The 72,089-nt window shown below is 37.4% G+C and overlaps 3 protein-coding genes and 1 non-coding gene across 4 annotated transcripts; all 4 read right to left on the minus strand.

Moving 5' to 3' along the window:
• Window positions 1–11,403: 11,403 nt before the first annotated feature.
• Window positions 11,404–12,570, minus strand: LOC141631118 (uncharacterized). The gene has a single exon (XM_074443832.1). The coding sequence runs from the start codon at window positions 12,568–12,570 to the stop codon at window positions 11,404–11,406; it is 1,167 nt and encodes a 388-aa protein (XP_074299933.1).
• A 9,030-nt stretch (window positions 12,571–21,600) lies between these two features.
• LOC141631119 (uncharacterized) lies at window positions 21,601–22,626 on the minus strand. Its single transcript, XM_074443833.1, has one exon. The coding sequence runs from the start codon at window positions 22,624–22,626 to the stop codon at window positions 21,601–21,603; it is 1,026 nt and encodes a 341-aa protein (XP_074299934.1).
• Window positions 22,627–29,241: 6,615 nt separating this feature from the next.
• Window positions 29,242–33,323, minus strand: LOC141631120 (uncharacterized). Its single transcript, XM_074443834.1, has 3 exons — window positions 31,921–33,323; window positions 30,442–30,511; window positions 29,242–30,264 (listed from the first exon to the last, which is right to left on the minus strand). Exons 1-3 carry the CDS (start codon window positions 33,321–33,323, stop codon window positions 29,242–29,244), a joined length of 2,496 nt encoding a protein of 831 aa, XP_074299935.1.
• Window positions 33,324–69,349: 36,026 nt separating this feature from the next.
• Window positions 69,350–69,455, minus strand: LOC141636019 (small nucleolar RNA R71). Its single transcript, XR_012540664.1, has one exon. It is a non-coding gene; the product is annotated as a small nucleolar RNA R71 (small nucleolar RNA).
• Between the last annotated feature and the right edge of the window lie 2,634 nt (window positions 69,456–72,089).

Here is a 72,089-nt window from a genome sequence, read left to right on the forward strand (position 1 = left end):
TTTTTCCGACCAAACAAGTTGATACACTTTCGTCATTTTCTCATCTCAAGCCTAGCATGTAAGTATGAGGGTGTAAAAATCCTCTTCTATGATATTTTTCATTTGTTTCATGACTATAACATGCTAAAACATGCATAACATGGTCCAAATATGAGATAAATGAGCCAAAACCGGATTTTTGGTTGAGGCAGGGGCTGCTTGTGTAACCCCTTTTATTTTCATTTCATATTTGTAATCGGTTTTTACCATTTCAAATATTTCAAAACATTTTTTTAATGACAAAGTTTTAACCATGAAACATTTTTCACCCTTGGTTCCTAATTCCATGACGGTTTAATCCGTGTTTCGGTGATAATATTTGGTTAATCAAATTTTAAAAGGTATTTTAAAACCTTTTATTTCATTTCTTTACATTTTCAAAGCAAATGTATTAGTCATGAACACAAAATCATCCTTGGTTCTACATACCATGTCGGATTTTAACCCGAGTACGATGATAACATTGACTAATTACAAACAAATGAACTTAAAATAATTAGTTCATAATTATTTTCAAAACTATTCATGTCAAGCTTGAAAAACCGAACCCGACAGCGAATATTATCAAAACAATGACGATTATTCAAGTCTCGTTCATCACATTAACACAAAAGCAGCCTAAACGGTCTTTTCAAATCAAAACGGGTTTAAACACCCTTTTTTCAATACATTTTACGAACCTTTTTCAATGGTCAGAAGATGTTCTTCCATTGTCTGTTGACCCGTGCCTAAATAGGCCACTCATTTTTCTATTTTCAAACCAAGGCATACCTGCTTGCATCGCTTGATGGCTCGTGCCTATATTGGCTGTTTGATGCAGGGTCTGTTTCCTTCAAGCACTTTTCTAGGACGATCCCGACTTCGGTTAACCCGAATACAAGACGGATCAGATGACAAATCCACCCGTTTCATATCATATTTGCAAAACGCCATACTAAGACAAATGGATCACGTTATACGCCATAAACCTAACTCGGTAAATGGATGTTTAATTTCCATCGTGCATGCAAATAAACATTAAATCCAACTCGACATCAAATACTTGATACTTGGATTAAACAACCAACATAGAAAGCTCAGATGTTAGGTTCAAACTTGTGGATGCGCATTCATGCATTTACCCGTATTATCAACTTTTGCATTTAACCAACCAAGATCAATCAGTAGAGACCACTACCGTGGGCGGGATTGGGTGTCCGATTAAAGGGCTTCCCAATACGTACCTTCAACTCTTACTCAGAAACTTTGGATAGTGAACGACCTTATCCAGGGCGTACGAGAGTCATTCTAGAGATAGGATGCTAAAGAGGGACGATTCCTTATCTTTAGTACCTACGTCAAACACCGCTTTTGCCTTGGTTGACCTAGGTATAAAGTGAATTCGAACGGGTTTCAAGCATCCCACAAATTCTTGGTGGCGACTCCGAACATCTCTTGCATCGTTTCGAGACCCTTGCCGGGACGAAACCGACCGATCTAAAACGATCCAGTCAAAATAATATTTTTTACGCCACCGAGCGTGGCTTTCAAAAAACCGATGTTATGCCCAAAGATCTGTTGGGCGTCGCTGGTGGATCATATCCACATAACTTTACCAATCTAAGAAGTGCATTCTTACGTTACCAATACGAGATAACCTCCTACATTATTCTAATCTTCTTAGGAGATCTTCGAATGTAGGCTTCTTCATTATTCAACCTTGATTAATCTTTAAATGAGCTTCATTTTCTCATTAATGCTTGAATAATACTTTAACAGTTGTAAAACCTTGATCCTTGATTGAGGGCTTGATCATGATATAAACGCATCATACTTCCATCACAATTCCTTAATGCTTGCAATTAGTAAGTCCAATCTAAAAGACTAAACAAAAAATTACGCGCAACGAGTATATAAAATATCAAGTACTCTTGACATCATCAAAACATAAACATATATTTATATGGTCCATGATGCTTGGAGGGGACTTGATCAGGAGTATACTACCCAGATGGGCTACTCCTGGCTGGAAGAGGAGGTTGCTGATGTTCGCTGGTTTCCTTAGATTCAGAATAGAATTCTGCTCCCAAAACATTCCTTCTTTATTTGGCTGGTTGCTCATAACAGATTGGTAACTCAAGACAGAAGATGAATATCATAAAGTAGAATTGCTGCTTTTTGTGTGGTGATGTAGAGGAGACCATTGATCACTTGTTCTTCTTATGCCCCTTTAGTCACCAGTGCAAGCAGCTCCTGGCAGCATGGTTAGACTACTCCATCCCTGACCAGGCTGTTATTTCATGGTGGATAGGATACAGGTGTCGTTCTCTATTAATGAAGTATTTTATTGCGGCTGGACTGGCAAGTGTTATGTATAGTATCTGGTATGCTAGGAATAAGTGTCGACTTGATCATGTTATCCCTCTCCCTGCTGTTGTTATAAAGTAGGTGAAGGGGCTTCTTATTATGCAACTGAAAAGTAGTAGAATAGGAAGTAGTGACTTGAGAGTTCAGTCTTGGATAGCACAGTTGGAATGAGGCATGTAATGGACTAGAGATGCACATCTCTAGTTAAAAATTGTTTGGTTGGGCTTTAATATAACACTTACGTTTCCCAAAAAAAAAAGTAACTGAGTTCAGACCAATTTCTTGCTGCACAGTATACTATAAGACTGTGAGTAAGATTTTGGCTAATAGAATGAAACTTGTCCTTGCCAAAATTGTAGGACTAGAGTAGGCTGTCTTTATATCGGGGGGACCCTGTTTGATAACTCAATGTTAGCTCATGAACTAGCTTTCAACTATAATAGAAGTCTCCTCTCCCCAAGTTGTATTTTGAAAATTGACATTAAAAAGGTGTTTGATTCAGTGAATTCGATGTTTTTGGCTGACTGTTTGAGGTTATTTCACTTTCCCCCTCAGTTTATTAAATGGATTTTGGCTTGTGTTACAACTTCTCATTTTTCTCTCAACATAAATGGCATCAATGAAGGGTTCTTTCCAGGTAAGAGGGGACTAAGACAGAGTGATCTCCACTCACCATATTTGTTCACCCTTTATATGGAAGTGCTCTCTCATTTTCTAAGACAACTACCAGCCTCTCTTGGGTTCTCCTATCATCCTAAGTGTGTGAAGATTCAACTTACATACTTAGTTTTGCTGATGATTTATTAGTCTTTACCATGGGTGACCTGCCATCTGTCAAAGCTGTCAATGGATGCTTTGCCATGTTTGTTGCATTTTCTAGTCTAAAGGCAAATCCTATGAAGACTAGTCTGTACTTTGAGGGAGTCCTAGCTCCACTGAAAACTCTCATTATTTCTTCTACAGGGTTTGTGGAGGGTAGCCTCCATGTAAAATATTTTGGCATCCCTTTGTTTAGCTCTAGGCTGACTAAGCCAATGTTTGCTCCCTTGTTAGACAGGATAAAAGGTCTGATAAGTCATTGGGCTAACAACCTCCTGAGTTATGCAGACAAAATTCAACTCATTAATTCGGTTATTTTTGGTTTGAGGAATTTGTGGGGTTCTAATTTGCTTCTCCCTAAGGGGATAGTTAGGAAAATTAATAAGTTATGTAAGGACTTTCTCTGGGGGATTGAGCAAGGAAGAATAAAGCATGTCTTTGAGGGATGGGATAGTTTCTGTTTTGGTAAATTTCTACCAATTTAGGGTTAAAGTGGTCTTAGCGTTAGGTCTGTATTATGATTTGATCGATCGTTGTATGTTAACCTGTATGTGCAACGTAAATAAAGAACACAAACGATTTTGGTGACGCGGAAAACCCGATGTGGGAAACAACCGCGGGGGGAGACGGAATCCCACCAATATTTTCACTATAATTCGGAAGGAAATACAGTTCGTACGTTTGCTATGAATGCTAGGGTGTAATTCTCGTATTTTCTGATGATCCTTCTTCTTTGCGTTAAGGCTCTTTATATAGGGGATCTTGGCTAGCTAGGGTTTCTTGCTTTCCCTTCAAGTTATTCCTAATTTGATACAGAATAGGACTTTTCTTCCTTGGATATGGTAAGTGATTGAACTCCCATATACTTCTTCTTATGCGGATTAAAGCCCATGTCCCGTGCTGCTTGCTGACACTGTCACCCTGGCTCCCTGATATCCTGCATTCCACAATGCTTCCAGGCCTGCTGTCCCAAGTCGGCCCATATTCAGATTTTTGGCCTAACAGTTTGCCCCCAATTTTCCGCGAAAGTGCAACCCTAATTATTTGAGCGGGAAATTGCAGTGTATCGTTGAATGACTTCTCGCATACTCCATTTCAATTCACATTTTTCAAAACACCAACTACCTTCTCCTATTTAATCTCACCCGTCCGCTTTTTCCTCTTTCATCATCATTTCATTTTTCTCAAAATCTTCAAATTCCCGTCTCCCCAAATCCCTCTTTTTCAACGTCCTTTCACTGTCTGCGCCGCCTCCTCCCGTCTTCTCAGGTACTTCTGCTTCTCTCTCCTTGTTTATCATGGCAAAGACCCGTTTAACGTCATCCTCCTCCACCACCATCGACCTCGAAAACGATGACTTCCCTTCACAGAGAGTTCTCAAAAGACCGCATTCCGGCGACTCCCACCTAACCCAAGAGGATATCCCTAGGATCAAAGCCCTGCTTGGACTGGGTGATGATGTGGTAATCCTCATCCCCAAACCTGGTCAGAAAGCAGACGCCTTCCGTGCGGGGTGGATCTGCTTATACACTTACCCCTTCGCCCTTGGCCTTAGATTCCCTTTTCCCTTGATGATTCAAGAGTTCATCCGTCTGAACTCCCTACCCATGGCCGAAATTGCCCTCTATGCATGGAGAATCCTCTTGTCCACCGTTGCTCTGAACAACAGCCTGGGCACTGAAATTGGATTATCAGATATGGCCCATAGGTTTGAGTGTCGGTCATTGGGGCATGGCCAATATACTTTCAGGGCCGTGGAGAAGACTGAAAACTTCCTCCAGTAGGCTGCTAAAGGGAAGGACGATGGGTGGTATGAGGATTTTTTCTATGTCAAGCTTGATTCGCTCCCCATCCACGCTGATTAATTGTTCGAGCACTGGATTTTCGCTAAGAGTAAGTATATTTTGCATGTCCATTTTGATTGTTCTTGTCACTCACTGTTCTTACTCTTTGATCTGATGCAGAACTCAAGGACCCTGAGAAATCCGAGGACGGGGATACTTTCGTTGCCAAGCTCTTTTCCATCCCTGAAGACCGTAGACTGTTTCCCCTTCTTCTCTCTAGGTTAGCCGACTCTGCTACTGAAGAAACCATGTCTTCTGGTAAACACCCTTCAATCTTTAGGAACCTCTTAACCCATTGATTCTTTATTCTGATCCCTTGCGTTCTTATGCCCCTGCAGGAAGTGCTAGACCGTCTGCCTCTGAGATCCTGATGCGCCATGCCAGGAAAAGAACTGTCGATTCCTCTAACTCCCCTGCCTCCTCAAGAAGGAGATCCTCCTCTAGGCCTGCTCCAGACCCTATCGAAGTGACCCCAATATCGCGTGCGCCTGGATCCCCTGTCCATGCTGACGATTTAGCTGTTGTTGCGCCTTCCTGCTAACTTTGGGATGCTGATCGGGCCAACACCATCGCCTGTGCTATAAAGGTTCGACTCCGGCTTGCTCTAGGGCATTTGACTCGGATCGCCCCCGGGGAGATGATCGACTTTTGCTAAACTTTGCTTCCTTGTGAGTCTTCTTTCACTGTCTCCTTTCTTTCTCTGCCCATGTGCTTTCCTGACTCACGGTCTTCTTTATTGCAGGCTCTTCAATCATCTCTCTATCTTCGCAAGATGCTGTTGAGAGCCAAGTTTGAGTGCCTGGCTTCCGTGGGGAAGAATAAGGAGCTCACAGCTACCTGCGCCAAACTGAGGGAACAGCTCTATGTGGCTCTAAAAGAGAAGGAGGCAGCTAAAGACCAGCTGGCGAGGACGCAGGAAGCTAACTGCGTTCCAACTTCTGGGCTGACAAAGGCGGAGACTCGTGCTGAGGAGATGGCTGAGCTAGCCAAAAATGTGGGAGCCTACACTGCTTTTGAGTGGCGGATTGATTGCATCCGTGCTTATACCAAGGGGAGGCACACATCCTGGAATCTAGAGGAGGAGTTGGCCGAGTTTGCCCGCGCATTTCCCAATGGCATGGACCTGAGCGCCCTGTTTCCTCCTGAAGCTGAAGCTGCTAACCCGGAGCCTGATGTTACAGCCATTGATATCTCTGGAGCCATCTCTGGGACTGTGGAGGAGATCCTAGCAGGGGAGACTGGTGATGGTGCCACTGCGACTCCTGAGGCTGTTCAGGCACCCGCAGTAGAGAAGAAGACAGAGCATGGGGAGCAGAGCAATGGTCAGGATGCAGTTGTCGAGAGGATTGACCTCTCTTAAATTTTTATTCAAATTATCTGGGGACTTGGCCCTGTGTGGCGCAAGTTTGTAAAAAACTCTTTTTTATTTTTTTTTTGTTTCGGCTTGTTTTGTGCCTGCTGGTATGCAGGCTTTAAACTTCTGATGGCGCCTGTTAAGGGTAGTAGGTGCCTTAACTTAAAGTAGTTCTGGGCCTAGGTTTTTAGGCCCTGCTTTTGTTATACTTGCGTTTTTGCCATTGATTTCTGGAGTTTTGATTCCACATAGGTATACCTAGGACGCTGACCTGGCTCTCGGTGCACAGCTCCTGTTCCTGGTGACAGACTCTTGATAACATATTTTACCCATGACGTAAAATATCTTATCACAAGGGTTAGCTGACTAGAGCGTACCTTCATTGAATGTTTCTGACTAACAAGGAATGTTGCGTTCCTTGTGGTTCCAGATGTTTGAAATCCGTGCGTGCACCTTTTGATCTACGACATAGCTATGGGATTACTGAGTTAACGTTAAGGTATGGGTGGTCTTAGTATGTCGTACCCTGCGCGCTACCTCGGCGTATGCTCTCCATGTGGCTTTACTTAAGATAAACGTCTTCGTAGCCTCACATGGCAGGGGCTGGACCCTTAAAGTGTCCCTCATCTGACAAGTAACCAACATTAGTATCAAAGCCTTTCTTCGTAGAAGCATTATAAAGTCCAAAGTAGTGCAAATTACCTGGTGCTATCTCATGGTGTTCCAGGGCAACACCTGGATCCAGGAAGCCACAGCCTGGACTACTTGGTTTAAAAACGACTCTATTTGATTTAAAGAAAAACTAAGACAAAAGAAAAAAGCTTTTGGAAACACACTAACACCTAAAGCATATACTAACCCCCACCCCCTTTTTTTTTTTGCTTCACGGACTTTTGAAAGGTCCTTTGTACACTAAAGTTTTGGCACTTTGTCAGACAAAGTACCGTTTCAAGTGACGGATGTTCCAGGGTTTATCCGGGATTTGACCGTGCATGGTCATCAACCTGTATGCCCCATTCTTGATAACACTTTCAACCTGATATGGCCCTTCCCATTTGTAGGCAAACTTGTCTGCCTTGTGGTTCTTGGTATTTTCGAATACCCTTCTGAGTACGAGGTCCCCTACTTCAAGGGTCCTGATTTTGACATTCTTGTTATATGTCCTTGCTACGGAATGTTTATACAATGCCATACGTATGTAGGCGCTTTCTCGCAGCTCATCAACTATATCCAGGCTCCTAGCCATTTCGATCTTGTTTTGCTCTGCCCGTCTGACAGCCGTATCTGTGCGTGGCTACCAGAACTTCTGAGGGTATCACTGCTTCCGCTCCATATACAAGGCTAAACGGAGTTTGGCCTGTTGCCATTTTCGGTGTTGTTCTGTCCGATCAGAGTACCAATGGTAGTTCATCCGCCCATTTTCCCCCTAGCTCTTCCAGCCGTTTCCTGAGGTTCTCCACGATGATCTTGTTGCTGGATTCGGCTTGGCCATTGGTTTGTGGATATCTGGGGGCTGAATTTCTTAGCGTTATGTTCCAGCGTGCACAGAAGCCCTCGGTGTTATCCGATATGAACTGGGACCCATTGTCACATATGATTTCGGATGGTATCCCAAATCTGCTTATGATGTTGCGTTTGATGAAAGAGATCACATACTGTTCTTTTACCTCCGTCATTGCCTCTGCTTCAATCCACTTTGAGAAGTAGTCGGTCATAACCAGCATATATACTCTGTTTCCTGGAGCCCTGGGTAGCTTACCCACTATGTCCATGCGCCACATCATGAATGGCCATGGAGAGATAATCGGATGCATTAGTTCTGCTGGCTGGTGGATTGCTGGAGCCGCCTTTTGACATGACTCACTGCGTTTGGCATGATTTACGGCATCTGCGCGCATGGTGGGCCAGAAATACCCCTGTCTCAAGATATTGTTTGATAGACTTCGCCCCCAGCGTGGTTCCCGCATTCTCCGCTGTGCACATCTTGCAGTACTGTTTCAGCATCCTCTTTACTTAAGCACCTGAGGCATGGTCCCGCCAATGACTTTCTGAAGAGAATATTATCAATCATGATATACCTGGAAGATTTTATTCTGAAACTTTGTGCTTCCTTTCTGTCTTCAGGGAGTGTCCCATCCCTTAGCCAATTCAGGTATGGAACCCTCCAATCTGCATCCTGTTGTCCTACTGCAGAGACCAGAGTCCTGGCTCCCTGTGCACACTGCATGTGTACATCCTCTTTCACCGGATTCTGATCTGGCTCCTTCTGGATGGCTGGGGTCTACACATGGGTAATTGGTATGTTTGACAGTTCCGTGGGCTGGAAGGTGGATCCTAACGTGGCCAGGGCGTCTGCTTCCACATTTTGCTCCCGCGGCACCTGAGTTATCTTGAATGTTCTAAACTTTGACTTCTGCTTTGTGGCTATCTTTAAGTAGGCTATCATCTTCGAATCACGTGCTACATATTCGTTGTTTACATGATTTACCACAAATAAGGAGTCACTGTATACCCTCAGGTTCCTTACCTTGAGCCCTGACGCCATCTGCATCCCAAGTATAAGGGCTTCATACTCGGCTTCGTTGTTGGTTGCCTTGAACTCACACCTAATAGGTTGTACTATCATATCTCCCTTAGGAGACTGAAGGACCAAACCCACACCAGCCCCTCTTGTGTTTGAGGCTCCATCAATGTATAGGGTCCATATCTCACCATCCTGACTCCCTGTTATCGCCAGCATTCCCTCTTCTGCCTCCCCACGGGTGGCAGGGCAGAAGTCAGAGACGAAATCTTCTAGGGCTTGGGATTTTATCGCCGTTCTGGGTTCGAATTGAAAGTCATACCCACTAAGATGTACTGACCATTTAGTCATTCTGCCCAAAAGTTCCGGTTTTCTCATAATAGTTTTTAGCGGGTAATTGGTTATTACATGGATGGTGTGAGATTCAAAGTACGGCCGCAGTTTATAGGAAGAAGTAACCAAAGCCAATGCTAGTTTTTCAAAGGAAGTGTACCTGGTCTCTGCATGAAGCAGAGACTTGCTAATGTAATATACGGGATGCTGCACTCCTTCCTGTTCTTTGACCAAGACCGCGCTTACAGCTGCTTCTGTGACTAAAAAGTACAAGAATAGTGACTCCCCATGCTCTGGTTTTACAAGTAATGGTGGCGTGCTTAGGTAGCTTTTGAGTTCTGCGAATGCTTTCTCATGTTCCTCAGTCCATTCGAATTTCTGACTCTTCCTCAATATATCATAGAACAGCTTGCACCTATCCGAGGCCCTTGATATGAACCTGTTTAGGGCCGCCACCTTCCCTGCCAGCCTTTGCACGTCCTTTGGCTTCTGGGGCGATTCCAGCTGGAGTATTTCTCTTATCTGTTCTTTGCTTGCTTCAATTCCCCTCTGGGTCACCATATACCCTAAGAATTTTCCTGAAGATACCCCAAACGAGCACTTGGACGGATTAAGTTTAATTTTAAACTCTCTTAACGTCTGGAAGGTGTCTGCCAAGTGCTCCATGTGTATTTCTGCTTTTTTGGACTTCACCACCATGTCATCTATGTATACTTCCATGGTCTTTCCTATTTGCTGCTTGAACATTTTATTTACCAACCGTTGATAAGTGGATCATGCGTTCTTTAGGACAAAGGGCATGACCTTGTAACAATATATGCCTCTTTCCGACATGAATGCTGTTTTCTCTTGATCTTGTGGATGCATTTTGATCTGGTTATAACCGCTCCAGGCATCGAGGAAAGTGAGTATCTCGTGTCCCGCAATAGCATCCACCATTGCATCGATATGTGGCAGTGGGAAAGGGTCCTTGGGACAAGCTTTGTTTAAATCTGTGAAGTCTACGCACACCCTCCATTTGCCGTTCTTCTTGGGCACAACTACCACATTAGAAAGCCATTCAGGGTAGCTAACTTCCCTAATTTTATCTGCTGCCAAGAGACTGTCTACTTCTTTGTTAATGACCTTATTTCGTTCCGCCGCAAATTTTCTTCTCTTCTGCTGTACCGGGGTGCAGCTTGGGTTCACGCTTAGCTTATGTGAAATAACGGAAGGGTCTATACCTATCATATCATTCTGGGACCAAGCGAAGCAGTCCATATTAGTTTTCAGAAATTGAATCACCGGAGCTGTGACTCTTCACCTGCAAGTTGCCCCAATCAACACCTTATCTATCAAGGGTGTTCCTCGTCCAGGTGTATCTGGTCCAGTTCCTCTGAGGGAGGCTCCTTGTATCTTGTCGAGGTGCCCCGGTCCTGTAATTGCTATAAGGGGAGCTTGGTTGTAGCTATGAGGGCTTGAGCATAGCAGTTTCTGGATTCCTCTCGATCTTCTTTTATTGTGACAGTACCCCATGGCGTTGGGAATTTGAGACATTGGTGATATGTTGAAGGCACCGCCTTCATCTGATGCAGCCATGGTCTTCCTAGTATCACGTTGTAGGTGGTTGGACCCTCGATGACTAGGTATCTCACTATTTTATTAACTCCTTCAATATATGTTGGGATAGTTATCTCACCCACTGAATGCATAGTTTCACCACTGAATCCTACCAGGGGCACAGATATCTTCATCAGGTTCTCTTTATCAAAACCCATGGTTTTGAGGGTTTCGAGCATGATGAGATTCACAGAGCTTCCTGTATCCACTAATGCTTTTCGTACGGTGCAATTGCCAATGGATAACGTTATATTTAGGGCATCGTCATGTTGCTATGCACCGCTTTCTATGTCAGTCTCGTCGAAAGTTACCGGGGGTAAATTTCTATGGCTTACCCTGTATGAAGTTTCTGGATGATCCCCTTTACTTCCGGTGGCTTTCCTCTTAGTGGCGGAATATGTCAAACCTGATAGTTCGGATCCGCCTGTTATCACGTTAATAATTTTCGTGCATATGGGTGGAGCAGAAGGAAGCACTTGATTTGCTGCTTCCCTCCTGTCCTGCTTGCCCCCACGTGATAACAGGTGGTCCAAGTTTCCCTTCCGTACCTAGAACTTTACTTTCTTTCGCAACCTGTAGCAGTCTTCTATCTTGTGACCTATGTCCTGATGCCATTCGCATCTCTTGCTGCTGTCTCTGTTGTCGTTGGGTCGATCATGAGTGGGAGGCTTTGGCCACCTCACTTGATCACCCAGGCTTCTGAGTGCTTTCAGCAACCCTTCTATTCTCGTGTTGAATCCGTACTCTGATAGCTTAGGAGGATGCGGAGAGTCATCAATTTGCTGAGTTTTTTCTGCTATTCTGCTAATATTGGGTCTGCTGTATGGCTTAGCTCGTTCGTCTTTCTTTTCTGTTGTGAATTTCTTGTTTGTCTTGTCGAAGTTTGTTACTCCCTTTCGAGCCTGTATGTCTTCTTCTAACCTTAACGCCGCTGTAGCTCTCTGCTGGACTTCTTCGAATCTCTCACAAGGATACATCGTTAATTCTTTGTAGAGGTTTGATTCCAGATCCAGGCCCTGCCTGAAGGCGTTGATGGCAGTGGACATATCGCAGCCTCGTATGAAGACTTTTTCTGCATTGAACCTGGTGACGTAATCCTTGATTGATTCACCTATCTCCTGAACTATCCTGTATAGATCACTCGGCTGCTTGGGTGTTCTCCGGCTGCTGGAGAACTGCTGATTGAACGCGTTGACCAAATCGGCGAATGAAGATATGGTCCCATTAGGCAGGCCGACGAACCACTGTAATGCTGCTCCGGTTAGGGTTGACCCAAACCCTTTACACATACATGCCTCTTTCGAGGTTCCCGTTGTCGTGGTAACCATCATTTTCTGCTTGAATTGACTGATATGATCGCAAGGGTCTGTGGTTCCATCGAAGAGATTCATCGTTGGGACGCTAAATCCTTTTGGTAAGGCCACGGTGGCTATATCGTCAGTAAATGGTGAGTCAGCGTAGCTTTCTGGTGCAGCCATCTCCATAGGCAGAGGCATTCCTGAGACACTCCGAAGGAGGCTCCGTAGTTCCTGGTATTGTTGTTCTATATATGTCTCTCTTCCGGTGGGTCGCTGATGCTCCTGTGACAGATGTTCTGGTCCTCGTGCAAAGTTTTGCTGTTCTAAGACTGCTGTTTGGCGTATCTGCGACGCTGCTGTCGCCGGGGTGCCTCCCCATGTATATTCAACTTGATTCGTGGCTGGCGTCCTGGTCATTGGGACTGCAACTGTAGCCCTGCTCCTCTGCTGTCCTCTGCGTCTGATGTGGGTGTAGGCTCTTGACGTGCTGACTCCTCATCTGGTGTTAATGCCCCCAGTCCTGTTGGGACCAGTCCTCCTCTTGGCTATGGTGTTGTGTCCATGTCCAGCCTGAGTGCTACTTCGCGTGGTAATACCTGTGTCTGCCTTCGATCCCCACTTTCTCCTGCTGGCCTCCCAGATCTGTCTTCTTGCATCCAAGGGGCCGAACTAGCGGCCTGGCTCCTCAACTTGTTGATATGTGCTCGGAGGAGGTTGTTATCCTCTTCCATCTGGGATCTCATGCTTCTATTTTCGCTCTGCATAGTCCTGATGGTCCTGGCTAATGTGTCCAACCCGCTTATCATGATGCTGGTGGGACTAGGAGGACCCTGAATCTATTGCCTAGATTGTGTTCCTCTTTCAGACTGTGTGACTCCCTGCCGTCCCTGAACGAGTCCTGGATCTCTAGTCTGGGTCCTCCCCGAAGATGGGCTTGCTGCTGCTTGGGAACTTTGACTTTGTTTGACCGCTGGTATCTGAGCAGCAGTGGTGGTCTGAACCGAAGTTGTACGTACTACCGCTGCTGCCGATGGAGATGGTGCCTGTGCCGCTGTCGAAGGGGGTATCTGTGTTGTTGGGGCACCGCTGGTGTAGCCTGAGTTGGTTTCCTTGTGTCCGGACATGCTTTGGTTGCTGAGTAGACTATCTAACGAAGACGACCACTATGCCCCACGGTGGGCCCCAAACTGTTTTGGTAAATTTCTACCAATTTAGGGTTAAAGTGGTCTTACCGTTAGGTCTATATTATGATTTGATCGATTGTTGTATGTTAACCTGTATGTGCAACGTAAATAAAGAACACAAACAATTTTGGTGACGCGGAAAACCCGATGTGGGAAACAACCGCGGGGGGAGACGGAATCCCACCAATATTATCACTATAATTCGGGAGGAAATACAGTTCGTACGTTTGCTATGAATGCTAGGGTGTAGTTCTCGTATTTTCTGATGATCCTTCTTCTTTGCGTTGAGGCTCTTTATATAGGGGAGCTTGGCTAGCTTGGGTTTCTTGCTTTCCCTTCAAGTTATTCCTAATTTGATACAGAATAGGACTTTCCTTCCTTGGATATGGTAAGTGATTGAACTCCCATATGCTTCTTCTTATGCGGATCAAAGCCCATGTCCCGCGCTGCTTGCTGACGCTGTCACCCTGGCTCCCTGATATCCTGCATTCCACAATGCTTCCAGGCCTGCTGTCCCAAGTCAGCCCATATTCAGATTTTGGGTCTAACATTTTATGTCTTCCAATAACTTAAGGAGGAGTGGACATCAAAGAGGTCCTAAGTTAGAACAAGCCTCAAATGCTATCTTGGATTCAGAAACTTGTCAATCATTCAGAAACCATTTGGATTATGTGGGTGGAGGGATATATTCTCAAAGGTACTAACCTATGGGGATTTCATCTCATTGTTGCCTATTCCTGGTTCTGGAGTAGCATAATTGAATGCAGGGACCTGCTAGTTCAACATTAGAAGGCTCTGAACAAGCACGACAGTTTATCATGATTACTGATTATAAAGATCAGTTTTATGAGATGATCAGAGTCAAGGGGTAGCCATTTCCTCAAATCAAAACTATCTGGGATTCATTCTGCTATCCTAAGCATAGGATAATAGGCCTCTTGGCTACTCAGACCAGACTCGCAACCGTGGACATGTTGTGTAGTAGAGGGTTGGTCATTATGAACATGTGTGCTCTATGTGAATGCAATCTGAAAACACACTCCCACCACTTTTTTGAGTGCCCATAATCTACTGCTATATGGCAAACTATAGCATTCTGGCACAGGGCAACCCCATGTGTTCACCTTCCTCAATATTTCATTGGTTTAAGGTATACAATCGAGGGCAAGGTTTGCAGAAGAAGCAACTCAGATGTGCCTTGATGTGTGCTATTTATCTTCTTTGGCAGAAAAGAAATAAGCGCATATTCAAAGGTGTTCAACCTGATCCTATCACTATTATAAGAAAGATTAAATTTCTGGTCCTTCTTCGGTTATCACGTGTCAGAAAAAGAGTTGTAATTTTTTATGTTTGGTTTTTATTTGGTAGCTTTTTTTTGTAAGGTGGCCTCCCTGGCTTCCTTGTAGGTATCTAGGATCTTGTACTCATAACATTTCATATCTTAATATATTGATCCTAACTTCCTGCAAAATAATAATAATAATAATAATAATAATAATAATAATAATAATAATAATAATAATAATAATAATAATAATAATAATAATAATATGAAACTTTAACTTTCTATAAATTAAGATTATTTAACAAATATAATTTAATAAGAGCCGAATTAAATTCGTGTCAGTTATATAATGAAATGAACTTGGTTAGTAATCATTCTTATACCCCTTGCTTAATTGGTTACGAGTCTACCTGCAAATACTAACACACTTCTAATGCATCGGTTGTTCGAACCTTACTAACAACATTTTTTTTTTCTTCCTTTTTTCCCCTAATTCCACACTAAAGGATGCCCCCAACTTTTGCATCAAATTAACGTTCTTCAATTCCTCCAAAAATTGAATTAGGGTTCATTATTATTGATAAAATAATCGAATTAAATTAGGGTTCATCCTATTTGCCGAATTAAATTAGAGTTCATCATCAATTGATTGATCGATTTTTGTGATTAATTGAATTACGGCTAAATTTAAACCGATTTTGAGTTAGTCTGACGAAATGAATTAGGGTTCATTATCAATTGAATGATCGATTTTTCTGATTAATTGAATAAGGGCTAAATTTAAACCGATTTTGAGTTAGTCTCTATTTTGAACGATTTTGATTAATTGAATAAGGGTTCATCAATTTTATTAATAGAATTGAACTAGGAATTGATTAATCGAATTAAATTAGGGTTCATCAATTGATTGGTCGATTTTGATTAATTTATTTTTGGTTCATCAATTTGATTAATAGAATTGAATAAGGGTTAGGCAAATCGAATTAAATTAGGGGAAAAAGGTTAGACGAAATTGAATAATTTTTAAATATTTAGGCTAATTTTCAAATTCGATTTTAGTTAATTGACTAAATGGGAATACCAAAATAATGGTGTATTTAAGTTAATTAAAATTAAAGAACTGAAATTCTAATAATGAATAATACTAAATCAAAATGTACAAAGTAAATCAATTTAAAGTTATTAGTATACCTGAAAAGAAAAGAAAACAAAATCACTCAGATTCACAAATTATATAAAATAGTAACTCAATAGACAAAAACTATTAGAAGCCAATATAAAACATGTTTACTGCAACCTAATACACTAGTTTTAAACCCGTGCAAATAGCACGGGATGCTCTTTAGGAATTTGTTATTAAGAAAAAGTAAATATTCAAGGTTAAGTTATATGCTATTTAATTATCTCTTTTGAAAATTGACCAAATCCGACATGTCTATTACAAAGTAAACAATAGAATAATTTTATTTGTTATAATAAATAATATAATAGACACGAATAGTTATAATAATTATATGTACGTTTGAGAGTTATGACTTATTTGTTGTTAATAGAGAACGTGAAATATAAACTCAGGTTATCAAATAAAATCAAAAACTAAATAAATGCTTTGTATAAAATGTCATGACTCATGTGGACATATTTGTTATTAGATTGGTCTTACCATAAACCTTATTTATGAATTAATTTGTGTTTCAGCAGATATATTGTGATATTGTTATTGAATCAGATTTTACTCCGCACAATTATTCCCCCAGACATAATTGTATCTATGTTAAGACATAGATCTTTTACATTAAAAACCCGTTAATTCACTTTTTTTAATAAAAAAAAAATATAACTTGGTTTACATCTGGGAAAAGCAACCGACTCAGTTAACCCAATCCATAAGCCTTATCTGGACCCGTAATTCTAAATGAAATGTATTCTGTTCACTTAATTGGCCTATTGTTTTCCCTTTGAATAAAATAAACTAAAATAATTGTATCACGGGCATTTTTGATATTGTTAATCTTTAAACCAACATATCAAATAAAAAATAGTAACAAACGTGCAATTGGAGAGTTAGTATTTTGATTATCAATCTTTAAAATTCTCAGTTCGAATTTTGTTGTTATTAAAAAATTTAAAAAATAATGATTTTAAGTTTTATTAGTGAAATTTAAGATTTTAGATTTGTTTCGTAATTTCATTTGCAATCACCAATTTTGTACATTGCGAATATATATAACAGATTAATAATATTTCAAATATAACCCGTGAAATTATTTTTGCACTTATTATTTCAAACATAACATAATATAAATATAAATGATTATGTAAAAAGTATGTTTATGAAATAATAAAACTTTTAAAGAATAGTTTTACATGTGAAATTTCAATAAGCATATACACCATTGTACAATGTACGCGTATTATAAAACCGTATTGTATATATATTTATAAACTCTACAATCTAAGAACTTAATTAGGGAGGTATACATTTTGGGCTTATGCACAATAATCTAAACATGGACGATATACATTATCACAAATCATAATAATAATTATTAGTATTATTTGAATTTGAGTTGAGTCATGTACATACATACTCGATGTTGACCTGTCAAAACTTGACATACCCGTAAACCCGTCCTTACCCAACTTGTTTATGCGTTGATTTTCTTTTCCATTTTCATATAGCTTTAGTGTAATGTAAGTTTCTTAAGAAAGGTCTCTCAATAAAGTTTTTAAGAGACAAATTTCATTTTGAAAAAGAACGATACTGAATTCTAACTAAAATCAACTTGAAATAATTAAGTTTATTTAAATCGACTAATTTAAATTTTTAGTTAAAATTCAGTATACTTGAACTAAATTTACTTAGCTTAAATTAATTAAATTTAACTTAATTTATTAACACAATTAAATTAAAAGCCGCTAAATTAACTTATGTTAATTTAACTTAAGCTGCAAAAGTTATTTAAATAAAACAAAGAGAAACCGCAAGTGCAAGTCTCACTTGTGACGGGCATATCCGTCATAAGCTTGCGACGGGTCAAGTACTACCTATATTGGTAGATAAGATAAAACAAATTACTACTCCCTAGATACTCTGATTTTCTCTTACCTATCCACATAGGTAATAGTATTTGACTCGTAGCAAACGTGTGACGAATATGTCCGTCAGAAATGAGAATTTGCGTTAATCTTTAAGTTCAATTAATAAATAAATAAATGGGTCACTTGGAGGGTTTAGAAGGTCTAATACTCCGTACTTTTCAATCTTTTCATATTAGCTCACATTTTTATTGATAACTTCGGAAAGAAATTTCCTATACTTCTTAAAGTTATTTGTAATCTATACTTCAGAAAGAAATTTCCTTACTTTAGCATACCCGTCCTATCATCATCAGGTGTTTGTCGAGAGTCTTATAAATTTCAGTATCTAAAGAAACGTAAAATAGGGTGAAGGGTTTTTTGTATTGATTGAACAAATATACAACGTACATGAGTATGACTTATATACACCCTAAACAAATCTCCAAAATATTATTTACCTATTCTAAGGCCTAGAAATAAGGTAACCGTATCACAATAACTTACAAAGCAATTAAAGAATATACGGAAAATATTATGTACTTCGTAATATCTTCTCAATACTCCCCCTCAAGTTGGGACACTTGGTAACTTAACACCCAACTTGGACTGAAGATATTCGAAGGCTTCTCCACCTAGCGCCTTAGTGAATAGGTCAGCTATCTGCTCCTTGCTTCACACATGTGTAGCTGAAATTGTCCCTTGAACAAGATGATGACGAACTAAATGGCAATCTATCTCAATATGTTTCGTTCGATCATGAAAAACTGGATTTTTAGCAATGTGTAGCGCAGCTTGATTGTCACAGAAAATTCTCATAGGCTGAGAATGGTTTACTCCGAGAGATACAAGAAAGGATTTTAGCCAAATCAGCTCACTCGTAACTCCTGCTAAGGCTCGATACTCGGCTTCCGCGGTGGACTTCGCAACTGTAGTCTGTTTCTTCGCCTTCCATGAAACTGGCGTGTTTCCCAAGGCTACGAAGTACCCGGTCAATGACCTATGTGACAAAGGGCAGCTAGCATAGTCTGAGTCCGAGTATCCCCGCAACGATAAATCACACTGTTTATCAATCACAATCCCCTTTCCTGGACTGCCTTTAACATACCGTATCACTCGTAATGCAGCATCCAAATGTTCTTTCCTTGGGGCGTGAACAAATTGTGACAAAATATGGACTAAGTAAACCAAATCAGGCCGCGTTATGGTTAAGTAAATTAAACGACCTACCAGCCTTCGATACTTCATGGGATCACGTAAAATGTATCCGTCTGCTAGCGACAATCTGTGATTCGGTTGGATAGGAGTGCTTACTGGTTTCGCTCCTTCCAATCCTGCTTCCGTAATTATTTCCAAAGCATATTTTCGCTGACTGAGGAAGAGTCCTTTGGACCCGTGTGCCACTTCTATCCCCAAGAAGTACCGTAATTTTCCGAGGTCTTTTACCCCAAAACTGCGGTCTAGAAACTGCCTGAGACGTGTGCTAGCTTCGTCATTGTTGCTCACGATAATCATGTCGTCCACATATACCAAGAGGCCAATAAATACTCCGTTTTTATTGTATGTAAATAACGAGTAATCGGCTAGGGATTGGACGAAGCCATACTTTGTCAGTGAACTAGTTAACTTGGCAAACCAATTTCGAGAGGCTTGCTTTAACCCGTAAAGTGACTTAAGCAATCGACATACCTTATTTTGGTTCGTCAAGTGATATCCCGGTGGCATTCTCATATAGACCTCCTCACTCAAGTCCCCATGTAGGAATGCATTGTTCACATCCAATTGAGCTATCGACCACCCCTTTGCTACTGCCACGGTTAGAAGGCACCGTACACTCGTCATTTTTGCAACCGGCGCGAAAGTTTCATGATAATCCACGCCTTCTATTTGAGTATATCCTTGTGCTACGAGCCTTGCTTTATATCGCTCTATCGTTCCATCAGCTTTGTACTTCACTTTATATACCCACTTGCAACCAATGGGTCGCTTTCCTGCTGGCAAATCCACCACTTTCCAAGTACCATTTGTTTCCAGGGCATTTATTTCATTAGCCATAGCCTGCCTCCATTCGGGTGCTTTTGCTGCCTCGAGGTAATTATGTGGTTCTCGAACGGCATCGACTCGTGCCAAGTAATTCCTGTAAGACTCGGAAAAATAACTTGTAGTGACATAGTTAGCTATTGGATAACGCGTACCTGTCTTTGATGATGAAGAAGGAGATGGTTGAGCATTGGGAACGGGGTTTATTATACGGGTCGATTTACAAATATAGTCACTTTTCCATTAAGGCTCGAACCTTTGGCGAGCACCACGGCCAAGTTGTTCTTCAACAGCTTCATTTTCTTGGCCCAAATTTTCAATGTCATGAATTAATTCACTACTCCCAGTAGTTTGCTCTTCTTGATTTTTATTTAATTCCTCACCTTGAACTCCCTGATCCTCATCAACATAAGCATCATCATTTCCTGAATTGGCGTCAATATTCGGATTTTCGAAGTCATCATAGGATTGTTCCGAGTTGCCGAAATTAGCAGGGGATTGTGACTGTATTGTATCCGAATGACCATTTACAAAATATGGGAACACATGCTCATAAAAGACAACATCCCTTGACACAAAAGATATCTTACGTTTCAAATCGTATACTTTCCACCCCTTTTTACTTTGTGGGTATCCAATAAAAATACATCGTTTGCCTCTTTCGTTAAATTTGTCTCGTGGTTTGTCTTTGTTGTGAGCATAGCATAAACTACCAAAGACCCGTATATTATCAAGTTTTGGTTTTTCTCCATACATAACTTCATAGGGTGTTAGGCCATTTAGAACTCGAGTGGGAGTTCGATTAATGAGATACGTAGCAGTCAACACACAATCCCCCCAAAATTCCATCGGTAGATTTGCTTCAAATCGGAGAGCTCTAGATTTCTCTAAAATGTGTCTGTGTTTTCTCTCTACTCTCCCATTCTGCTGTGGAGTGTCAATGTTACTGGTTTGAAATATTATCCCACATTCATTATAATATTCTTTCATGGTTCCTGACAAAAATTCGGTTCCATTATCACTTTGAACTACTTTAACTTGTTTCCCGAACTGTGTCTTAACCATTTTGCAAAAATTAATCATCAAGTGACTTACTTCTCCTCGATCTCTCATTAGAAAAGCCCATACTCCTCTACTTCGATCATCCAAAATGGTTAAGAAATAATGTGCTCTAGTTAGACTCTCAGCATGATAAGGACCCCAAATATCGCAATGAATGAGAGAAAATAAATCACTATTACGTTTATTATTCAACTTAAAAACCGAACGTGTTTGTTTGGCTCGACAACAAGAATCACAAACTTCACTAGAGTTCCAAAATAAATCACACCCAATTAAAGGCGAAAAAGAAAATAAAATACTGCTTGAAGGATGGCCGAGTCGTCTATGCCAGAGGCGTGTATCACCGTTGGTACTCGTTCTTGCCACAGTGTCTTCTCGATCAATCTTCAAGTAATAAACCCCATCCTTGAGCTCACCCTGTCCAATCTTCATCCTCGTAGACTGGTCCTGTATAACACAATAGTTAGGATTGAATGTCACAACGCAATTATTTTCCCTAATCAATTGTTGTACAGAAATTAAGTCGCAAGTCAAGGATGGAACGAATAACACATCGGATAAAATAAGATTTTTGTTTATTTTTACGCTGCCATATTCATGCGCTATTATATGTGAACCATTCGGCATTCCTAATGTGGACGGTCTACCAATGACTCGTTGTTAGAGCAGCTCGCGTCGACCTGTCATATGGTGGGATGCCCCACTATCGATCATCCAATTACCAACACACATACCTGATGATTTTTTGTTTTGACTACCTCCTGCCTTTCCTGCTAAGAGGCTTCGAACACGGCTTATTTATTCAGTTGTTAAGTCATTGCGTTGGCCATCCCCGTCACTTGTAGATGCAGCATTAGCACTTTGGTAGTCATTGCCTCGACCACCACCACGACCTTGTCCACGGCCTCCTCTTCTTCCACGGCCTCGGCCTCTAGAGGGATACCCGTGTTTGACGAAACACTTGTCCTCTGTGTGCCATGGCTTCTTGCAGAACGTGCACCGTGGTGGTTTCACTTCCTCCTGTTCATCGCCTGTATTACCCACGGTGGTTTGAACGGCCATTGCTGCTTCGATCACCTCTTCCTTACCCTTTGTGACAGCTTTATGCCTTTCCTCGCGCAAGACCAGGGCATATGCTCTACTTAGGGAAGTCACGTCATCCTCCATGAGCAGGTTCGAGTGAATGTGTCCGTATTTAACCATGTCAAGACCCATCAGAAATTGATGGACCTTCTCTTCTTCACGTTCCTTGGTGAAGAACGTTGCTGCTCCACATGTACAATTCGGCGTTTTACTGTAATTACCCAACTCATCCCATATCGATTTGAGTCGAGTATAATAATCGATAACTGACTGATCCTTGCCTTGCTTGCACTCGTTAAGTTCAGCCTTCAATTGATGAACCCTCGGTGCATTGCCAGCCGAAAATCTCTCCTTCAATTCCTTCCATATTTCAGGCACCGTACCGGAAAAGGTGATGCTTGAATGAAGTCGTATCTCAATGGCGTTTCTCAGCCATGCTTTTACCATGGCGTTGCATTGACGCCATGCTACGGCTTCGAGGGTTTCTTCTTCTCCGGGTAAGGTTTCTGGTCTTGCAACAGTTCCTTGGACAAAAGCCAACTTATTTTTGGCGTCAAGACCATTGCGGATTGCGTCGGCCCAAAGTTCATAATTATCACCATCAAACTTGATTTGTGTTAATGACAAGGCAGGACTATCTGACGGATGGAGGTACAAAGGGGAAGACGGCAAGATTGTGTCGATTTTCTTGCCACTGCCGCTGCTTCCTTTACTGTCTCCTTGAATAATAGGTCCTGTCATTGCTTCGTTGTTGTGTAATTATTTGTTGTGATGAAAAAAGAAAAAGGATGGTGAATTAATTGAAACTCAGGATCGATAATTACTGCTCAGATGCCATAAATAAACGTAAGATAGGGTGAAGGGTTTTTTGTATTGATTGAACAAATATACAACGTACATGAGTATGACTTATATACACCCTAAACAAATCTCCAAAATATTATTTACCTATTCTAAGGCCTAGAAATAAGGTAACCGTATCACAATAACTTACAAAGCAATTAAAGAATATACGGAAAATATTATGTACTTCGTAATATCTTCTCAATAGTATCGACATATACGGATATCTACATTATGTCTCCAACGTACAAATGATTTTCGAAATTTTTTTTGGCTATTTAACTTTGTAGATCTAATGTTTCGTAATTACTAATATTGTTACACTTATTTGTAATCTATATTTTAGAAAGAAATTGTTTATACTTCTTAAAACAAATCATATTAAGAAATGATATGTTCATTTTTATAATGCTTTATGCCTTTGTGCTCCAAACTTACCAGTATATCCTAATCTTAAACTAATACTTTCGCTTTGTGCCTTTGTTGAACAATTGGCCCAATTTAACTAAACCTAAAACTTACACTTTCGCATTACCCATGCCCAACCTAAGAGTCTAGAACCCTTTTCAGCTCTTCAGCCTTTCTATATGATGATGAGTTTATGACTTTACCCTCTAATAATTACATGTTCACATTCAAATATTTACCCTATCCTAATTTCATTTCACCCTGTACTCCCTCCACCTTCCCCAATCTTCGCCCATTCACACCCCCTTCGTCCTCGGTCTTCCATCCCAACAAATGCCATTTCCCCAATTTTATTCTAGCCTTAAATTCATTTTACCCTATACCCTACTCTTATAAATTAAGATCTGACGAATCCGGCGAAAAAAACATGTATTTTCAAAGGATAAACTTCTACCTTTTTTTTCTAAAAAGAAAAATCAAAGTTTCAAATGTCGATTGTGTTTTTAATTTGAAATAACTAAGCTTTCTCTTGGTTAGTTTTTTTTTTCAATTTTGTATCCTAAAAATTTCTTCAACTTTTTTTTTTCTTTTAATACAAATTGATTTTACAGTTTTTGACTTAATATTTATTCACTTTCAATTTGTTATGAAGTCAACAAAAATAATAAATGATAATACAGTGGGTACAAGAATTGTAATACTTTCAATTGCTACCTAAATAAATAGGTGGGTATGAGAAACCGAAAATGAATTTGTCTCGTTCTCTCTCTCATATGCAATCATTTATAAATTTTACCTATATTTTTCGATTTCAATAAAAACAAATTTATGTGAGGTTTTTTGGCTATATTTTTTGGGTTCAATAATTTTATATTTTTTAGCTAAATATTTCAGATTTTTTTCCGATGTAACTAATTTTAACAATTGATTTTTTTTTCTATTAATTTGAAATCTCGAAAATTTCCTGAAAATTTTCCACCAAGATGATGGTTTTCTTTTATTTATAAGTTTTGTTAATGTGCTACCATTGAATTTAATTATTGTCATCTTTTTTCATTTTTTCAAATCTGCAATTTTTTTTTTTTTTGGTGCAAACTATCCGGTGTAGTCCGGCTTATAAGTCGTTTTTTACATATATTTAAATCACATTTCTTAACCCCTTTTTGTCGTACACTGCTGAACTTTTTTTGTGATATTGATGGTTGCAAATTATTCCATATTATTGTAAATTGTAATTTATTGTGAAGAAAATGTTGATAAACACCTTGTTGTAGTTGAGTATTAAAAAAATTGAGTCGGTAAAGAAATGGTGAAAGTAGAACGTGGGGTTATAGGGAGAGCCATCTATTTAAAAGAAATAAAATAATGAATTTTCAACCACAGGCTGACACCTCAGCTCTGTGGTTGTTGGTTTAATAGATATGCATCATCCAGGTGGTAGATAGTGGATAATTTGGGTTCCTCAATTGTTTAGTGTCCAACTTATTTCTAGCAATGATCAACATATAACTGTGGAAGTTGCTGATACCAGTTCTGGGGATAGCTTTTGGTATACTGTTGTGTATGGGTCCAATTCTGATATAGAAAGAATTAGACTGTGGGAGCATCTTACTCAGCTTAAGGATCAGTGCTCTAAACCTTAGTGTCTTTGTGGTGACTTCAACTCTGTGTTGCACTATAATGAAATATTGGGTAGTTAAGTGCTTTGGAATGAAATTAGGGATTTCAGGCAGTGTGTGGATTATTGTGAGGTGACTGATATTCAAGCCCATGTGACTTTTTTTTAATGGAACAATAAACAAGATCCTACCACTCAAGTATTTTCCAGGATTGATAGATGCCTTATTAACATAGAATGGCTGCTCTTACCCTGAAAGTTCAGCTTATTTCATGAATGAGGGCAATTTTGATCACTGTCCTTGTATTTGCTACAGAAGGAATGAGGTATCTGTTAGGCATACTTCCTTTAAGTATTTCAATATGTAGAGTTTGGACCCTAGTTATAAAGAGGTGGTTGCCAAAGAATGGCATAAACATATTTTAGGGGTCAAAATGTATCAAGTAGTCACAAAGCTCAAAAATCTGAAGATGCCTTTGAGGGAATTAAATAAAAATAGGTTCTCTGATATAGAAAAGAGTGCTGAAGTTGCTAGATCTCTGTTGGATAGATTGCAAACCCAGATGCATATTAATCCTCAGGACCATCAACTTTTGGCTGCTGAACAGGAAGCAACAGAGAACTATAGAACCTTAAGCAAGGCAAAAACAAGCTATTTACAACAAAAAGCTAGGTGGACTAGTTAATGAATGGAAAATACAAATTTTTATCATAGTAGGATCAAAGCCAGACAAATCCACAATAAGGTTTCCCAAATCACTGATGGTAATGGAGTAAACCACCAGGATCCTTTGGCAATTGAGCAAGCTTTCTTGAACTACTATAATGAGCTTCTGGGATCTAGCAATCTGACTACTAAGATTCATAAACCTACAGTGAGGACTGGTAATCTACTCAGTGATCAACATTCTCAAATCTTGCTTAGGCCAGTGACTGATAATTAAATTAAGCTGAGCATTTTCTCTATTCCTGCTTCTAAAAGCCCTGGGCCTGATCGGTAAACAAGCAAATTTTATAGAGATTCCTAGGATATTGTGGGTCAGGATGTGTGTGCTACTGTGAAAGATTTCTTCCAAACAGGTCAACTATTGAAGTAACTCAACACTACAAACATTACTTTGATACCAAAAGTTAGTAATCCTAAAACTGTGATGGAGTTTAGACCAATAGCATGTTGTAACACATTGTATAAGTGTATTGCTAAACTGTTGTGCAACAGACTGGGGGAAGTCTTACCTGACATAGTGAGCATCAATCAAGGGGGGTTTGTTAAAGGGAGAAATATTGTGGAGAATGTACTCATTTGTCAAGACATTGTCAGATTATACAACAGATAATCTACCTCTCCAAGATGTCTTGTAAAGATAGATCTGAAAAAAGCATATGACAGTGTGGAGTGGGAGTTTTTGCATCAGATGATGAAAGCTCTAAACTTTCCAAGTCAATTCATCAACTGGATTATGAAATGTGTTTCATCCCCATCTTACTCTTTATCCTTAAATGGGAAGTCCTTTGGTTTCTTTAAAGGCAAGAGAGGGCTTAGACAAGGAGACCGTTTGTCCCCTCTCTTGTTTACCCTTTGTATAGATTACTTGCCAAGGATATTGGTTGTGGTTGGACAACAAGACAATTTCAGGTTCCATCCCCTTTGTGGGCACCTGAGGTTAAACCATCTATTATTTGCAGATGACCTCCTTATATTCTCTAAAGGTAATGCTATGTCAATCATGTGGCTGCTAAGGGCTTTTGCCGCTTTTTCAGCTGCCTCTGGTCTATGCCTCAATAAAGACAAAACTGAGATCTATTTTAATGGGGGTAAGGACTGACACTGTGGATGAGGTGCTCCAAATATCTGGGTTTAAGAAGGGTTCCCTACCATTTAAATACCTAAGGATTCCAATTTCATCTAAAAAACTCACCAAGAATGAAGGGAGGAAACTGACTTATAAGATCACTGCAAAAATTCGAGCTTAGGGGGCTAAACATTTGTCATATGCTAGAAGATTAACATTGGTTACCTCTGTTCTACATACCATACACTCGTATTGGGCCACTATTTTCCTTATCCTATCTGGTATAATGAACAGAATTGACAACACATGTAGGAATTTTCTCTGGGGAGGGAAAGATTCTTATATGCGTGCTCCTGCAGTAGGATGGGAGTTCTGTTGTACCCCTAAGGCTGAGGGTGGCTTGGGTATCAAAAATGCAAAGAATTGGAACAAAGCACTTTTGGGAAAGTATGTCTGGTGGGTGGCATCAAAGAAGGATCATCTCTGGGTGCGATGGATCAACCATGTGTATCTGAGAGATATTCATTGGACCAACTACTTCCTTCCCACTGACTGTAGTTGGTCATGGAAAAAAAATCTCCCACATTATGTCCTTATTTAGGCCTGCTTACACTAATGACCAGTGGCTGGGAAAACCTTCTGAATATTTTATCAAAGAGGGATATGACTGGCTTGGAACCCCCAAGTCCACTGTTTTCTGGTGGAAAATATGTTGGAATACAATGAATGTACAAAGGACCTCCTTCGTCTATTGGGCAGTCATGCTAGGGAGGCTCCTCACTAGAGACAGGTTGGGTAGAATGGGTGGATCTCCTATTATGGACTGCTATTTATGTAATTCTGCAGATGAAAATCATGAACATTTATTTTTTGACTGTGAATTTAGTAGGAGGTGCTCTGAACTTCTGCAGCAGCAACTTCACATTAGGCTTAACCCAAGAGACTTGGTTGGCTGGAACAAAAGAGGGAGGAGATATAGCATCTTGAGTAGGATTACTTGTGCCTGCTATGTGATGACAGTGTACCTGATCTGGCAAGCACGTAACAGAGCTAGAGTATTACTTACAGTAACTCATCCTAGAATACTCGTCCAGCAGGCCATACAAGCTGTTCTTACCAGATTCTGGGCCAGAAACAATGTTGCAATCACTCGGGAGGAGGAGACTTGGATTAGAAATATTCAGAACACATAGCCACACATTGAATAGTTTAGAAATTATATGTTGGCACTTCTTTTGTATGAACATTAACTGAATGATGTAATTTTGTTGATATTAATATACTCAACTTTTTCCAAAAAAAAAAATAGATAGGATACAATACAAATAATAATAAGCTAATAGTGGGGAGGGGATAACACGATACAAAAAAAATTCATCATTAGGTAACTGCAGGGAGGGGAAAGAATACAAAATTTCTCAGAAAAAAGAAAGATAGTAGGGATATACTATATATTAAAGTATATGGGAGCAAATTTCTATCTTTTAGTCAAATTAATTAATGGTTAATATTCCATTCAAACATGAACTCTCTAATACTTACGAAGTATTTCTTTATCTTTATCTTTTAGGGAGTAATTAATATTAAATTGATCTTAAACATAGTTTTTTTATTTTTTATGGAGTAATTAATATTTATTTTATTTTGGATAGTTTACAAAAACTGTAGCCAATAATATATCTCGAAAAGTTATATATATTAGATTTAATGCCCGTGCAATGCACGGACCACTTTGTAAAGTCATTAGTAATATTTTATGATATTGTGGACCTGACTTATTTACAAATTGCAAATGCAGAAAGCCCATATACAAATTCAAGGTTCAAGAATTATGTTTTTCGTTATAAGTACTCTATAGTTTGGGTCTAGCTAATTCATTGATAGAAATCAAATGTTTTCCCTCATTCCAATGCGACCTACTCTTTGGTGGTATGAAGAACAATCCAAATTATATTATATCTTCATAATATTTTGAGTTTTATACCAAGTGTATTGTATTTTTAGCATTGATTGAATATAATTTAGTGTTAAATCCTGAGAACTTTATCTTGTAGGGTGCAACCCGATATAAATACTTACCTAAGTCGCACATAATGGAAACATAAAAAACACTCCTTTAAAAGTAACAAAAATTCTTATTTAAGATGGCATTATCCGTCTTAAATTTAAGATGGGTAAAGTATCATGTCATTTATGTATATAAAATAAATATATTGCTGCTTTTCCCTATTCATCTTATACAAAGTATACACAAGTGTTATGTACTATAAAAGAAAAAAAAAATGTCTTAGGGGGAAGAGGGCAAGACATATGTAGTCTCACCCCATTTGTATGAAAAAAAAACCGACGCCTAACTCGTTCCACTACCCCCGATAAATGTTTACTTCTATAACACCAATAGGCCTTACTCGTTACACTACCCCGGATATATCCGTCTTAAGGATAAAACTATAAGAAGTAATTGTATTGGATGACTATTCACAAGGAAATACATATGTATATATAGCTAGCCTATCACTAGAAACTAGGAAACTATCTTAACAATATGGCAAATACAAGATTGCAACCAACTAAGGATAGAAGGAGATAATTACAAAGATACGGAAGAATATTTACATATTCTTATACGCCCCTACAGTCGAAGCGGGAGGAGAGCGGATGTTGAGACTGGACCTAAAATCGTCAAATAGTACCTTACTTCGGAAGTCCCTTTGTGAAAACATCAGGATATTGGTAACGAGAGGGAACATGTCGGATAATGGCTTCGCCCAAGGCGACCTTTTCGCGTACAAAGTGAATGTCCATTTCGATGTGCTTAGTTCGTTGGTGGTTGACGGGATTCCCGGATAGATAAATCGCACTCACATTATCACAATAAACGATAGTTGCCTTTCGAATAGGGCGATTTAGCTCGAGCAATAGATTACGGACCCAACACGATTCAGCAACAATATTAGCAACGCCCCTATACTCGGCCTCAGCACTAGAACGAGAAAGAGTTGGCTGTCGTTTTGAAGACCAGGATATTAAATTGTCACCAAGAAAAACACAGTACCCGGAAGTGGATCGTCTAGTGTCGGGGCAACCGCCACAGTCAGCGTCCGTATAAGTAGTTATAGTGGACGTGGAAGAGGGTCCGATATGTAGGCCGAGAGAAGTAGTACCCTTCACATAACGAGTAATACGTTTCAAAGCACTCCAATGCTCCTCGCGTGGATCATGCATGAATAGACAAATTTGTTGAACGACATATGCTATATTCGGGCAAGTAAATGTCAAATATTGTAGTGCCCCAACTAAGCTTTTGTATAAGGAGGCATCGGCTACAGGAGGTCCAGAAGCGGCACTAAGTTTAGCTTTAGTATCAACGGGGGTTTGAGCCGACTTACAAGAGGACATGTTGGCGCGTTGGATGATGTCAGCCGCATATTTGGACTGATGGAGGAACAAGCCGGACTTGTCACGAGTGGCAGCTACTCCGAGAAAGTAGCTTAGAGGGCCGAGATCGGTCATTGCAAATTCGGACTTAAGACGAGCCATGATGTCCTGCAAAAGCGCATTAGAGGAAGTAGTGATAACAATGTCATCAACATATAAAAGCAAATACGCCGTCGACTTTCCTTTGGTATAAATGAACAAAGAATTGTCACAGGTACTGTGACGGAAACCAATAGTCGCAACGAATGTTGCAAAACGATGGTACCATGCCTGAGGGGCCTGTTTCAGGCCATAAAGAGACTTCTTCAAAAGGCAGACATGGTTTGGAAACTTGGGGTCCCGAAAACCCGGTGGTTAATGCATGTATACGGTCTCGTTAATCGTGCCATAGAGAAATGCATTCTTGACATCAAGTTGATGGATGGGTCAATTATTGGAGACCGCAATGCTAAGTACCGTTCGGATTGTAGTCGGTTTTACCACGGGACTGAATGTCTCATCACAGTCGATGCCAACCTGCTGAGACCTGCCATTGACAACAAGTCGAGCTTTGTGGCGCTCAAGATCACCGTTAGACTTGAATTTATATTTGAATAGCCACATACAACGAGTTATATTCGCATTAGTGGGACGGGGAACAAGTACCCAAGTCTCATTGCTAATGAGGGCTTTATACTCGTCATTCATGGCCATATTCCAATTCGGGTCTTTGAGGGCACTGATGGGACATTTAGGGAGTGGGGAGGGAGAGGTGGAAACATTAAGGTTCATGAGGGTGCGAGGTTTAAAAATCCCACGTTGGGCACGAGTAACCATTTGTGGTGAGACCGTGACCGTGGGTGGAGAAGGTGAGGAGCCCGTGGTTTGCGTGGCAGCAGCAGGGGTCAGAAGAGGGGTCTGGCGTGAGGCTGCGGTGGCAGGGGAGGACACGGGAGTGGCAACCGTGGGAGGGGAGGGTACGGTTGATGGCTGGGCAGCAGGTGTAGGGGACTGCTGGTGTTGTAAGAATGTGCGTACCGGGTGGGTGTCATCATCAAGAAAAGAGTAATCCGGATTGTTAGACACGGGGTCATTTTTATAGGGAAAAATCTGTTCATGAAAGGTGACATGTCGGGATAAATAGATCCTTTTAGAGGCAAGTTCAAGACACTTATAGCCTCTATGGTTAGACTGATACCCGAGAAACACACAAGGTAGGGATCGAGCTTGAAGCTTGTTTATGCTCGATGGGGGGAGATGTGGATAGCAAAGGCAACCGAAAGTTCGCAAATGGGAGTACAACGGCTCACGTTGGTAAAGGGCCGAGGTGGGGGAGGAGTGTGTGGTGGCTTTGCTAGGAAGTATGTTGTGAATGTAGGTGGCTGTGGCTAAGGCGTGAGGCCATAAGGTGGGTGGCATATGGGCATGGAGCAGGAGGGTGCGTACCATGTTATTAATGGTACGAATTTTCCTTTCCGCCTTGCCATTTTGGGAGGAGGTGTGTGGGCAAGAGAAACGGAATACGGTACCGTTTTTTTTAAATGCTTTAGGAATAGGGAATTATCAAATTCGCGGCCATTGTCGCATTGAAAGGTTTTAATATTTTTCTCGAATTTTGTTTGAATTAATTTGTGAAAAGAGATAAAGACGTCATAAACTTGGGATTTATTAGTAAGGGGATAGGTCCACAAAAAATTCGTATAGTCATCGAGAAATAAGACATAGTATCGATGGGCTAGGCCGCTGGTGACGGGTGAAGTCCAAAGGTCGCTATGTATAATATCAAAAGCACTTGTAGTATGCGATAAAGATGGAAAAAAAGGTAATTTAATATGTTTTCCAATCTCACAAGCATGACAAAAAAATGGTTTGCGTAAACTATTACATGGCAATTTATTCGATAAACTATTAAAAACGGGTAATCCCGGATGAGCTAAACGGTCGTGCCATGTTGACGTTTCAGCTGAGAGGAGGGCGTGTGGCGTGGTTGTCGGGCTGGACTTGTGGAGAGGGTAAAGGTCACCTTTGCTATTACATATCAGGAGCGGTTTCCCCGTCTTGAGGTCCTTCACAGAAAAACCAAGAGGGTCAAATTCAACAGACACAGAGTTATTGGTAGTAAAACGACGGACTGACACAAGGTTTTTAACTATGTGAGGGACATGTAGGACATTTTGGAGACGTAAAGCAGAGAAGGGAGAGGGTAAAGTAGTGTGGCCTTGACCTGTAATTGGAATACGTTGACCACTGCCGACGACAATATCACAATTTAAGCCCAAAGTAGCATAAGACGAGAGATTACCTGAATCCGACGCCATATGCGAGCTAGCCCCTGTATCCATGAACCAACGATCATCCGGAGGCATGAGTGTCATCCCCTGGAAAGAATTACCCAAGTCCGTCGGAGTGTAATTAATCGACGGAGGAGCCTGGTTCGAATAAGGATAGGCCATAAAAGCTTGTGGTGGACGCGGACCGAGGATACCTGCCGAGGAGGCAGGCTGTTGTGGTGACCACCCACTGGTGGGGTAAGGGCACCAAGGAGAAGCCCACGGAGCAGGAACCCACGGCCCATATGGATACCAGGCCATGCGAGGTGTCCATGATACAGCAGCCGTAGTCTTTGAAGACTTGTCATCACTAGCCTGACGGTTCTTATTGTTGCGATTATCCTTATTCTTACCTTTCTTCCCATTACCACGATTGTTTTTGTTGCGGTTGTTATTGGACTGCCGAGAGGAGTCTTTGGGTGAAGGAGAATCTGGTTGATTGAGGGCAACAAGAGCAGTGTCCGAGGCCGGAGGAGGGTTATTGCTTGTTTCCTCAAGAATCAGCATAGACCGAGCCTTGTAGAAAAGCGGGAGCGGGTCGCTATGTTGAATGATGGTAGCGACTCCCTTATACCCGTCGTTGAGGCCGGCTACAAGTTGAAGAACGAGCCTATCATTAGTCACCGGGGAGCCGAAGTTCGCCAACTGATCAGCGAGGGTTTTGAGCGCCTGACAATATGCCGAGGCAGTTGCAAAATTTTCGATTTTGGTCATCGAAAATTGATGCTCGAGGGAGACAGCCCTGGTGTGCTTGTTATCACGAAAAATATCATGAATACGGTCCCACAAAATCTTCGCCATGGCACCGGGTTGAAGAATTGTGAGAAGGAGATCTTGGGAGATGGTGGTGAAGATCCATTGTTTGACAATGGCGTCGAGACGAGTCCATTGTTTGAGATCAGGAACAGACTCGTCATCCGACGTGGAGGAATCATCGTCCCTAGCAGCGGAGATGTGGTCCCCAACTTCAAAAGCTTGAGCCGTGTTAAGGAATAGCTCAGCCCATGAATCGTAGTGTGTTGTTTCCATGTCGAGAGTTATCGGGATATGATGTTTGATATTCCCGACGGAGAAAGCAGGGTGAAAATTCTGGGAGGAGGGAGCCATTAGGACGGCTGGGAGAAAAGAAGAAGAAGTTTTGGGGAAGGAGAAAGACTTGATACCATATAAGAAGTAATTGTATTGGATGACTATTCACAAGGAAATACATATGTATATATAGCTAGCCTATCACTAGAAACTAGGAAACTATCTTAACAATATGGCAAATACAAGATTGCAACCAACTAAGGATAGAAGGAGATAATTACAAAGATACGGAAGAATATTTACATATTCTTTCAAAAACGGTTTAAATACCACCACACTTGCATAGATGTGACAAATCTTTTGCTATTCTTAATGCATTCTATTTTTGTCATATGTGTAATACTTGACTCGTCTTAAAATCAAGCCGGATATGTCCGTCTTATATAGAGAATTGTGCTATAACAGTATAATCTAGCTGCCTCAATTTGTGATTGAGTCAATTGCTGGTGTTAAATTTGTGGGTCAAACATATCATACACTAATACGGAGTATTATGTTCGTAGTTATTGTAGTTATTGTGTGCGATCGTTGTATGGTACGACGAATAAAAGATGACCAGTGTATGAAAAACAATGAACTTTTTTATGTTAAAAGATTACTTTTTATATTTGGTCACTTTATAATAATACAAATAAAGTGTTCACCTCTTAACATAAAAATAGTTATGGAGTACTTTTTTTTTTTATTATTATAAAACGAATATTTTATCTATGATCACACTAAGAGTCTCATAATATAATTTACATAGGTTGGATGATATTTCTATATACCCATTTACTAAAGATAGGAAACCATTTACATCTCAAGTAATAGTAATACTCCGTAGTATACAATTTCAGTTTATACACATTACAAAAGTAACAAAACTAACATGAACATTAAGTGTCATAATACGAAAAGGTACACAACAACTACAACAAACCTTCATTGAATTAAAAGTTTATTTGCATGGTAGCCTGGTGGGTTATGCGCAAGGTGGGGGTTATATATACTAATACTCCAGATAGTTATATCAATACATGCATAAAAGTTTATTAAAAATTAACTTATGTATTTAGATACGTACTTCTATTACCAATATGTAACTAATAATTCAAAATCTCTAATTATTTATGAGAAACTATGATAACAAGTGTAAAAATTAGATCATGTACTTAGGAGAACTGGAGAAGACTTCTTTTTAAATTCAAAGAGTAACGTATGGGACATGATTCTTTATCAATATAACATTAGCAAATACTCCGTATAATATTCGTATCAATAGTTAATTTCACAACTACCAAAAAATATATTATAGAAAAAAAAAACATCAAACCTAAAATCATGAATATTCATATGGTAAATTTACCTATGCTACATTGCTTCGTATAGTTTTTCATGAATTTCTCATCTATGTTTTATAATTATTTAATTAAATCTCGGTAGTTTGCATAGTCAACGATTAAATTGGTAAGGGAAATTAAGTCTTTCGGTAATATTTGGGACCCTTATTCTATTCCGTTAAGTTGCATATTAATCCAATCTATTATACCTTACCATAATAGAGTATGTGTTGTAATATAACCATGATGTCATATGTCGCAATAATTATTTGAAGATTGGCTCCATGAATTAAACAACCAATCTATCCACTCACTTAATATTGTACCTGAAATTTCAAACCATGGTGCACAGTTAGTAATTCATAGATAAGAAAGACTCTGATATAGCGTAATACGAAACAGTACCTAATAAGCAAACACAATATTAGCATAGCAATTAACTAATCGTAATCGTAATATATATTATACACATCAATCAAATAACAAAGAGATCCAACGTTAAAAAAAAATAGATGGATTGATTTCATTAGAAATTTTATGTAGACTGTAGTCTCTTTTATAGGTTAAGCTAAACACAAGTTTGAACTCCTTAAAAACTCTTATTATCTCTTCTATTAATTAATATTAATATATATAATATTATATAAAGTGGTTATATGAATTTATGATAGACTTAATAGTAGTGAAATTCTATTGATATAGAAACACAATTTTTTATTATTATTTATGGCTCAAGTAGTTTGTAAAACTTGGCCTCTCTGTAATCGCTCGAAAAAAGCTTACTTTAATAATATAGATAGATAGATACTAGTTGAAAAGCCCATGCAATGCACATGCTTCTATTAAGATCATCTGTATAAATAAAGTCTATAGTTGATAAAAGTAGTTGAATTATGTTTAAATCATTGATATACAAAAGTTCGTGATTGGTCTAGGTTATTATCAATGAACTATTAGTGCTTTTAGCATAGAAGTTTTGTCATTTAGTAGTTATCATTTCAGTTGTTAAACATCAAGTGACATAGTAAGAGTATGTAATTAGTTCTTCCATTATTGTTATACGTATCACTGGTTTTAATTAAATACAATAGTTATCTCCATAAACATAGTGCAGCTCACCAAATGAACCGCCCTTAATAAATGAGACAGATTTTTATGAGTTTTGCAAATTATTTTAACCTAAACAACTACATAAAACTAAACGGTGTTAAGTAAAGAAACATATATCATAATTATCTATATTTAGTGTGTTTAGAAAAAATGTTAGATCTCTGGCCTATAGCATAAGTTTACCTTGAATATCTACAAATAAGAGAGTGCGTGTTTTGCTCTTTATATACTTCTCGTAAAATCAAATCCATACTGAATTCTAATAAAATTAATAGTTTCTAAACAACAGTACAAAAATATATGTGATTCTATTACATAGGATGCATGAGGCTCCCATTAGGATCATCTTTAACAATATGCATGTTGAATGTTCTAAGAATTCACACGTTGGTTTACATTATTGTCATGGTTTGGTAGTAGAAGTAAACTAAGTTCAGAAAAAAGTCCAACTATATTGAAAATCGGAACACAGATAACTTTTGGGTTGACTTAGTTGATTGTTGATGGATCATCAGTCCCTTTAACATAAAAGGTACTTTTTTTGGTATTAATTATATCAGTTGTATAGCATCTGAAGACATAGTTGTATTATGTAATTACCTATTTTTATTGTTGTACGCACCACCGATTTTAGTTAATTTAAAACGTCATTCCCAAAAATGTGGTTTAATTTCAAAAAATGAACACGTGATAACTGAGACTGGTTTTATAAGATTCATAAATTAGATTAACTTACAACATCTACCAATATTCCATTTTTCAAGCATACGACAGTGTAAATGTTGAATGGTGGTACGCAAAATAACATGTATCTCAATTATATATGTAGCCTGTTTGAAGAATTTTTGTTAGATCTCTAAACAATACAAATTTGTTTTTGACTATCTATCATTAAGACTGGTTGTTCCCTATGAACTTCATGTGAAATATCTAATACGAAATCTAATTTTTTAGACGTGAGATATTTTTGAGTGAATTAACGAACAAACTTTAAAATATTTGACCTCCAAAAAACAAATCAGGAGTTTTGTGTGGATTGGAGGGAGTAGGATATTAGGATACTACTCTTAAACTCGATTAGTTTTAGATTATATCTATTAAAATTATAACTCATTTTTGTTTATTTGAAATGTTATCTATTAACAAAATAAGTCTCATTATCTTACATTTTTATTCTACTCTTTATTTATAATAACAAAATGAACAAGTTTCAGAAAAGAGTTTCAATTTTAAGAAAACGGCTTCAAATTACTAAATATATAGGGACATGCTTTTTCATATACTGATTTTATTCTTTCACATACGATTTTTACCATACTACCCTTGTCATTTTTTTCATCATTCACCAAATTGATACTAAATTTAAAAAAAAAATAAAAAAAAAAAACAAAGCAACAAACACCCATGTCAGCACTGTTAAACCCGACGCCGACAACCCCCTCACCACCTGACCTCCGTTCAAAACCCATGTCCCAGCCAATAACCACCAGCCGGTAACCATGACGCCGACTACCCCCTTACCCACCGTCGACAACCGGTCTTATCTGACAACCGCAGACCTCCTTTGAACTCCCCCGTCCTATCTGACAACCACAACCCACAAACCCAACGCCGACTGCCCAAGCCCTCAAACCCGACGCTGACTACCCCAGCCCTCAAACCTGACGCCGACCACCCCCACAACCCAACGATAACCACCCTCTTAACAACCACGCATACCCATATTAATTTCAGTAAAAATTAAACTTAATAATGTTAATATAACGTTTTAATAATCACTAATTGGAGAATTATAATCCAGTGTTTAGGTTTTAGAGTATTTAGATTCAATATTACAGAAAGATGCATATAAGAGTTGTTTTGATTAGGTTTAGGAAAAAGTGTCGGATATGGAAACATTATGAAAAAATATATGTTAAAGAGTAAAGTTCGTATGTGAAAAAGTAACTCTGTACAATCGTTTCACTTCTTAACCAATATATATGAGTTTGACCTAATTTATTACACTAAGGAGTACTTTATGTTCAACTAAACTCATATGGGATTGTTGGAGTGTCCCCGACAATAATGCGATCACAATTGTCGATCATGATGATCACATGTTTAAATCTCATTTTTAAGAATACGTAAGGGATGATTCATTTTATAGTCAACTGATCAACATTAATCGGTAACGATTGGCTTGCTAGAGTTTGATGTTACTGTCGTGGGACGGTGGTGGTTAGTTGATCCCTTAAGGTCACACCTAAAGGATGATGCCCTAATTTGTAAAGTTGATTAATTGTATGATGATACAAGTTAATCAATTCCTTAAAATTGAACAATTCAATTTGTGAGAGAGAATATTGATATATTATTATAATGAGATTAAATAAGATTTATTTTAGTAATTTAAATATTTTATTACTAAAATTGTTTATTGTTTGTGAAACAATAGAGATGAGAATGAATGGTTAATTATAATTACAAGATGTTGTGAATTATAATTAAATGACCCATTTTATTTATGTGATCAAGTATTACTAGTCAATTTGTTGTATGTAATTTAATTAATTTATAAAATGATATTTATGTGATAAATATGCATTAAATTAATTAATAACATGTATCGTACTACATGTGACATATTGTGTGACAAATGACAAATTGACAAAAATAAAATGGTAGTCCATTTTATGTATATGGACCGAAATATTGGGATGGAAGTAGTTAGTGGGTGAATTATTTTATGAGATAAAATAATGTAATCATGCCTAGCCTAAAACTAGCTTACACACCTACACTAAGTATACTCACATGCCTACAATTTGGAGAAGTGAAAAAGTAAAAAGAAGATGCCATTATTTGGCCTCTACCACCTGTCCACTTCCTCAATCATAATGAGAATTTTGTTCTCATTTTTTACTACTCCATTATTCGTTCATTTACACATGCAATTTTTATCATCTCTCTCTTTTTCTCTCTAAAAGTTTGTTTTAGATTACATGAATATTGTTCAATAATATTACTAATATTATTAGTGTAATATATGAGTATTAGTAATCAATTTTAAGGTAAACTACTAAACTAATATCTAGCTAATATTATTTAGTGGGGATAAGGGATAATCTTGGGTGGAATCAAGAGGAGTGGCTTCTATACTTGAGGTCTTTGGAGGATCATCCTAATATATGGAAAGCTCAAGAACAAGTGAGGTAGGAGACTTCATTTGTGCCCAAAATATCCGAAATACTCACATGTAAGGAACCGTTTTTCTCCTTACTCTTGCATTTGTTTTACATGCATAAGATCTTTAAGTTTTATGAATAAAACTTTAAACCAAAAGATATTTAAAATATGATTTCCAACAAGTGATATCAGAGCATTATGGTTGTTGCATGCAAGATCGGGATCGTTTTTCCGAGATAATACGATTAACGAATAAAACTTGAAATTTGTGTTTTATGTTGATAAATCAAGAAATAATTTTGCATGTTAAAAGTTTCTGGTCCTAAATAGATTTTAGGTCATATGGGACATTTTATGGATTTTTATTGTCCATTTTATATATTATTGGCATTAAAATGTGAATTTTATGATAAAAATATCATTTTTGGACGAAAAATAGCTAAACTTCGAATTTTTCAGTAGTTTTTGGATATGTTTTCACATATATTATCTAATGATGGTCTGTAAATTTTCATGATAAAATGATTTTTTTTACTCAAAATATGGATTTTTTAAGTTAAAATCGTATTTAAATGGGTAAATAGGTTAATATGTGTTATATTTTGAATCTGGTCATGAAAATTTATTATGTTGTCACATGCAATTTTACAAGATGTGTGTACAATATTTGGCTATAATGAAGTCTTTATGCATGATTTATGAATTTTTGATGAAAAATCACATAAATAGTGATAATAATTAGTAAAAATGCTAAAACATACTTCATGACTAAAGGAAAAATGTCACATGTTGCATTTTATCATATATTTCAGATATAAAAGTAAAAAGTTGATGAATATAATTTTTCTCATATTTTTATGGTCATAATTGTTAAAATCGATAAACCGCAACATTATTTTTCTCGGTAAATTTTCGAAATTTTTAACCTAAGTTTTGAACATTATGAGTGTCATGGTAATTTTTCCAGAATGTTCATGAGTTTAAATTTCAAATTTTGAAATTATTTGAAATTTTTATGATTTAAATTTGAAGTTTATAGCATAATTTTGTATTTTTGGGTCCATTTATGAACAATATAAAGAAATTAAGTTTAATTATTGTCAAAATGTTATTGGAGACTAATTTTGAGTCCTAAGATGATTAGGGTAATTAACTTGTACATAAATATTAATTTATGTAATTATTGTGATTTTAATAAGTTAAATCACACAAATCCGTAAAAACCGATAAAATATACGATATTGGCTCTTTAAAGGCGATTTAACATAAAATTAAGCATGTTCATACATATTATAATGCTGCATTTTATTTATGATTGTCATATTTTAATTTTATGTAATTTTTGAATTATGTAATTTTACTTAGTATGGCATTAGTTTTAATTGGTATTACCCGAAATGTATGGGAATATCGATTCGGTTGTAATTATTGTGATCTCGTATCACTGTTTTGTAATTTAATAGATTTATTCTTACTTTAATTACAAATGTATAATAGGAAGTTATGTAATTCATTTTGTAATTTAATTATCCCGGAATTCCTTGAAGACGGTGTCATTCGAGAAGGCGATCCATCAAAGAAAGTGTTGCCTTGAAATGCGTGTCAAGACCGAAGTTCAAGGGACCAAAGGAGTTGGTTTCCGAATTTGTAATAGTTTATTAGATTTACTATTTTAGGAAGGCCATACTTGGATTTTATTTTTATGCTTTGCATTTTATTTATATGTTGCATGCATCGCTAAATTGCCATAACTAAACATGCATTTTAATCGAGTTTATCGACCGTGTCAATTACAATTATCGTAGTTCACCGTTTTAGTTCACTTAAAACGTGATAGATAATAAATTGACATGACCTCTCGCTAAAATAAACAATTGAGACTTAGCCTCACAAAAAAGTAGAAACCATGAAAACCTATTTCATGAGGGAGTACACTCGTCCCTACCGGGGTACAAACCTTGTTACGTAGGGGATGTGAGTGATGAATGTCTCTCCACCGAATTTATAAAGATAAGGGTTGTATTCGGCTTTACCGATGCCTGATGCGTGTCCTAAATATGTTGTTTTACACCCCATTTTACACGCATTTCAGAGCTCATTTGTGTAGTTTAAACTACTATTTTCCCTATTTCCGTCGACTTTTGTGTTTTTGTGTAACACTGCAGAAATATGAAAAATTCAGCGGAAATCAAGCCGAATCCGCCTCCGAGTACTTGGCATTGCATTTGGCATGGAGTAAAGACTCGGGAAGCGAACTTGGTGCGCGTATCGAGGCTCAAAAGATGAATTTACGAAGCTTTTGGAGCAACTACCTGATGAATCAGTCGATAGACCGGTGTCCTTGGTCGATCGACCAGAGCACAACTTTCAGAAGCTACTGTTCAGCGCATCTCAGTCGACCGACCGCCTACCCTGGTCGATCGAGCGGACCGTTAATTTGACGGGAATTAAAAGACGAGAAAGCCCAATGTAATTAGGTTTTAGGAAATAAGCATCACGTTATATTCCTATATAACGTAACCCTTTTATCAAGTCTTGAGGATCGAGTTTATTAGGGTTCATCACAAAAAGTTGAATTTTAATTAATTCGTTAGCTTAGATTATTCTTTGGTTAAAAAAGTTTACTTCCACATCTGGTTTTGATCTTTCCTCTTTACGGTATTCTTCTGTTCTTTTGTTCAGTTTCCCTGCTTTAATTCGTTCATAGTTAGAATTGCTAGTTTAGAATTCCCAAAGCCGAGTTATCGTTTTATGTTAGTTAAATATTTAGTTATTTCTATCATGAATTCAGTAGCTTTGTTTGTTAATCTTATTACTGTTTCTATCATAATCATGAGTAGCTAAATTCATAGTGCTAAGATGTAGGGGATCTGTGGTGTAGGCGGCGTAAATAGAAAGGCTGAAATCGCGCCATGGTCGATCGACTGGCCTACTCGGTCGATCGACTGGCTCCCGTGAGATTACCTTCGGCTTAATTGATTTAATTGCTATATTTGACGAATCGAGTGCACGCGACTAGTTGAATGCTTAGGAATTGACCGACCCGATAAGATCGAAAGATAGGGGAGGGAGATAGACTACTTAATTAAGACGACTAAATTAATAAGATCGAGAGATAAGTTAATTTAGACTTTTAAATCACTTTTCAGGACAAGAGTTAGTATTAGTGATATTAGGGACCCGTAGCTAGATCGAAAGATGCTACCTGTTAAGAATGGACCGAGAGGACTTCTTATTTTCCCGTTTCACGTGATTATCTCAGACTTACCTAGGATACCGCCGCCGAAATTAAAGTAACCGACCATCTTAGCATCCTTATAATATTTGATTTCATCTAGTTCTTTTATCATTCATTTATTTACTTTAGTTATAGATTCATTCAAATCAAACCCCCATCAAAACCGTTACTTTAGGCTAAAATTAGACAACTATTAATTGCATCGCCTCTCCGTGGTTCGACCCTTACTGCCATTAGCTATAGTAGTAGTTTGGATTTATAAATTTATCTTTGGTACTCTACGACGGTATCAAATTTTGGCGCCGTTGCCGGGGAGGCAATTGTTTAAATTTTTAGTTGTTTTTATCTTAGTCTTTTTCTTAGTTTACGGGACATCTGTTCCTTAAACTATTCTCATATTCTACTTGTAGTTTCCTCTTATGCGCAGGTCACAGGCTGGTGAATTGAGACCATTAGATACTGAGATCGAAAGGACTTTACGTGAGTTGAGACGATCATCTAGAGTATTGCCGACAGAGGAAGAGCTTAGTACTCTGTCCAGTTACTACGAGAACGAGCTATTTGAGGAGGATCCACCTTCGTCTCCTATTTCTACTTCTTCAGCTGAGACCGTCACATCTCCAGACATGGCTGAAGAGGTAAGTATAGCCAGTCACTCCAAGCCGAAAGCTGAGAATCTCTATAAGGGATTTGCATTGCCAGCCGGGACGGAGAGAAAATTCGAAGCAAAACCGTCCTACATCAACTTGGTTGAGAGAAACCAATTTGGGGGAGCTGCAAATGAAGATGCAGCTAACCATATGAAGATATTCATTGACTATTGTTGTTCCATGCCCCCACTAGCAGGTGTGACCCAGGACCAGATCAAAGAAACAATGTTCATATTCTCACTCTGTGATGCTGTTAGGGAGTGGTACCGAGATCTGGATCGAGCTGCCAATGGGATTACAGATTGGAATTCGCTGGCCTTATTGTTCTATAAGAAATACTTCTCTGCCTCGAAGACCAATGTAATTAGGGCTCAGATCACAAGCTTCAAACAGGGTCCTGATGAAAACTTTCATGAGGCATGGGTCCGTTTCAAGAAGCTGGTGCGATCTATTCCGCACCACGGGTTCGAACAATGGTCCCTGTGTAATCAGTTCTACAACGGGCTTTATGATGATCAGAGAGCTATCCTGGATGCTGCAGCTAATGGCAGATTCCAGGAGAATGTTGGAGAGACCAAGGGATGGAAGATTATTGAAGATATGGCCATCCATAAAGTTGAGCATGGGAATTCCAGAGGAAATCAGAGAATATCAGTTGAATCACCTGCTGTAGCTGCAATAGAGGCCCTTACTGCGAGGTTCGAGAAGTTCGATTTTGGGGGATCCTCAAAAGGCGGGATATATAAGGTTAACGCAGTTTCAGACGGTCCTTTTACATGCAAAAGATGTGGAGCAGAGGGACATGTTTCGGAATTTTGTACCAGCTCGAATGAAATATGTGTTGCCTTTCATCATTATAGGCAGACTGGTACTTACCCCGATCCCTCCAATGTCCACGCCAATTTAAGGTGGACTAACCAGAATGTCCTTAATCCCGGTCCACAGCAGCAGCAGCAGCAAAGCTATATGCCCCCTCATAAGCAGCAGCAGTTTCAAAAGCCTCCATATGTGCCTCAGCAGCAGCAGCAATTTCAAAGTTCTGACATTTCTGAGTTGAAAAAAATGGTTCAAAATCTGTCGGGTTTGCTGCAAAAGGAGTCTCAAGCTAGTGAGACTTCTACAAAGATGTTAGAGAGTCAAATTGCCCAACTAGCAAGCAAAAGTGCAACTCGAGCGCCGGGGCAATTACCGTCGCAGCCGGATCAAAAAGAGACCTTAAATGCTATCACTTTGAGAAGTGGGTCCACCCTTGATGGGCCCGCTATGGTCGAGGATGTGACTGAAAAAGATGAGGCGGAACCGAGAAGAAGGCTGGAACGAACAGTAGCAAGAAAAAGACGACCAACAGGTATATCAGTCGATCGACTGACATACCCGGTCGATCGACCAGTCCGCGAAACAGTACAGCCTCTGGTCCTGAAGAAGTCGGTCGATCGACTGACCAACATGGTCGATCGATTGACAGTGCTGATGATCGTGAACCTTTTCGTCCTCCAATGCCCGATAACTTGAGGGACCACTTGTTTCGGGGTACGACGACTCCGAAATTATTGAGGCAAGATCCAAATGTTGGTGGGTCTGTTCCGGTTCCAAAGTATGACCCCTTGACGGTTAATGGTTCATTCTTGAGACGGTCTGAAGAAGGTTCGAGCTACAACAAGGAAAAAGTAGTGGATTTTCAGCCTAAGTCCACCGATGCCGGTACGAGAGACCTAGAGGAGAGGGCTAAGTTGCTTCTTACAGCCCCTTATCCAGAGAGATTGGTGCCGACAAAGGAACAAGAAGTATCGTTTAACAAGTTTGAAAATGTTATTCGTAGTTTAAATGTGCAAGTTTCTTTCCTTGAATTGGTTAATCAAGTGCCTGCTTACACGAAATTTATGAAGCATCTTTTGTCTAAAAAGAAGTCACTTGACACTGTACAATCTGTCGCACTAACTGAGAAGTCTTATTCTTATTTGACTCATACCGCACCTCATAAGCTAGAAGACCCAGGTAGTTTTTCAGTCCCATGTAATATTGGCACCTTTTCTATTGAGAAGGCCTTGTGTGACCTAGGAGGCAGTATTAGCGTTATGCCTTTGAGTCTTGCTAAGAAATTAAAATTCACTAGGTTTGCAGTTACTAGCATGACAGTACAGATGGCTGATCGTTCTGCGGTCCAGCCTATAGGAGTCTTAGAGGATATTTCTGTGCAAATAGGAAAGTTCTTTTTCCCAGTTGACTTTGTTGTACTAGATATACCCAAGGATGCTCACATTCCTATCATTTTGGGTAGACCATTTCTGCACACTGCTGGTGCAGTTATAGATGTTGGCTCAGGTACATTGACCTTTAAAGTAGGGAAACAGTCCGTTATTTTTGCCCAGACTGCTAAGAAGAAAGATCATATGTGGCCAGTCACTTGTAATATGATTTCTGAGAAGAAATCTTATTTTGTGCTTTCTGATATGCCTGCCCCTATGCCCGTTTCTGCTATAACGCCTCCGCCCCTTATTGGGAGCAAATTGGAGGAAGATTCTTCTGTTTTAGATATTGTAGGAAATGGTTTGGGGAAGGAAGAGCCGCATGTTGCTCCAGCTGTGAAGGAGCCAATCGTTCAAAGAGGCGGGTTAGGATGTCTTAGCTATGGCACTGATGAGGAGCCAGTCAAGGTGACGAAGTCCGATTTGGATTTTGATAAGCCAGACGAGGTCATTGATTAGGAAGATGTTGGAAATGCTGATCCGTTGAGTTCTGCGGATATTGGAATTGATAGGAGTGCAGCTGAGGAGATGAGCACTGTAGAGGCTACTTCTTGTAGCCAGAAGCCGAGCAAGTGGGCCATTACGTGGCCATTCTTGATCAACTATTAGTTGATTAAGACTTTTCTAAAAGACATTTTATTGCTTTTGTTAGACTTTTTATTGCTTTGGTTTGCGCGAGACTTCGCTTTAATAAGTTTGATTAGGATTTAAAGACTTTAGACTTTACATTTGAGTTTTGTGCAATTTTAGGCGCGTTATTATGTGCATTTGCAGGTTCATAGACCACACTAGCTCAATTTATTGAGCTAATTAGACGAAATCAGAGACTTACAACAGGTTTCGCAGTCGATCGACTGGCCTGAGTGGTCGATTGACTGACTGCTACAGCTACAAGAGCTTCTGTTCATGTCATCCTGGTCGATCGACTGGATGCTATGGTCGATCGACCATGTTCGCTGATGTACTTGTTTCGATCATTCCCCTGCTGTGTTTGGTCGATTTGCGGAGTTGAGGGAGTCTTTTCTCCACTTTATTCTCCGATTCATTTCTGTTTTCTTCCGTTTCCTTATTTTGCACATAATTTTGCGTTTCATAAATTGTTTTCTCGGAATTATACGCGGTACTTTTGTTTCTTTTCAGGTACCTATAGTAGCACTGCTGGCTATTGAAACCTCCTAGCTCACGCTGGTTTGGGGAGGTTTCCTTCTGCGCTCAAAGTCTTGTGAGTTTCCGAGTTCCTCTTCATGTCTTATTTAGTTAATTTATCGAAAATTCCCGTTTTCCTTTTATTTCATTACATGACTTTGCACAATGGGGACATTGTGTGATTTGGTTTGGGGAAGGGTTTTGCGTTGCATTCACATGTTTTATTGCATTTCTGTTTCACGTTTATTACACTTCAGCTTGCATTGTTTATTTCATTTCCTATATATATACAGAAAATTCAAAAATATTGAAAAATTTCACGTTTATTTTAGCATGTAGGTCAAGTCGGAACGGTAGTATTTCAATGATGACATTGCATTTTCATCTGTTTATGCCTAAGCCTTGCTAATTGACATGTTATTAGTAGAATCATATATGCATAGTCTACGAGTTTTCGTTAAATTTCTTGCTGAATCTTGAGACTTGACTTAGATTTTTGGCAAACTACATCATTTTCTGAGGATTAGAGCTTATAACTGGTGTCATCCATGACCAGTTTATTTAGAAATGTGAGTAGTTACTCCTTATGAGACATGTTACATCGATATGCATAAATATGAACTTAATCTGCTTAATACCTTTATGCATTCGGGTTCGTGGTTAGTTGACACATGTGGAAGAGGTCGCCCCTTATTCATTTTGCCCATAAGCTCCACATTGCCAAAAATAGCCTTTTTGTCCCGTTACTACATCCTACATTTAGCCTGCCCTTGTCAAGCTAGTAGTTTATGTTCTCGGGATTTTTATTTCGTTTTTGGTGGCTAATGCTCATTTTCAGACGATGTTGGGAAGATGAAAAGGATAAGAAAAAAGAAAAAGAGTTCCCATTTTGGAAGTGTTGGACACTAGAAAGGAAACTACCCCAAGTTGTTAAAGAATAAGAAAGTTAGTTGCGAGACATCTAATAAGACTTAGTTCTTTATTTATTTGATTGACATAAGTTTTGCTAGTAACATTTCGTCAATATTAGAAACCGATGGTAGTTTTCATCATTCTATGCGATACATAGGATGATTAGAATATGACGACTAGCATCAAGTAATGTCGAGAGATAGAGTCATTTTGTATTCAATCTAGTTTTGGGTTTAAAGTTGTACCTTAATTAGGAATATTAAGTACATGGACCCTAAATAAGAATATAATTTTGTTAAGATACAAAAGATGTTTCACTTTTTGTGACCCAATACACCGCGATTTGATTTATGGCTAGCCCAAAATCAAGGTGATTATATTCTAAACCAAGCTAGAATGATATATCATGTAGATGATGCAAGACTCATATTGGTAACCCAGATTTAATCTAAATTCTGGAATGATAAACGCAAAGAGTTACCGAGTACTCTTTGAACCATTAGATTATTAATCTTATGGTATATGCGTATCTTGTATTCAAAGCAAGATTTCCCGTGCCTTTTGGTAGAAAAGGAGATTGAGGATGCAAATCATTAATCCAGAAATTTTGATCATTTTCTTTTACCGACGATTAAGTTGATAGTGTTCACATGATAAGGTGCAAAGAGAAGTCTATGAAGAAGTACAAAGAGTTCAAAGACGCACGATTTGATCATAATGGGAATATCTAAGTGATAACTTTGATATAAGCCAAAGGAAGTGTGATATAGTATCACAAATTAATCTCTCTTAACACGCATTATGGGATAAGGTTTGACAAACTCTATTCGATATGGTTTGGACATTGATCAAGTTACTTTGAGTTACTTGATCTTATTTTGGGGATATTATCTTTTTGTCTAAAGGTGTTTTTCCATTAAATCTAAACTATTCATATGAGATATGGAATGGTAGTGTACCATGCTCGTAAGTTTTTCACAAGAAACAAGCGCTCCTTTTACAATAATCACGAGTACAACGGGTTTGTAGCTCATGAAGCTGTCTTTCTAGAATACAAGTTTGTTTCTAGAAGATAGAGTGGGAGAAAATATTCAAGAGCCACAAAAGAATTGTTTGTCGCAAGAAACTGGTCTTTCTTAGCTGCATGAGACGTTTTGTGTAAGACGTTGTTTCTTCAGAACCTAGGAGGTTAAAGTCATCACTTGTTGAAGATGATTAATTCATGTTACTTTTAAGAAAGTAAAGATCTTACAACTTACAAAGAAATTATTTGATTCAAGTTAATTACTTCTGGAAAGTAATAAACATATAACTTACATGAGAGTGTTTAAGTCACAACTCAATACAAGGCTTAGAGCCATGAAAATCCGAAATAAATTACAACTGGAATTGTTGAATATCAAAGAGAGATATCAAAGCTTGATTGGTGGCAAAGGGTTTTGCACTAGTTGAAATGCTTAAATCTATTTGGATCTTCTTCGGGATTGTGTTTTATTATGAGATATATAGCAAGTGAATCCAAAAACCCACTTCTTCAAATAAGAAATGTATTCGATACATGTTATAAGTTTTTTTGCAATCCTAAAATAATGTGCAACTTAAGAGATGGTCTTGAGTAGGACATTAACGAGTTGGAATCAAAGTAAAAAATTTCCCGATAAGTCGAGAAGTTGTGTTTATACATGAAGTTTAGTGGGAGTTACGGAAATTTTAATTAGTCTTATATGTGGATGACATATTGATCATTGGGAATGATTTAAGACTTGGAGTAATATAATACATCTTTAATATCCAGATTTATGTAGATAAATCCACATGATATTAGCTTCAAATAAGAAGTCTTATGTTAATAAGATTCATGACTAGTTCAATCAAGTTGAACATATTTGATTGATTCCATTTGCTTCCGCTGCCGGATCAATTAAATAGGAAATGATGTATAATACTTCATATACTTTGAGTATAATGAATTGTTTCAAATCGAATTTAAGTAATAGTTACCAAGTAAGCCATAAAGATTACCCTTAAGTGCTTGCAGAAGCATTAAGGATGTAAAGCAAAGTGTTTTTGATGCAATTTTGTGTAAGGGTGTTACACAAATAACAGTTGACAATTCAGATTGCGCATGGTTTCCGACAAAACCATAATCAAAACACATTAGGATGATTAAGATACCATTGTGGCTATGTTATTTAAGAAATCGATTTTCTAGAATCGTTCTAGGCAATAAAGAACAATGAGAAATATTTACAACGGAAATTGAGTACACTTGCAATCATGGGATGTGCAAGAGGGATGAGTCCCGCACACTGTGAAAACAGTGGGAGCTATTTTAAGGCAAGAAAGCCAATGTCTAGATTGGATCTAGACACGTACTCAGAAAGTTTTGTAATGCAAATGTATACATTACGAAAGGAAAACAAGTATGTAGTAAGGTTGAGTAAGGTACAAGAAGTTGATAAAACCTACTAACCAAAGCCTTCTCATAGGCTTAACATGATGACCCATGTCATATGTCATTTCAATTGCATTGAGATGAACAACTACATATAAGATGAAATATGATTATAAAAATATGAAGTAGTAATCAAGTATTGACTATTCATATGAGATAATCACATTTGTCGTTCGAGTTTTTAAATATAAAAACTCCTTTTATACTTTGTTACATCCAAACGGGTTGTAGAGACAATATTGAACCCCGTTAAAGTGAACTCGGATTAACATGGTATTTCCCCATAGTCACTTGTATGAGGTGACGTCTCGAAGTGATTAGAGTGTGATGCGATTGATGGCAAGTTCAAGTGCCATAGAGTCATATGAGATGACTAGTCGATCACATAGGCAGACTGTTAGGAACACTTTGTCGGGCAGTGACCGCTTATAGAGTTCTGGCAAATTTATAAAGCCTGGTCGTGGCGAGAGCTACTATAGTATTCTAATGAGTTGATTCTTTTGACTAAAGACTGTTCGCCTAAGGTGGCATGGTTTCAAATTAACTTTGATTTATGTTACTACGACCTTCATAAATGGGGTCAAATGGGCATATTTTGGGTTATGATGGCTGTGGCTAGTCGAAGGGAATAGTGCGATAGGAATTGTCCACCCCCTTGTCAGGGTTATAACAATATCTCAGGGCCACTCGAGGAGTAATGAACTGGAAATGCGTGGCCATGCTCGGAAGGTATCTATGGTAGATAATTCCGTTCAATTCAGTTATTCTCCAGATCGAGGAAACCACTCTCGATATGATCACTTGCAAGTACGACCTGAAAGACACCTTGCATTGAGTGGGAGATAGTAATAGGACAAGAGAATTGGTGTCGCACACTTGTCGAGGACAAGTAGGAGATTGTTGGAGTGTCCCCGATAATAATGCGATCACAATTGTCGATCATGATGATCACATGTTTAAATCTCATTTTTAAGAATACGTAAGGGATGATTCATTTTATAGTCAACTGATCAACATTAATCGGTAACGATTGGCTTGCTAGAGTTTGACGTTACTATCGTGGGACGGTAGTGGTCAGTTGATCCCTTAAGGTCACACCTAAAGGATGAAGCCCTAATCTGTAAAGTTGATTAATTGTATGATGATACAAGTTAATCAATTCCTTAAAATGGAACAATTCAATTTGTGAGAGAGAATATTGATATCTTATTATATTGGGATTAAATAAGATTTATTTTAGTAATTGAAATATTTTATTACTAAAATTGTTTATTGTTTGTGAAACATTAGAGATGAGAATGAATGGTTAATTATAATTACAAGATGTTGTGAATTATAATTAAATGACCCATTTTATTTATGTGATCAAGTATTACTAATCAATTTGTTGTATGTAATTTAATTAATTCATAAAATGATATTTATGTGATAAATATGCATTAAATTAATTAATAACATGTATCGTACTACATGTGACATATTGTGTGACAAGTGACAAATTGACAAAAATAAAATGATAGTCCATTTTATGTATATGGACCGAAATATTGGTATGGAAGTAGTTAGTGGGTGAATTATTTTATGAGATAAAATAATGTAATCATGCCTAGCCTAAAACTATCTTACACACCTACACTAAATAGATTCACATGCCTACAATTTAGAGAAGTGAAAAAGCAAAAAGAAGATGCCATTATTTGGCCTCTACCACCCGTCCACTTCCTCAATCGTAATGAGAATTTTGTTCTCATTTTTTACTACTCCATTATTCATTCATTTACACATGAAATTTTTATCATCTCTCTCTTTTTCTCTCTAAAAGTTTGTTTTAGATTACATGAATATTGTTCAATAAGATTACTAATAATATTAGTGTATTATATGAGTATTAGTAATCAATTTTAAGGTAAACTACTAAACTAATATCTAGCTAATATTATTTAGTGGGAATAAGGGATAATCTTGGGTGCAATCAAGAGGATTGACTTCTATACTTGATATCTTTGGAGGATCATCCTAACATATGGAAAGCTCAAGAACAAGTGAGGTAGGAGACTTCACTTGTGCCCAAAATATCCAAAATATTCACATGTAAGGAACCATTTTTCTCCTTACTCTTGCATTTGTTTTGCATGCATAAGATCTTTAAGTTTTATGACTAAAACTTTAAACCAAAATATGTGATATTTAAAATATGATTTTCAACAGGGATACCTCATAGTTAACCATTAACAAAAAAAAGGACTATTTCTACTTTGCTGCCCTGAGGTTTAGCCTAATTTCACTTTAGTGCCATGAGGTTCGCATAATTCCACTGTGGTACCTTAAGGTTTTGACTACTTCCCACTTTAGTGACCTATAAAAAACATTCTTAGTATCTTTTATCTTTCCACTTCTCTAATATATGTGGGAAGTATTTTATTAATATGAGAAGATAAATGATGAATTGAGCGAATACTAAAAAAAAAAAATTGGACATTAAGGCATTTTTTTGCAATATTATGTTGATTATACTATTTTGTATACAGTTTAATATCAAATTTTGCACTTTATTTTGCTGAAAATATAATTAAGATAAAAGTGGACTATTAAATGTTTTAGGTCAGCAAAATGAAATTTTATTCAAAACCCAGGTTACCAAAGTGGAAAGTAGTCGAAACCTCAGGACACCAAGTGGAATTATGCAAACCTTAGGGCACTAAAGTGGAATTAACCCAAAACTCAAAGAACAAAATGGAAATATTCCAAAAAAAAAAAACTATGAAAAGCTCCTTTAAAAACCATTGCACGTTTAAATATACAATCAATATATGAAAAATTAAAAAGTCTAATAACCAGCCATACGTAAACCGCGGTAAATAATTAAGTGAATAAAAACACATAGATGAATTGGAATTTATAAAGTAAAAATTGATGTAACCGGCCTGACCACATAATTTTTTATATTTGGCAATCTAATCCATTTTTAACGTCTATTATTAATTTGATATGAATTTGAAACCAGTTTGAAGAAAAAAAATTCGGTGATATAATAGTAGATTATATATAGTCTCATAATTATTCTAAAAAAATATTTATCGTACACGGATTTATTCATAGTTAGCTAGTTCTTGGATTATTAGTCCTGCATAAAATCGTAATTCTTGACTTTATTCATTTGTATTTAATTTTTTGGCTCATTTGACAAAAACGATATGAGATTTATTTAATATTTTTAAATGGTAGCTCAATTTTTTTTAATCTTATGTGAATATAATTGGTAATCTAATCATACACATTTGATACGTTATAGAAAGTCAGAGTTTAAACTATTTCATGCCATCATTGAAGTTGTTTATTTCTAATATTATAATTGTAGAAGTTTTTCTCTGCCAAATGCTAAGTAAATGTTAATCTTTGCTTCTTTTTCCTATTATGATATGTTACTTTTTCCTGAAATATTTTTTTAAAAATAAAAATCAATTTTTTCCTAAGATTTTTCAAAAATATTTTTTTAAAAATAAAAATCAGAGTTAAAACTATTTTATGACATTGTTGAAGTTTTTTATTTCTAATATTGTCATTGTAGAAATTTTTCTCTGTCAACTGCTAAGTATATGTTAATCTTTACTTCTTTTTCCTATTATGACATGTTTTTTCCTGAAATATTTTTTAAAAAAATAAAAATCTGTTTTTTTCCTAAGGTTTTTGTAAGACAATTACGGGTTTGGTTATAATTAACAACTCTAATCTTTTGTAAATCTTTTAAATATTCAAAAAAGTTTTTAAATAAAACTGTCATTGTTACTACACGAGTTTTACTAAGTAGTTAAAATCGAACAACTTAGATTTTTGACAATATTTTATATTTGTAAGAAATTAGGATCTCTCTCTTTTTTTTCCTCATAAAGATTAATTGTATATTTATAAAATATACAATTTTAATACTTTTATACGTTTATTATATGATTTTTTTTCCGTTATAAATATTTCTAAAATAAATGATCTTTATAAAGTTATTTTTCTATTATTATTTTTGCAAAGTATAATCGATAAATTATTAGATCCACTTGATCTATTAGTATTATTTTTCTCATAAATTATTAGATTTACTTCTAATAAGATTATACTTTCTCATAAATTATTAGATCAGATCTACTTCGATTAGGATAGTTTTCTCATAAATTATTATGAGGAAAAAGCTAGATCTACTATATATATATATATATATATATATATATATATATATATATATATATATATATATATATATATATATATATATATATATATATATATATATATATATATATAGGATTCGGTGAGAACGATCACTCGGTGCAAACAGTGAGAATGATAACTAAACAAAGGATTATAATCAACTTGCGTCTATATTAAAATCAAAAAAAAAATATCTAACACCTCTAACCACACTCCCAGCACCCGTCCTCTATCACACCTCAACACCACCATCTTAACTGACGGTAGCCCCACCACGACCCTCACTGCCGGCCGGCGAGTGAAGTTGTCGGAACACCTCATGTGACCCCATAGATTTTAGCGACGACCGACCTCAAATCCCCACGGTCTCAGATATAAAATCGCATTTTCACTTGCTTACTCCATAGTCGCTCACTGTTACACCGATCAGCACCGCTGGCGAGGAATAACGCCGACTAATCTCTCTGACCTCTCACAACTCCATTCTCGCGCTTTGGACCATTGTCGCATGCTCCTTCGTACTTTTAGATCTAATATTGTGATTTGTTGTTGACGATGGCTTAGGGGGTGGTTACCTGGTAGTTGTTGGTGGTGGTGTGTGCGAGTGCGACACTTCTGATGATGGTGGCGTGGCGATAAGTGTCAGACAAGTCATCGACAACAACTACATCACCTCCTCCCCTTCATTGATTTCCCGTCTATTTCAATGCATCTACACTAATTTTTGATGTATCTAAACATTGTTTTAATGTATCTAATATAGATACACAAAATTAATTTCTAGGTACATAAAAATTGGTTTGAGATACATTAATATAGAACCCAGATACACTAATTTCGTGAAGCTTAAATTGATTTGTAGCTCCGGCAGTCACTTCCCATCTCAGGCGTCACTCCGGTGTACTTTCAATGTCTGTTTGAAGTTAATCTGATTTAGAGGTGGATTTTTTGCAAATTGGAACAGTCATCATCAAATTAGTGAAGCATTGATAGGTGTATTGAGGTTTTTGAGAATCGACTTCATTTCTCCAATTTTGGTGGTTTGTTGTGGTTCTCTTCCTGTTTTAATTTGCCGCCATTGTTGGAGACCTTCAAGCTAATCTGAGATATTGATACTCGAGAGAGAAGGAATAGGAGGTAAGAGAAGGAGAAGTTAACAGGAGGTAAGAGGAGTGTATAGTCTGGCGGAGAACTTTCGATTTCAGTGCCGGCGAAGGGGAGAACGAATGGAGAGTAGTTGATCGGTGGGTGGTGTCGGCGCAGTGCGAGTCTTTAGGTGGCGTCAGCGAACGACGGTGACGGAGTTGGTGCCGGTTCGGATTTCTGGAGTTGGACTGACGGTTGATGTCATGTGGAGTATGGAGTATTTGATAATAGCGACTTAGTGTATTTTACATTATAAGTGTTTGCGTGTGAGTTTTTTTTTTTTTTTTTTGGTAAATGTTTATTAATAAGGTCGTTCTCACCGAGTGTCGTCCTCACCGGATCTTAACTATATATATATATACACACACACTAGATTTTGAGCCCGGGCGTTACCCGGGTTATATCCTCACAGTTGCTTTATGTGGTAATACTTAATAACAACGTAAAACATAGATCCAACCATTACTTTTTTATGTTAAGATCTCATATTTAAGTTGTGATACATAGTCTCCATCCCTACACCAAAGTTTTGTATAAATTTATTACCTTAAATAATTTTCATTTTTTCAACGCAAATTAGACTTCTAATTAAGTAATTGTATTATATGTTTACATAATCCGACCGAAATTTTGTTGCGCTAAAAACCATCTTAGTGGTAATGTTCCAACTTATGTCAACTGCGAACTCTTATATTCATATATATATTGGGATGCCAAATAAAATTGATATTTAAAACCAGCCTTTTTATATGTAGGTTTTGTTTGGTAAAACTAACTGAAAAGGTAGCTGAAACTTGAAAAGGTAACTGAAAACTGAAAAGGTAAGTGAAACCTGAAAAGGTAATTGATAAGGTAGCCGAAAATTAGGAACTGATAAGCTAGTTGATTATATGAAAAAACATGTTTGGCAAATTAACTGAAAAGCTAATTGATTTTGATGAAATGACGTAAAAAGATATGATAATTATTTAATAGTACAGATGTAAGGGATAAAATGAAAAATCAAATCAAATCAGGTACCTGAAATCTCAAATGTAAACAATTAAATAAGAAGGAAAAAGATGGTATATTTCTATTTATGTAATGTTAGAAACTTTGGAACTAATACTATTCATATCTTTTATTGTATGGGAATAAAACTATAATATTAATAGATGGTATATAAGTATTACATATATTGAAGTAGCAATTGCCCGTATTCGAAATTTGGTCTGGATGTTGAATTAGATGAGAAAAAGATGGTATATTTCGTAGTATGTTATTTGTGTCACTTTGAAAAATAATGCAGGTGTGGTGAATATATTACATATAAATTGTCTCACATCGAAAGATTATCATAAGATGGGGTGATTCTATGATTATAAATAGGAGACATCATTGGAATTTAGGTATCAAATCAAAATCTTTTGAGTCTCTTAAGTGTTGTCTTAAAAGGCTCTTAAGTGTTTGTATGATTCTCTCCACATACATTCATTTGGTAAAAAAGTATCGTAAAAAAAAATTATGAAAATTATATAATTAGATTCGTGGTATTAAAAATTTTATTATTAGAGTATAGGTTTTATATCATTTGCACATATTTTAATTATGATAAAAAAAACGTACGAATATTAATAGATATTATAGTATTTGTTCATTATCAAATCGGGCTGGATGTCGAATTAGGTGCAAAAAATATGGCCTACTTCTAAGTATATTATTTATCCCACGTTGAAAAATAATATAGGTGTGATGAACATATTATGAATAAAGCTGAATTGTTCCACATCAAAAGATGTTTATAAGGTGAATTGCCCAATATCAAAAGATTATCATAAGGAGAATTGATCCTATGATTATAAATAAGAGTTATCACTTAAACTTAGGTATCAACCCAAAATATTTTGAGTCTCTCAAGTATTGTCATAATACAAACAATAACATACAAATATTAAGCCCATAAATATTTATAAAGGGGATTATATATTAGTTATATTATAATATGTTTATGACACGGCTGTCGCAACCTATTAGAAATAAAACCTAACCGGCCTAAACTTATGCAGTAGAGGTAAGCTGGGTATCGTATCTACAGGGAGGCGGTCGCTATCTACTTGTTATCTAGTCTGTCTACGGTCACAAATTAGGGGTTTTGGTTGATTTGATTTAGCAAAACTAATGAACTAAATTTAAAGCAATAAAAGAAATAACAACTAAAACTAGCAAGAGTGAAATAGAATGTGATCAAATAAGGAGAAACACGCTAGGATGTCGGTTCACCATGATATTACGCAAATCAGCTAAAGGTAAGGCCAGTCGGTCTGTAGTGAGAAGAGTAATGGAAAGGTCCTTCCGGTCCGCTATCCGCCCTAGATTCTTCCTAAATAGCTTCCGCTCTGATTAGGATAGTTTATTGTTCATAACAGCTCTATTCATTCCAATCTTCCGATCTAGGTCTGAATTTAACCGGGTTATTTAAAATAGTCGCGTGCACTCAACCAAATAATTACTGTTATATTGCTACCAAACAATTCTCACATTTAAACCTCCTAAACTAATTATAGAGTCATTGTTTTACTATCATGGCTTCCCTAATCCCAGCAATTAAGATTTTAGCTACTCATAACGATGATAAAACCAATAACGATAGATAAAACAATATGAACATGGTATAAAGATGAATCAACAGAAATTGCATAAAATAAATAAGCCAACAGCAATTCAGAGACAAGGAAATAATACGTTGCAAAAATGAATTAATGCTATGAAATAAATTGAATAGGAAGAGAGTATGGAATTACACAAATTAAGATCCAGAAACTTAAAAGCAAGCGTCGTACAAGAGTAATAAATAATGAATGCTTAATTCTGTATACTGAATAAGTTCTCAGATTAATGAATGACTAAACCTAATTAGGTCTCTCCTTTATATAAGAGAGATATTTATTAACCTAAATAAGATAACTCAAATAATAAGTAAATAAGTTTACGCAATAAAATCTTGTGTCAGATCACAGAGTGTTCGATCGAGCACATTAAAACAACTCGATTGATTAACTTCCAACAAAAACCTCTTGATCGAGCATAGAATCTACTCGATCGAGGAACACCATAAATCCTCCTCTCGATCGAACATAGCCGGAGTTCGATCGAGGAATCTTCACCATCAAAAAGGACTCGATCGAGCAGTTAAGCCAGCAAAGCTCTCGATCAAGTTAACTGCCACTGAGTCAACTCATAGGACGTTGATTTGCTTCCAAGATGACTTCACGCATCCCAAGGCAGAAGTATTCTCACTCCAATTTCATCCATCTCCTAAATGCAAGCTAAAGGAACAATTGCAAGCTCAGCTTTGCTCCTTCCTGGTCCATTCCTACAATTAAAGTCAAACAAACCAAAGTAAACTATTTGGGGCATTTCATAGCCTAAAACTACGGGAATTGCATAGAAATACGTGCAAAATAAGCACAAAGAGTCTATATAAAAAGCACGCATCAAACTTCCCAAACCAAACATTTCCTTGTCCCCAAGCAGACTATATGCATCTAACTAATGGAACAGAGTGAAACTCAGATCTAGCTACAAATCGTCCACCTAAACCAGATTAATGCAATAAATTAACAAAATAGCAACAGTGTCAGATGCAAACGAGCTATGAAGATGTTTATGAAAATAGCTGAACCATCGACCTTGCTAGACCTTCAAAAATTGACTCTCACGGGTCACTCTCTCTCAATGAAGCAAAGGGTAAGCATATAAATCTAAGAGAGAAAGGAAAATTATAATCGCTCACCTAGACTACGACCGACACAAACATGCATGCCATCTAGTATGATAGACAATTATCGCTACCGTACACATACACTCCATCCAACGAGGTCCTGACAGATGTCGAATGCTTACAAGAGTTTGGAAAGTGAGGCAATGGGTAAGAAGAGGCAAAATATTTTGGGAATGAGAGGGTATAGGCCAAGCTAGTATCCTAACAAAATCAAATAAACCATATCCGCTTCTTAATCGAACTCCAAAACTAAACACAATGCCTTTAATTCGGCAAAAAAAAAAAACTCACTAAACCAAATATCAACAACTCCTCATAAGATAAAATGAGAGCATAAGAGTAAAAACGATATTATTCAAACTCTTTTTCCATTTTTTTTCTTTCTTTTTCTTCTAGGTTTTTCTGTTTTTGTCCTTTTCTTTTTCTTATATGTACTGACTTATATTTTTTTAAGGAAAGATATGTATATATGCGGTATGTATGTTACGTAATCACCTCAAACCACATGTCACGTCATCACCTCGAAGTGTGTGTTATATTGTCACTTTCACCGTAGTACGTTGAACCGTATTCTACGTCAGCACACCATGACACCTCATCACCTCGGACCACATGCCACGTCATCACCTAGAAATATGTGTCACATCGTCACTTTCGTCCTAGTACGTCAAACCGCATTCAACGTTAGCACTGCGACTTCATCACCACCAACCATATATCACGTCTTCATCACGAAGTGTGTGCCATGCCATCGCTTTCGTATAGTATTGTAATATTGAATATAATAAGCAAAAAAATGCATCCTCTTACTAATATCATATATTAAGTTAGATAATTATAAAAATTAATAGTAACTATATGTTTATAATTTAAAATAAAGAAATTAAACATTTGTAAACAGGCGTTAATCAAATCCGTTTTTAACTCGAAACCCGTATAAACTCGTACTTTACAAACCCGAAATGGACCCGACTCGTATTTTACCTGAACCCGAAATGACCGAACCCGTAACCCACCCGATCGTCCCGTTTGACAGGTCTAGTTCCACCCGTTCCAAAATGGAACGCCTAGACCTCAAAATGGAACTACTGGGAAAATCATGTGCTAAGCTTACATGAGCAAAAAGTTGCCACATGGCAATCTTTAATTGGCAGACAAGTTTTCTTTAGACTACTAATGGTGGGTTTTAAAATGATTATTATTAATTTAAGTTTACCTATTGATAAAATTTTAAAAAATATTTCATTATTCATAATTTTTTATTCTCTATAGATAGAGATCACATTTAGTATATTTTAGAGCAAATTTTAATTTTATTATTTCTTTTAATTATTTCTATACTTGCCAAGTGGTGTATATTTGTCCCATTTTAATCATAAATATATTTATAATTATTATCAAAATAAAACTATGATGTAAGTATATAATAAAAATATGAGATGTTAAGTAGGTTAAGGGAGAGCTGCAGAAACAACTGATAAAATAACAAAATTAGGAACTAGGTCTTGTAAGTAGGTTAAGAAGTATATATATATTAGTATTTTAATGTAAGAACTAGGTCCAAGTAGGACTGCAGGAATAACTGATTAACGTGGTCTTATACAACACAGTTTTGAAACGAGATAATTAATACACCAAATCATGCATATACAATAACCATACATTGTTATATTGGAGTATTAGTTTAGCACCCGTGCGAAGTTGCATGGGCATATATAGATAATATATAGAAATTGAATTATAAATTTTAATCACATCATTGATAAGTTTACATATACATCATCTTATACAAATGTTCCATAAAATGGAAATCTTATATTATATAAATGTTTTACATTGTGGGCAAAACTATGCACTCAAAAATTGCCTTGTATAAAAGAATAAATATGATTTTTACATAAGGTCAATCGTCTAGAGCAATTCAATAATGAATACACTAATCGGCAAAGAAAGTTATCACACTAAACTTTTTTGGAAGCATATTTTGAATAATTAGTCTCACTATAAACGAATATATTTTGAACACTATGGACTTTTCTTAGCGTCTTCAAAAGAAAAAAAAAACAATGGACATTTTTGGATTGATTTGTAATAAGGTTAATCTCATCACCATATTCAAAAGACGTCTTTTGGAATAAGTTACTCGTATAATTTTGTGATCTTACCATAAAATCTCCGCCATAAGTGAGATGTTGTTATTGACAATGAAAAGTTTGTTCATAAAACCTCGCCTTTTCATAATCTCATTACCATATTTGTAGATATGTACTCCCTTTGTGTCGGACATTTGTTTATTTGTTTTGTTTTAGCGTATCTCAATCAATTATTTACCTTTTTATTTTAAGACTGTCTTTGGTGGACCAAATTTGGTATAATCTTTTACACTAAATTTGGTCCACTTAAACTTATGGTCAAATGACCGGGACAAAGGAGTATGTGTTACCTTTTTTTATTGAAACATATTTTGATGGAAACCAATGCAAAATATCTTAAACAAAAGGGAGAGTTACTGAAAATCGTATTGAAATATATCTGTCATAATGGAGACTTACAGAAAAACCTATCGAGAACTAAATATAAGGGAGGGAGTAAATGTCTTTGATAAACATCATTCTAGTAAGTGATCTCCGTAGACCTATGCGAGAAAGGAAGTATAGAATTTTATCTTCTGCCTTCTAATGAAAACAAATTGTTATCCTAACTAATAATGGAAATTTCGTACTTGTCATACAATAAATCACCCAATCTAAAATGTTGTTTAACCTATATCGATTTCACAACGTGATTTTGATTCTGCATCTTGACATACAATGTGATTTCGATTCTGCATTTATAAATGTCAATGACATTTCACTGTTAAAATAAGGCATGTTCAACCTTCATTCGAAACAACCTGCGACATCTATTGTTATCTCAACATGAGTTTGATTATAATGTATGGAGTAAAGGAGTGAGGACATTACTACCTGGTATCCTCAATATGGGAGAAATGACATGAGGTAAGTCCAACACGATAATCCGTACAGAAAAATGGGGAAAAGGATTGAGTACATGGTCTTCAAACTTGTTTTGCTAACCCGTTGAGAACACTTCAACATATAAATTAGCCACTTTAACAAAGGGACTTGTTATTTCCAACACAAAAATTTACTTAATCCTACACAAATTTGAGACTTGTTCCTACATTACCCCTCTCATTTTTTTCAGCCAACTCTAAACCTATCCTCCCCTTTCTATACTCTTCTTCTGATAAACACAAAAAAAAAAAAATTTACACAAGTTTTATACAAGTTTGATGTAAACCTATAATTTCCGTATTTTTTCTTATCAAGGAATTCACAAACTAGGAAAATAATAAGATAAGAATTTAATTAATTTACCCAAAATATTAAGAAACATACCATTGAAGTAATTTTAAAATTAGAGGCGATTACTTTGTTTTTCTTAGTTGTATTTAATCTTTAGTCATTCAATGTGTGTCTTAGGCTCTATTTTTTTGGACTTAATTTCAGCATATTTTAGTTCAGTTTAGTTCTGCTCTATTCAATTTAATTTAGTTCAGTTCAGCTCTATTTTGTCCAGTTTAGTTCAATTATTTTCAGCTGAAAAGAACAGGGCCTTAAGTTAGGCACTTTATTCAGATGAAAAATCTGAAAGATCATACGATGAAAGCAAAAGCAATTGACTCATAGGATATTAGAAATAGTCTCATGCATCGCACAGGTATTAAATCTAGTATATGTTAAGAGTAGGATTCAGGAAACTGGACTCCACTCGATTTACGATATTCATCCAGCATTTGACCAATTCACATTCACTCCCATCTTTTTTTATGGTTGGATTTCCACACAAAAAATCTATGTATGATATAAACTTAAACATAATGAGGTTGATTATTAAAAAAGAAAAAATTCAAATAGAAAACTAAATATAATAGAAAATCTTTAAAAAAAATTAAATGATAACATTTTGGTGGAATATCTCAAACAAAAAAAAACCTAAATAAAGAGTTCTTAAGAAAAAAAATGTCAAGATTTATTTCTATAATCATTTCAGTTTGTGGACTATACTGTGAGTCACAAATACTATCCTACAATCAGTTGTATACTAGCACTATACAACTGGCCCAATCCAACTCTATATTAAAAAAAGAAAAAAGGAAAAAGAAAAAAGAAAAAAGTAAAACTAAACCTACCAAAATCAAACGTTAAACCTCACAGACTTCTTTTAAAAAAACTTTTATTAATCTCTTATTCATCCTTTAATGGAAAAACATACGTAATTGATAAAACCATCAAGAAGAAAAAAATGCTTCAAACAATATATTGAGGTAAATTTTTACATTAATTTATATATTGACATGTATTTTTTGGGAATATTTTGAGATTTTGAGTTTTTGTATGATACATTATAAGCTTTCGAATAAACTCCGTGAGCTCTGTAATTTTTTTAGCCTTATATTTTTTTGAGTTTATAAGTAAAGGTTTCGAGCTTTTAATATATATTCCGAGCTCCGTAAGAAACTTTACGAGCACTATAAGAAATTTTATGAGCATACAAACATAGTTTTTGAGTTTTGTACGGAGTATGTATTAAGTGCAATGTTGTGAATTAGTAATAAATCTAAGTTTAGATAAACTTGACTTCGTGAATTGACTATGAATTATGATATTTGCAATCCGCTTTACGAAAAAATGCTAACTAACATAATAGTTATCGGATTTCAAAAAACGTAAAGATTCCGAGCTTTCATGATATATATTTCGAGCTAGAAAGTAAATTTCCCGAGCTCTGTAAGAAATTTTATGAGCTTCCGCGTAAAGTTCTAGAGTCGCATATTTTTTATGTATCTTCCACCATAGAAGCTTTCTCCACCGCAAATTGTATTTATTGTTTAAATCTTTGATTTTGTTTAGAGATAGAGAAATAAAAATGTTGAAAAATTGATATTTAGAGAGGAGATGATTGAGTAATTTTTTATTGGAGAAGCAATTAGAAAAATATGGATAGTCGTTAGACAGAGGAGGAGAATCCTAATTACGTTGAATTTTTATTTTAGGTTACAACAAATATAAGAGAAAAAGACTAAAGAAGCTTTGGCTGTATAATAACACTATACATCAAGAAGTATAGTCTATTGACTGTACTACCAGTTGGGATAACAATCCATCATTCTTCTCCTTTTTTAGTTTTTGCTAGGTACGAAATACTTGGCAAATCATCGATATTAGGGCCATGATCTAAGAACTGAACTAAAGAGGTTATGGGGCGGCTCTCCCCAAATTTTTTGGTTGAGTTAGAAATGAGAGGGATAGTTTGCCATTGTCAAATTAGGTCTTGAACGACATGTTTAATCAATGACACATACATTTATGTATTTTTATGCCCCTTGCCTGTGTGATATTCGTAGTACACCTGATCACTCTAGGTTCCAGATCGTTAATAGGCTCAAGGTCTGGAGTTGGACCGATTAGTTGTAGTAAACTTCATGGGATAATACCTCAAAGTTGTGGCATAAGGAATGCTTAGGTTGGTAAATGACCTCCAAAGTGTACCAACTTCTTTGGCAAAGTCTCACGAGGTTGTTTTTCTCGATTTTGATGCATCCTCGATGTGAAGTATGTGTATGTAACACCCCCCTTCTTACCCGGCCAAGGTAAGCGGGAGATGTTACCATCTCGGTTTTCTGAGGGAGTGAAATCGAAACTACAGTTAAGTAATTCTTTAAATAAATAACATGTTTAGTGAATTAAATAATGAATAAACAAATCATACAAGTGATTTTTATACATGACTACTACTACTACTACGCCTATACCAACTACCATACGACTAAGCAACTCAATTACAACTCCGTGTCTCGTCCGGTGATCCCGCGCGTTACCAAATACAAACCTATACTCAAACTGCTCCCTCATATAATCAGAAATATCATTTGGATCAACACAGACCACCCTGAAAATAGGTGACAATTTACACACAACCAACACACGTCAGTTTCAATAATATAAATACTTAAAACACGGCACAAATGTATAAATATGCAACACGATATGGAATACATAAGACACGAGTCTCCATCCATGACAACTCCGTAACCACCTAACCAGTACCAGGGACACACCTACGGTACCAAATCAACAACCGGTAACGGCACCGCAACACCGCCCACCAAACAGTCGGACCGCAGTCCGTAAAACAGGTACTCGGGACACACCTGTGATACCGAGACCGAGCGCTAACTGGACCCCTGTCAGGCGTCGTTACACCACACAAGCCCTCCATAACTCAAGTCATTAACGTGCACGTCCTTCTTGGAGTGGGAAAGCTCCAAGAGGAGATCCAAGCGTAAGACGGCCTCCCAACCGCCTTACGTCTTCTTAACAACCGTATAACGTAATGACAACTCCACCAACAACCTCAAACATCCACCATATCCGCCAATCACCACATATATAATAATATACAACACAATGAATGTCAATTATGACCCCTTCACATTAACATGAACTATCATCATGACATGAACACATGTGCCCACAATCATATCGACTCTTCGAGTCACCATATCTCGTCATCATGTTATAATGTAACCTTAATAACATTATGAGACTAACAACAATTGTTAACTTTCATGTTATAATGCAACTTAAATGGTAATGTGAAACCAACACTAATTATCCATTATCATGCCACAAGAAAATTCCATGCACCAACGTTATGAAACCAACATCAAATATTAAGTAATCATGTTATAATGCAACAACATCGACAATGACATTTCTAAACACTCATATTATTTAAACTGAGTAGGAAAAGCCTACCTTTTAGCATACTCCATACACTACTCGAAACAAGCAAGATCCTGCTTCATAAAACTGTCTCGCCCAACATACATTACATAAAATCTATCACCACACATGCTATATGCTTTTACTATGTAAAATTCCTTATTAGTACCCATTAATTACCCATATTATTCATAGTAATCACTAACTAATAAGTACCATAAAAAAACCCCCCAAAGTTAGGGTTAAAACAAAAGAAAGAGAAAAAGGTAGATCTCAACTTAGAAGGTGAAAGGGAGAAGGATACGGTGTACACTCTTCTAATCCAAGCTTGAATACTATGGAGAAGTGTTTAGGGAAGTTTTAGAGAGATGGGAGAGGGTTGGAGTTGAAGAAAGAGAAGGGGGAACTGAATTAGGGTTAGGTGGGATAAGATTCCGACATAGGTTATATTGCCCTCTAACAGGTTATACTCGGTCGAGTGTTGAGTCCACTCGGCCGAGTTCTACTCACTCAGTCCAGTACTGCTCGTACTCGGCCAAGTGCCACTCACTCGGTCGATTACTACTCTTACTCGGCCGAGTTCCACTTCTTCGGTCCACTGGACTCTCCACTAGTTCTAATATGGGTTATACATAGTCCACTGCACAACTACACCTTATCCACGAGTAGCCTCTCGTGAAGCCTAGGGGTCCTCTCATGCATCCCAAAGTTATAGGTGTAGAGACTCAGTATCTTCATTTTTCGTAAACCACCTGATAATGATAGGGCTGAAACATGCTCTGATATGTGCGAATAGACTTGCGTTTCATGAAATTCGATCAATGCGATACTCGGATAGCAAAAATAATATCATGATTCAAATGAGCACATCACTTGCATTAAGACAAAACATTTTTGATTCAAAATTTTCTCCAATTCGAAAACCGAGGTCAAATTCAAACCCGAGGTTCGAAATAGTTAAAACCCGAGTATCTAATTTCATATTCAAATACCATCGAATCAGGTAACTATTCCCTTCTCTATGTCCATAAAACATATCTCGTGCATCTTCCTCTTGAGTCGAACCTGGCCATCACTTTAAAGAGAAGCCTGGTTTGTGATGTACTTCCTCCATTCAATTCAAAACGCACCATTTCTCTTTTACACGTTTGCTAATGCAAAAATAAATATCTTGATTTTTCCACTGTAAAAATATAAAAGTTTGATATTCTTATTGTATTTTTAAAAGAGAATTAAACAAGAGCCCACATGACTATATTTACTCTTATATATTGCTCATAAATATGAAGATTATCTTCCTTTATGAATAATGTCAAAAAAATGAAATGGTGTGTTTGGTATTGAATGGAAGAAGTAATATTTTTTTGTATGTTATACTACCATTTTGTAAGGATGAGCGTATTGTAATAACCGGATATTTAGAGACCGATAAAGGAACCATGTGATGCGTGAGAGGACCCTTAGGCTGGACGAGAGACCATTCGTGAGTATGACATAGCGGCATAGTGGACCAAGTATAACCTGTACGAAACCTAATGGAGAGTCCAGTGGAACGTGCAAGCAGAACTCGGTCGAGTACGAGTTGTACTCGACCGTGTGGGTGGCACTCGGCTGAGTACAACAGTACTCGATCGAGTACAGCCTGTCAGAAGGCGATATAACTTAAGACGGGATGACATTTCTCCTAACCCTAATTTATTTCTCCATCTCTCTCTTTGATATGTGCAATTTATATAGACTATTTAGCCTTTTATTGCACGCATTTCTATGCCTTTTTGTACCGTTATGTATTGCAAAATGCCCCGAATTGGCTACTTTGTTTTGTTTTGTCTAATTTTCAGAAATGAACCTGAAAGTAGTCGAACCGCGCCTTATTCGTCCTATTCAGCATGCATTATAAGGAGACGGGAATATTGGAGTGAGAGTCATACCTTGGAGTGCGTGAAGGAAGGTCAAGGAAGCTGCGAAAGACGAGTTAGAGGCTGATATGTAGGACATCCACTCAATCAAGAGGATTTATGGTTCGATCGAGTGGTTTGGCTGGACAAGTAGTTGATCGAGTGATTCCAAGAGCTCGATTGAAATGGCATTTATGGGAGTTTCTCGATCGAGAACTTTGACCGTTCGATCGAGTACATTTTCTGGAGAAGGCGTCGATCGAGTGAATTGAAAGTGCTCGATCGAGAGGTTTGCTGTTTTACACGGGTTGACTTAATCCGTGATTGGTTTAATTTTGTTAATTATCGCTTCCCTATATAAGGGAGTCGATATTAGGTTAATAAACACCTTTCACTACCTCTTAGACTTCTGCTTTAATTTTTGAACACCTCTCTTAATTACTTTTACTACTTAATCTCTCAAACCCTTTGCTTTGTGGATTGATCTTTACGCCGGATTCTTAAGATTGTAATCATTCTTCTTCTCTTAATCTTAATACTTTATTTGCATTAATCTCTTGTTCTTTCATTATTACTCTAGCCCTAGTCTTGTTTATGCTCAATTGTTATCATTTCATTATGTCTTTAATTAGCATGCTTGTTGTTGTTGTTGTTATCCATGGTAGGATTGTGACGATATAGCGAATAGACTAGATAATTTACATGTGAGAATCTGGCCCAATAGCAATTTAACTGTAACATCAATTTAGTTGAGTGCACGCTTCTAAATTACATTAATCTGGTTAACTTTACTCCTGGATCGAAAGATTGGAATAAATAGACCTGCTATGAACAGTAGACTACCCTAATGAGGACAGAAGTTAAGTTAGTGGAAATCTAGGATATAAAGTGGACCGGAAGGACCTTTCCCTTATACTTCTCACAGTAGATTGTCTAGGCTATTTGTAACTGAGTCGATAGACTACCATGGTGAACCGAAATCCTGACATACTTTCTCTTATTTGATCACTCTTATCGTATTTTCTCACCTTTAGTACTCTCGCTTTATTTCTCTCTCCTTTAATTCTTTTGTATTTTAGAGAATCAAAATCAAAACCCCCATATTGTGACTTAAATAGATGGACTTTTAGACAGATATCTTGCCTCCCTGTGGAGAATCGACCCTACTTATCACTAGCTTCCGTTAGTATATTTAGGTTTATTTTTGGTACACAAACGACAGTATCAAATTTTGGCGCCGTTGCCGGGGAGGCAATAGCGTTATCTGCCTTTTGTTTCGTTTATTTTTATCCGTCTTAGGGAATTTTCATTCCTTGAGACAGTTCTCACTTATTTCTTTCAGTATTGTGTATGCCTAGGTCAAACAGGTCAGAATTAGTTCCTGCTGATCCTGAGCTGGAGAGATCTTTTCGGCATGGACTCCGTCTGCAAAGAAAGATTCGAAAGGAAGACTTGAGTACTTTCGAACCCGAGCTACAACACTTTCTTTTTGCAGAAGACCCGTCTTGTGAAGAAGAAAATTTTATTTCTGCTATCAAGCCAATAAAGATGCCTAATATAGCGAGTCACTCAGAGCTCACAACTGCCTCGATTCCCAAGGTTTTCAAGCTCGCAACTGAGGATGGTAACACGTTCGATATCCGTCCGTCTTATATAAATTTGGTAGAAAGGAACCTGTTTCGTGCTGTGGCGGGTGAAGATCCGCGAAAACATATGGAGGTCTTTACTGACTATTGCTCTACCATTCCCACCACTAAGGGAGTGACCCAAGACAAGATAAAGGAAGTCCTGTTTCCTTTTTCATTGACTAACGGAGCCAGGGAGTGGCTCACTGATCTTGATCGCACTGCAGCCGGTATTACCAACTGGGAAACTCTTGCTCTCGCCTTTTATAAAAGGTACTTTCCTCCACAACGTACTAATCAGCTGAGAGGAAAGATTACAAGTTTCAAGCAAGCACCTGATGAAAATTTCTATGAGGCTTGGTGTCGGTTCAAGAAGTTGGTGAGGTCCCTTCCTCACCATGGATTTGATCAGTTGTTTTTGTGCAACCAATTCTATAATGGGTTATATGATGACCATCGTGCTATACTTAATGCCTCATCTAATGGGAGATTCCAAAAGAATATTGATGATGATAAGGGATGGGGCATTATTGAGGAGATGGCGACCCATTGTGCTAAGTATGGGAACCCGAGGGACGGTATTCGGACAGTACACTCGGTCGGAAATGCAGTTGTGGCTCAGCTGGAAACCATGAATGCTCGTTTTGATAGATTGGAATTGCAAGCTACTGGTGATCAACAGATGGTTCATCTGTTGACTAGACATGAAACTGTCACTTGTGAGAGATGTGGGAGCAATGACGGTCACATTGATGTTGACTGTCTGACAAAAAAGGAACAAGTCCTTGTCTTTCAGCAATATAGGCAAGTAGGAGGTTCCTATTACAATAACCAAAGGGCGGTCCATCCCAATTTGAGGTAGTCCAGTCAGAATGTTCTTAATCCTACTCCTCCACCGCAGTAGCAACAACCCTATGTTCCTCCTCATAAAGCTCAACAAGGCTTTGTAAAGCCTCCATCTTTTCCACTGCTGCATCAATGAGTTTCCTCAAGTGGAGTTAGTGAATTGGGTGGGTTAAAGTCGATGATTCAATCATTGACTAAGCAGCTGCAAGTGGAGTTAGGACATATCAGACCCGAGGAGTGTTATTATTGATGGTGAACAGTAGTTGTCTGATGCTGAAAACATGCCTAGCACGAAGAAAATACTCGATCGACTGATTTTTGGTGGTCGATCGAGTAGAAATGCTGCTGATATTACTCGATCGAGAGGTTCTGAGGGTCGATCGAGTAAAGTGGAAATTCAAGGAATCGATCGAGAGGTTGAAACCGCTCGATCGAGTGAAAATTCTGAACACACTATTCTATCGAGTAGAATTATGCCTCGATCGAACACTGTTGATATTGAAAAACTCGATCGAGAGGCTGAGAATGCTCGATTGAGTGAAAAAACTCCTGAAAGGCCTCGATCGAGAGGTAAAAAGGCTCGATCGAACAAAGATGAGTTTGAACCCGCTGAGACTTTAGAAGAAAGGAATAAAGGGCTCGAAATTCCTATCACTGTGCCCTTTCCAAGGCGATTACAGAACAACAAGGCTAATCAACAATTCGGGAAATTTGCTGAGATCCTGAAAAGCCTTCACGTCAATGTTCCGTTCGCCGAGCTGCTTACCCAAGTACCCTCTTATATAAAATTCATGAAAGAAATTTTGACACGTAAGAGGCACATAAAAGATCATGAGATGGTAGCTTTAACTGAAGTAGGGACTACCTTAGTTCAAAATAAGTTACCACCCAAACACACTGACCCGGGTAGCTTTTAAATTCCTTGTCACATAGGTACCCATTTAATTGATAACGCTCTATGCGATCTAGGTGCTAGCGTGGGCGTCTTACCCTTGTCTCTCGCTAGGAGACTCGGTTTGACGAAATTTAATTGCACTAACATGACCGTTCAGATGGCCGACCGTAGTATATCACGGCCATTAGGATTTATAGAGGACATACCTGTCAAGATCGGGAGATTCTTTATTCCCATAGACTTTGTAGTGCTTGACATCCCCGAGGACACTCACACCCCTATCATTTTAGGGAGGCCATTTTTATTCACTGCTCGTGCAGTGATCGACATCGGGGGGAAGACACTCACATTTCAGGTAGGAGATGAATAATTGATTTTTCATCAGTCTAAATCTCGTAGGTCTCCCATGCAAGTCCAACCTTGCAATGCCCTATCCTCTACTCACTCAGATATAGACACTCCAGCTGTGGATATTGAATATTGTGCTGCAATTGTAACCCCTCCGCCTCAGACTGAGAGCGAAAAGGAGGACCATTCTTCTGTTTTCCTTGCCGTAGTTACAGATAGATTGGTTGCTGGAGTTGATGACGGTCAAAGTGCATTTAAAGTCAATCAAAAGGATGGAGATGCCAATGTTGATGGGAAAGACAAGAGGAAGAAGAAAGTTCGTGCATACGTGGATGTCAACTATTCTACTTCCACCAGTTCAAATTCAAACTCATGGCGATCGAAGAGGACGGTCCGAGATGCTAAAGGGACCTCCTCCAGTCAGAACCCTCGTATGGGCTACTGAACTGTTATGGGCAGTAAGCGGGGAATGCCCCGTGTAACAACTTGTAAAATTTGAATTTCCGTTGGATTTCTTTATTGCGTTTTTAGAACTGTTAGACATTAGTTTGGATAGTTTAGCGACAACAGACTATAGACTGCTTATTTTGTGATTTGGTATTGTCGGGATATGTTTTTGCGTGTTCTTATGCAGGTTTGGGGAAATTATGTCGCATTGGGATGAGCTATATGAGAAAACAACTCGATCGAGTACATTTTGTAATCGATCGAGAGGAATGCCCAAGAATAGTGGTCGATCGAGTAGATTTAGTTACTCGATCGAAATGGCAAAAATGAAGAATACTCGATCGAGAGGAATTCTATTCGATCGAGCATATTGGAGGCCAAAGTTCTCGATCGAGTGATTTCAAATCACTCGATTGAGTGAATTTGCTTATTACACGCAGGGAGTTAATCCTTTTAACTTCTATTTTTCATTCTTTTCATTCATTCTTCATTTGTTCTTCCTT

The sequence above is a fragment of the Silene latifolia genome, chromosome Y (genome assembly GCF_048544455.1).
Source record: "Silene latifolia isolate original U9 population chromosome Y, ASM4854445v1, whole genome shotgun sequence".
Taxonomy (NCBI): domain Eukaryota; kingdom Viridiplantae; phylum Streptophyta; class Magnoliopsida; order Caryophyllales; family Caryophyllaceae; genus Silene; species Silene latifolia.

What these genes read in the sequence shown, in the direction of transcription:
- LOC141631119 (XM_074443833.1), bottom strand. Translation starts at nt 22,626, where the DNA reads ATGACAGGACCTATTATTCAAGGAGACAGTAAAGGAAGCAGCGGCAGT.
- LOC141631120 (XM_074443834.1), bottom strand. Translation starts at nt 33,323, where the DNA reads ATGGAAACAACACACTACGATTCATGGGCTGAGCTATTCCTTAACACG. An exon ending in GCCCTCCTCTCAGCTGAAAC is followed by an intron (nt 30,512 to 31,920) that starts GTCAACATGGCA and finishes TGTCAATGGCAG; the next exon opens with GTCTCAGCAGGTTGGCATCG. An exon ending in AACCGACTACAATCCGAACG is followed by an intron (nt 30,265 to 30,441) that starts GTACTTAGCATT and finishes GGCCTGAAACAG; the next exon opens with GCCCCTCAGGCATGGTACCA.
- LOC141631118 (XM_074443832.1), bottom strand. Translation starts at nt 12,570, where the DNA reads ATGACCAGGACGCCAGCCACGAATCAAGTTGAATATACATGGGGAGGC.